Source organism: Myotis nattereri (assembly GCF_964212035.1).
Source record: "Myotis nattereri genome assembly, chromosome: 4".
Taxonomy (NCBI): Eukaryota; Metazoa; Chordata; class Mammalia; order Chiroptera; family Vespertilionidae; genus Myotis; species Myotis nattereri.
In genome coordinates, this window is record NC_138079.1 from 101,191,739 (window position 1) to 101,260,328 (window position 68,590).

At 51.6% G+C, this 68,590-nt stretch overlaps 4 protein-coding genes and 1 pseudogene across 10 annotated transcripts in view; 1 reads left to right on the top strand and 4 right to left on the bottom strand.

Moving 5' to 3' along the window:
- Positions 1-1,593: 1,593 nt before the first annotated feature.
- Positions 1,594-13,334, bottom strand: AMDHD2 (amidohydrolase domain containing 2). Of its 3 annotated transcripts, none has more exons than XR_013995896.1 (11): positions 13,091-13,334; positions 12,824-12,960; positions 12,605-12,744; positions 4,348-4,402; positions 3,967-4,179; positions 3,792-3,880; positions 3,568-3,712; positions 3,387-3,494; positions 3,155-3,246; positions 2,229-2,330; positions 1,594-1,841 (listed from the first exon to the last, which is right to left on the bottom strand). XR_013995896.1 is itself a non-coding variant. In XM_081089278.1 (11 exons), the coding sequence occupies exons 1-11, from the start codon at positions 13,171-13,173 to the stop codon at positions 1,753-1,755; spliced, it is 1,230 nt and encodes a 409-aa protein (XP_080945404.1). In that variant the 5' UTR covers positions 13,174-13,237; the 3' UTR covers positions 1,594-1,752. The 3 variants fall into 3 exon arrangements, 2 of the variants coding, with proteins under 2 accessions (XP_080945404.1, XP_080945405.1); XM_081089278.1 differs by having other exon boundaries at positions 3,155-3,223; positions 13,091-13,237; XM_081089279.1 differs by having other exon boundaries at positions 3,155-3,349; positions 13,091-13,179.
- A 40-nt stretch (positions 13,335-13,374) lies between these two features.
- On the bottom strand, positions 13,375-19,244 carry ATP6V0C (ATPase H+ transporting V0 subunit c). Its single transcript, XM_081089309.1, has 3 exons — positions 18,952-19,244; positions 14,264-14,447; positions 13,375-14,115 (listed from the first exon to the last, which is right to left on the bottom strand). Exons 1-3 carry the CDS (start codon positions 19,031-19,033, stop codon positions 13,911-13,913), a joined length of 471 nt encoding a protein of 156 aa, XP_080945435.1. The 5' UTR covers positions 19,034-19,244; the 3' UTR covers positions 13,375-13,910.
- Positions 19,245-30,331: 11,087 nt separating this feature from the next.
- On the top strand, positions 30,332-31,377 carry LOC308517832 (mortality factor 4-like protein 2; annotated as a pseudogene). The gene is made up of 2 exons: positions 30,332-30,664; positions 30,882-31,377. The product of its transcript is annotated as a mortality factor 4-like protein 2 (transcript).
- A 5,933-nt stretch (positions 31,378-37,310) lies between these two features.
- TBC1D24 (TBC1 domain family member 24) lies at positions 37,311-45,090 on the bottom strand. Of its 4 annotated transcripts, none has more exons than XM_081089253.1 (8): positions 44,023-45,090; positions 43,376-43,393; positions 42,691-42,849; positions 41,456-41,519; positions 40,103-40,198; positions 39,547-39,787; positions 38,996-39,166; positions 37,311-38,364 (listed from the first exon to the last, which is right to left on the bottom strand). In XM_081089253.1, the coding sequence occupies exons 1-7, from the start codon at positions 44,985-44,987 to the stop codon at positions 39,012-39,014; spliced, it is 1,698 nt and encodes a 565-aa protein (XP_080945379.1). In that variant the 5' UTR covers positions 44,988-45,090; the 3' UTR covers positions 37,311-38,364; positions 38,996-39,011. The 4 variants fall into 4 exon arrangements, with proteins under 4 accessions (XP_080945379.1, XP_080945380.1, XP_080945381.1 ...); XM_081089254.1 differs by having other exon boundaries at positions 39,009-39,166; positions 44,023-45,045; XM_081089255.1 differs by lacking the exon at positions 43,376-43,393 and having other exon boundaries at positions 44,023-45,045.
- Positions 45,091-67,547: 22,457 nt separating this feature from the next.
- NTN3 (netrin 3) overlaps positions 67,548-68,590 on the bottom strand; it is a gene marked incomplete at its 5' end in the record, with an annotated part of 2,520 nt that continues 1,477 nt past the window's right edge. Inside the window, 3 exons of the mRNA XM_081089248.1 lie at positions 67,548-67,963; positions 68,265-68,339; positions 68,483-68,533. Coding sequence (XP_080945374.1) covers positions 67,614-67,963; positions 68,265-68,339; positions 68,483-68,533 — 476 coding nt within the window. The 3' untranslated portion in view covers positions 67,548-67,613. The remainder of the gene's footprint in view (positions 67,964-68,264; positions 68,340-68,482; positions 68,534-68,590) is intronic.

Genomic DNA, 68,590 nt, shown 5'->3' on the forward strand with positions numbered 1-68,590 from the left:
GTTACATGTATTTTACCACAATTAAAAAAAAAAAAAGATACTCCAGCCACTGCCTCTACACTTCAAATAACATCAGAACTCTCCCTGCAGCTGCGGGGCCCAGCCCCAGCCCCAGTGGCCATTGGTTCTGTTCCTCCGACACACTAAGCCAGGGGTGGGCAAACTTTTGGACTCGAGGGCCACAATGGGTTCTTAAACTGGACCGGAGGGCCGGAACAAAAGCATGGATGGAGTGTTTGTGTGAACTAATATAAATTCAAAGTAAACATCATTACATAAAAGGGTACGGTCTTTTTTTTTTTTTAGTTTTATTCATTTCAAACGGCCAGATCCGGCCCGCGGGCCGTAGTTTGCCCACGGCTGCACTAAGCCTGTGCATTGTGGGGCAGTTCCCTTTGCCTGAGTGCTCTTTCTTCCCAGCCGTGCTGGCTCCTGTCATCTCTGGTGTCACCTGGCTGGCCACCATCTCAGCCAGTCCCTCCACGGTTCTCCACCCAGAGAGCAGACAGGTCTACGGAAGGCTCCCACGGTTGGCTAGGCCAGGCCAAGTGCTGGCCCGATGCCCACCAGCTCTGGGACTCGGTGCCCCAGATGACAAACAGGACAGCCCTTTGGATTTTTGGCAGGCGAACGGAGCAAGTGAACACCCATAATCATGAATGGGGCCCAGTACCAGGAAAGTGCCGACAACCGCTGCTCAGCTGCTAACCCATTAGCCGGCTCATCTGCCCTCTCCCAAGGACCTTTGCCAGGGAGAGGAGACTCGGAAGGTGGGGTCCAGCTGGACCCTGTGTCCTCAGGGCACAGGACATTGGTGACCACAAACTGCCCACCACCAGACAGGGTTACCTACAGCTGTACAAACACGAGTACAGGATGGCTCCTGGAGCCCTCTTGGGAGTTGGGTTGTTCAGAAAAGATCCCAAAAGATTCAGAGCCTGGATGATCTTGGGGGGCTGGTCCAGTCAGGCAGGCCAGGGAGCAGTAGCCACGGTCAGCTCAGGGGTCTCCAACCACTGCCTCCTGAAATCAGAGCTCGGCAACCTGGGGTCCAGAGGCCAGTGTGGATCCCTCTGAAGGTCAGAGAGGAGTGCTGGGTGATGTGCAGAGAGTGAGACCACAGGACACCCACACACCTACCTCCCAAACCTCTGTAGTGCCCCCTTGAGAGCACAAACTAAGTCATTCCTTGCCCATATTCTTAATGTCTCTAAGACCAATGCTCTCCTGTCTAAAATTCCAAGATGTACCCTTTCCCTCAGCCCCACAACAGGCAAACTTCTGAAATTGTCCCCATTCACTGTCCCCCAGCCTCTTCCTGCCAGTTTTCAGCTTTTCAACCTATAGCCTGTGGCTTCCCCCTCCCGCCCCTCCATTCATTTTCAAATGACACACCTGCCTGCAAGTCTGCAGGCCTCACACACACCCTTCTAACAGACCCATGACGCCTCCTTGCAAGGCTGGGCTGAGCTGGAGTCCATCCACTCCCAATCCCAAGCCACAACCCCAACCCCCAGCCTCAGGAAGGCCACCAGGGTGACAGTGGAAACAGCAAGAAGCCTGCTTTGAAGCAAAACTCAGAGACCAGGCAAGTCCCTTTGGGGTAGATCGTTTATCCAAGCCAGTCGCCTCCAGGGCTGTCATTCACCTGGGGCAGGGTTCCCATTCACTCCTTGGAGACCAGCTCCTCAGCAGCCCAGTATTGTCAGTGTCCGGGTGAGGCTGGGTGTCCTTTCCAGCTGTGGTCCCAGGTCACTGCCTGGCCTCCTCCGCCTGCCACACCAACTCGCCTGAGATGTAGGTGGCCTGAACGTGGAGGGAGTCGTCGAGCATCACGAAGTCTGGGTCAAAGGTGGACTGTGAGCAGGAGGCAGGGGTGGGGCTGCCCCTCCTACCCCAGCCCAAGGCGGGTGGGGAAGCCAAAGCCTGGGACACAACTTGTGCAGGCGAGGATGCCCTGGCCCAGCACAGACTGACGGAGGCCCTGGAACCGAGACTCTGGCAGTGGGAGGAAGGAATAAGGGACCAGGAGCCCCTGCCCAATCTAGTCTCAGACGTCAGAAGCCTGGCCTGCTGGGGGAGTGGTGCCAGCCCGAGGCTGGTTGCTGGGTGAGGCTGCCTGGACGTTGGGGAGGTTCCACCCTTCTGCCCACCCTGTCCCTGACCCAGGCCTCCCAAGAACTCCTGAATCTTCAGGCTGCCCAGGCCACCCCACCTTGGACCCTGACCTGCATCAGCTCCAAAGTCCAGGGTTCCCTTGAGCTTCTCCAGTCCCAGTAGCTGGGCGGGGTGCAGTGACGCAGCCTCCAGGGCCGACTCCACACTGCAGCCTGCTCAGGAGACACAGTTGGGTGACCACCCCCACCCCGCCCCCACAGCCCTGGAGCTCCAAGTCCTAGGGATGGGAGGACATATCCCAGGACTCTGCAGCAGGTCGACAAGACCCCCCGTCTCATCCCTCGCAGCCACTCACCCATCCCAACCCTGTGGGGACCCTCCTTCTGGGTCCCAGGGAGAGCACCCCCACAAGAAAGCAGTACCCTGGGCATCCATGAGGCCACCTAGGACTTGGTGCTCTGTCCCTACCAAGAAGTCAAATAACCAAACCCAATTTCCTCCGCCTCCTGCATCACTCCCAGGCCAGGCCACAGCTGTCTCCTGCCTCCCAGCCTGTCTCCTTGCTGCTCTAAACAGCATCTTGGACCCTGGTGACCCTCAGCTCCCAGATGACACCCTACCCGGGTGCTGCGAAGAGCCTCATGGGGCCTGGCCAACCACAACCTCTGCCAGATAACCCTGACCCACCTCCCCCAGAACACACAGCCCGACCCGGGAGCCTGGATTGCTGCCTGGGCCCCCTCCACCTCATCACAGCTCTGTACCTGCTAAGTCCTGCAATCCCATAGGCCCCGAACCAATGCCCTGCTCTCATGTGGGGCAAAGTCTTGGGTGCCCTGGTTTGGGTGCCTGTCACCCTGGGTTCCAGCTCTTTGCTTGCTTGTCCTCCTCTCCTCCTCCCTACGGGTGGGACCTTACCAACTTACGAATGCCCATCCCTGAGGAACCCCACTAGACATGACAGACAAGGGATGTCCAGCTTCTCTCAGATGCAACCTCCGACCCCAACATACACACACACACCAGCCTCGCTGACCTGTGGCCTGCAGGAAATGCCGAATGCAGACGTCCATCGGAGCTATGCTGCCGCTCAGTGTCTTGGTGCCTTGAGAGCAGAGAGGGCAGGCTCTGGGGGGTGGAGGGCAGGGGCCACCAGGCACACTGGATGGGGTGTGGGTCGGCTGGGAACACCTAGGTTCTTGCATCCCACCAGAGGGGCTGAGGGGCTCTTCTAATGTGGGCAGCCAGCGGGGACCATGGTCACTCACCTGCCACATAGGCCGTCAGCCCATCCACTTCCACCTCCTGCTGCCCTAGCGTGTGTCGGCCATTGCCCAAGCCCAGGGCAGGGACAGCGTCGGTGACTAACACCAGCCCTGGGGATGAAGAGGCCTCAAGACCTGCCCCACATGGTCCTCCCACCTGCCCCGACCCTGCCCAGCCGCTCACCCTGGGGATGGGCCCGGTGGGCAATGCGCAGGGCTGCGGGGTTGGTGTGTATGCCATCGGAGATCATTCCGTAGAAGATGTGGCGCCCGGGGGGCAGCCGGTCACTCGTCAGGAGCCCCACGATGCCAGGGTCCCGGTGGTGGAACTGGGCAGGGCCAGGATGGAGAAGCTGAGCGACAGCAGGAGCCCCCAGCCCACCCACCGGGAGCCGGGGCAGCACTCACAGGCAGCATGGCGTTGAAGAGGTGGGTGATGAAGGTAGCCCCGCTCTGCACGGCTTCCTCTGCAACCTGCAGGTCAGCCACAGAGTGCCCTGCACAGGCACCTGCACTCAGATTCTGCCACCAGCCCAGGAGCCCCAGGCTGCCTTCCCCCTCGGGTGGGGACGTACCCCCTCACCTAGGGACACACAGATGCCCCGAGCCGTCAGTGCCCGGATCACCTCATGGCTACGGCCCAACTCAGGAGCCAGCGTCACAATGCGAACGTTGTCCAGGGACCCGTAGGTGGCCAGAACATCGTGGAAGGCATTGGCCTCAAAAGAGCGCAGGTAGGCCTCGGGGTGTGCACCCCGCTTCTCCCGGCTGATAAACGGGCCCTCCAGGTGCACACCTGGTAGGAGGGAGTGGATGGCTCCAGCAGGCCTCTCACCCTGCAGCCCCTGCCCCTCTCACCTGCCCACCCTCCCACCCCATTTGGGCATCTGGAAGAGCAGGGGCTGCCAACAGGTCCCATAGGAACCTCCCAGGGTGGGGGCGAGGAGAGGGGTCAGCCACTCACCGAGGACCCCTGCCCCATGGGGGCCACCACTCTTCACAGGGATCTGAGGAAGGACCTGGGGGGAACCAGCTGTTAAAGCCCTGCCCCCAATGGCCCAGCACCAACGTTACAGCCCAGCCAAGGTCACAGTTCGGAGCCTAGTCTAGTGCTCCCTGGCCTTCCATCAGGTATTAGAAGATGGTCAAAGGCCCCCAACCATGGTCAGGGAAAGCATGGCGCTCAGAACCAGCAGGGCGGTCAGAGGCACCAAGAACGACAGGCCTGGGATGTAAGACTGGCCTGCCTATGAGGACCAGGAGGCGAGGAGACCCCCAGGCAAGGGTCAGGTGCATGGTCCTCAAGATGGTCCAAGTCCAGACAGCATGCCCAAGGGTTTGGACCCAGACAGGGTGATGGGCCTGGCTTCCCTGAAGACCAGAGGCAGAAGGAGTATGTGCAATCCAGGCAGAGCAAGGGGCAAAAGCAGGGTTTCAGGCACTGACAGGACGGCCATACTGTGCCTAGAGCTGGACACAGTCGTGAGGGTCACTTGTGTGTGACAGGTGCTCACACAATGTAGTGATCCTGGAGGTGGGTGGGCAGGCAGGCGTCCCAGCCCCCATCTCCCTCCTTCAAGGTGGGGAAGGAGCCCACAGAATACTGTCAAGTCCCTGGGTGAGCCTGGGACAGAGCACAGAGATATTTAATAGCCTTAAACGTGGTGTGACAGAGAGGACAGGAGAAGGGTAGGCTGACCCTGCTTGGAGCCCAACAGGTGGACGCTGGGCAGATGTGGGCAGCCATGCACTGTGGGGAAAGGAAGGAAACAAGGTCCCAAAGCCCCAGTGGGCTCAGGCCGGCAACACCTGGTGCCTTGAGAAGCGGGGGGACAAACAGCAGGAGCCTCGTTAAAGACCAGCTGGATCCCCAAGTAGGCCCTGCCAAGAGCCTAGAGAAGTAAACCACACAAGTGGGTAGAAGCAGAAAATGGGGCAATTAAAATGAAATGTATATGACTTTGGAGAGAGGGAGGGAGGGAGGGAGAGGGAATGAGAAAAACATTGATTTGTTGTTTCACTTATTTAGACACTCACTGGTTGATTCTTGTATGTGCCCTGACCAGGGATTGAACCTGCAACCTTGACACATTGGGACAATGCTCTAACCAACTGAGCTACCTGGCCAGGGCCTGAAGTTTATATATATATATCCCCAAGGATATTTTTCCATTGATTTTTAGAGAGTGGAAGGGAGGGGGAGAGACAGAAAGAAACATCAATGTGAGAGAGACACATTGATTGATTGCCTCCCGAATGCACCCCAACCAGGGCCAGGGATCAAGCCTGCAACCAAAGTACGCGTGCCTTGCCCAGAATAGAATTTGGGACCCTTGGGTCTGCGGGCCGATGCTTTATCCACTGAACCAAACTGGTTAGGGCTGAAGTATATATTTTATTGATTTCAGAGAGGAAGGGAAAGGGAGAGATAGAAACATCAATGATGCGAGAAACACATTGATCGGCTGCCTCCTGCATGCCCCACACCAGAGATCGAGCCTGCGACCCAGGCATGTGCCCCCGACCGGAATCAAACCCGGGACCCTTCAGTCCATAGGCCAACGCTCTATCCACTAAGCCAAACCAGCTAGGGCTGAAGTTTACATATATTTTTTTAAATATATACTTTATTGATTTTTTACAGAGAGGAAGGGAGAGGGATAGAGTTAGAAACATCGATGAGAGAGAAACATCGACCAGCTGCCTCCTGCACACCTCCCACCGGGGATGTGCCCGCAACCAAGATACATGCCCCTGACCGGAATCACACCTGGGACCCTTCAGCCCGCAGGCCTACGCTCTATCCACTGAGCCAAACCGGTTTGGCATGAAGTTTATATTTTTAATGCTCCCTGAATGTCACCAGTCAGGATTGTTCCCTCTGAACAGAACAAGACTCTTCTCTGGGGATCTGACCAGCTCAGGAGGAAGGACTCAGGGATCTCAACCTAAGGGTGCTCTCAGGAACACCCCCTGGTGCTCCTGGTGGCTAGCTGAGAACTGCTCTCAATCAGAATAGATGACCAAGGCCTACCAGCTTGAGAAAGCCTCTGAAAGGACACACCTGGTCGGGAGCAAACACCCAAGGAAAGGAGAACAAGTAAGAGAGGTCTCATACCCATGAAATAAGAATGGGATGTGAGCTCTGGCCGGTGTGTCTCAGTTTGTTGGAGCATCCTGCAAGGCACCAGGCGGTTGCTGGTTCAATTCCTGGTCAGGGCACATGCCTGGGTTGTGGGCTCAATCCCCAGTAGAGTGTGCAAGAGGCAGGCAATCAATGTTATGCTCTCACACTGATGTTTCTCTCTTCTCCCTTCCTCTCTCTAAAAATCAGTAAACTGCCCTAGCCAGCTTGGCTCAGTGGATAAAGCATCAGCCTGCGGACTGAAGGGTCCCAGGTTCGATTCCAGCCAAGGGCACATGCCTGGGTTGTGGGCTTGATCTCCAGTAGGGGGCGTGCAGGAGGCAGCTGATCAATGATTCTCATCATTGATGTTTCTATCTCTCTCTCCTTCTCCCTTCCTCTCTGAAATCAATAAAGATTTTTTTAAAACCCTTTATATTAAAAAATAAATAAATAAAAATCAATAAACTATTCTTAAAACAAAACAAACAATAACAACAATAACTAAAAGAATCGGATGTTAGAAAAAAAGAACATTACGGGGGGAAAGCAAGCACTTGCACATTAAAGTGCCAAAAATATATAATAAATGTCACACTATATAATGGAACCAGAGCTACCATGCCAGAGGAACTCCCTTGCACATCTTATACCTTACATTTTTGAAATGTTAAAACAGGGCAAAATAAACCATCTGGACTGGGCTTAAGTAACATTGTATCCCAAAGAACTGTTTGCAAAGATAACAAGAAAGCAGTTATTATGACTACTGCACTGAAAATTAAAAAGATTTTTTAGAATTAACATCACTATTTCCCTGGCCGGTGTGACTCAATGGTTGGAGCGTTGTCCCATACACTAAAAGGTGACAAGTTTGATTCCCGATCAAGGCACATACCCAGGTTGTGGGGTCAATCCCATCAGGAGGCAACCAATGGATGTTTCTCACTCACATCAATGTCTCTCTCCTCTCTCACTCTCTCTAAAAATAATAACATATTATTTAATATTATTGTTTACTTATAAAAGCATTAACATCACTGTTATGTTATCCACACCAATAAAAATGCCTTCCTTCAATTGATGTAACTGTTCCCCTTCCCCTTCTCATTCATATAAATACCCATTGCTTTTGTCTCCAAATCAGAACATTACTTGGACTGCTGCCTAAATCAGTGCTTCCCAAATAGCTATTCCTTGATCTCAAATAAATCCTTTGCCTCTCACTTTATTTATTTTTAAACTTTTTATTTATTGATTTTTAGAGAGAGGAAGGGAGAAACATTGATTTGCTGCTCCACTTATTGATGCATTCATTGATTGATTCTTTTAAAAATATATATATATATATATATACATATTTATTTCAGATAGGAAGGGAAAGGGAGAGATAGAAACATCAATGATGAGAGAGAATCATTGATTGGCTGCCTCCTACACACTCCTTACTGGGGATTGAGCCTGGACACATGCCCTGACCAGGGAACAAACCCGCAACCCTTAGGTGCACAGGACAATGCCCAAAACACTGAGCTACACTGGCCAGGGCCCTGGTTGATTGTTGCACATGCCCTGAATTGAACCCACCACAACCTTGGTGTATCGGGACGGCACTCTAACCAACTGAGCTATATTGGCCAGGGCTGCCTCTCACTTTAAAAGGCCTTTTTATTTTTAGGTTAACAAAAATATGCACTAAAGCAAAAAACAGAAAAATAAGAGAAGAACTGGAAGATAAAAATAGCTAAGAGAATGTTCACAAAACAGTCAACGAGGAAGAAAGGAGAGAATAAAAGGAGAGTCGCCATCCAGGAGGCCCAACAGCACAATAACTCCCAGAAGGAAAAGACAAAGAAATGATGGAGAAAAATCACCAAAGAAATAATTCAAGAAAAGCAAAACAAACAAACAAACAAACAAAACCCCAAAATAGGACTTCCAGACTAACAGGGCCCAACAAAGGCCAGCAAAGTAGAAGAGCTCCCCCCCCGTCCCCAAAATGTCACCCTGAGACTTTATTTTTTATTTTTATTTATTTACTTTTTAAAATATATTTTTATTGATTTTAGAGAGGAAGGAAGAGGGATAGAGAGAAACATCAATGATGAGAAAGAATCACTGATCGGCTGCCTCCTGCATGTCCCCTATTGGGGATCCAGCCCGCAACCCAGGCATGTGCCCTTGCCCAGAATCAAACCTGGGACCCTTCAGTCCACAGGCCGACGCTCTATCCACTGAGCCAAACTGGCTCAGGCGTCACCCAGAGACTTTAGAACCCAGGGACAAAGGGAAAATCCCACAAGTTTCCAGAGGGAAGAAACAGGTCACACACAAAGGATCAGGGGTCAGATGGTTTCCAAGTTTTCATTAGCCACTCTGGAAGTTAAATGTCTTTAAAATTCTAGAGAAAAATGACTCCTCAATTAGAATTCTAACCTAGCCAAACCATCAATCCAGAGACAACGTTTTTGGACTATCGAGATCTCAAAACCTTTACATCTTACGACCCCTTTCTCCGAAAGTCACTGGAGGATGTGCTCCACCAAACAAAGGTGTAAACCAGCAGAGGAAGACACAGGATACAGAAAGATCCAGCAGAAAGAGGCCAGAGGACCCCCTCCAAGTGAGGGTAAGGGGACTCCCAGGACAGCTTGGCCAGGTAAGGCCAGCAGCCAGTGCTGGAAAAGTAGGTCCCAAGGCTTCCACAAGACGACGAAACAGATGGAATCCTTGGTCTAAATATCCCAAAAGAGGAGACAACTGGCAGAAAGCCTGGAATTAAGTCAGCAGATAAAGAACTATGCAGCCCTGGCCGGTGTGGCTCAGTTGATTGGAGCATCATCCCCTACACCAAAAGGTTGCTGGTTTGATCCCTGTCAGGGCACAGGCCTGGGGTTCGGTCCTGCAGGAGGTACTTGATTGATGCTCTGTTGTCACACTGATGTTTCTCTTTCTCCCTTTCCTTTCCTCTCTCTCTAAAAATCAATTTAAAAAAATATTTTAAAAAAATGTAGCCCTGGCTGGTGTTTCTCAGTGGTTAGTGTCAGCCCAAGCACCAAAGGGTCTCGGGCTGGATTCCCAGTCAAGGGCACATACCTGGATTGCAGGCCATTCCCAGCCCTGGTCAGCATGCAGGAGGCACCCAATCGATGTGTCTCTCACACTGATGTTTCTCTTTCTTTCTCTCTGCCCCCCCTTCCCTTGCTCTCTCCTTCCACTCTATCTAAAAGCAATGGAAAGTCCCCAGGTGAGGATTTTTTTAAATGTAAATGAGCTACAAGTCCTCTTTACACAGTCCCAGTGACTAATCTAACAAAAATTGCAAGAAACTATTTGGGGAGGATAAGAAGCGAAAGAGCTAAAAGAGGCCAAAGAGAGCCAATCATCTTTCCTGATGGGAAGCCAATAATACCGCTCTGAAAAGTCAAGCAGGAGTACCAGCATAGGTTTTAGAGATATAAGGGTAAATTCCAAAGGGTCAACTGAGTTAAAAGTGACTGTCGCATTAAAATATATATAAAAAATAAAGAGCCCTAGCTGGTTTGGCTCAGTGGATAGAGCGTCGGCCTGCGGACTGAAGGGTCCCAGGTTCGATTCCGGTCAAGGGCATGTACCTAGGTTGCAGGCACATCCCCAGTGGGAAGTGTGCAGGAAGCAGCTGATCGATGTTTCTCTCTTATCGATGTTTCTAACTCTCTACCCCTCTCCCTTCCTCTCCATAAAAAATCAATAAAATATATTTAAAAAAAATAAAGACAGTGACTGTCCCTCAGTGAGAAGTGTGGGGGCAAAGGGCTACTATTTTTCCTAATAAGCCAAGTAAGTTATAACATATACAAGTTCACTAAAGATGAAAAAAGACAATGTATGAGTTTTTCCAGAACAGACTTTTAAGAGGGAAAGCGAGAGAGCATGAAGTAGAGAGAACAGAATAAAAAACAGTTTAGAGGTGAAGGGAATGAGCACCTACAGGGAGGTAAAAGTGGGAGAGGCCAAAGTGTAGAAGATGAGGGGGCCAGCGGCCATGGCCTGGCTGCACCCTGAGGAGGTACCTGATCTTGCCTCAGAGAAGCAGAGAACAGTGAAAGCCAACCTTCCTCCTGGATGGACAGAAAAGGGCAAGACTGGAGGACACCCCCAGAAATAGAGCAGGTGGTTTCAATGGACCAGAGCATGATGACAAAACCTGGGTAACTCTTGACAAAGAGGCAATCTAGTTCTGCTCAGTATGAATGGGCCATGGAAGAAGGGGGGGTGGATGGGAGTGGGAGTAGGGGAGACAGCCAAATGAGCAGTCCTGTAGTTTCTAAGATGATGTTTTAACCTGTGTTAAAATTTTTATGTTCAGAGCCCTCAACAATTTCCACTATAAATCAGTTTATTCTCTGCTTCCCAAGGTCTTTATCCTGTAAGGGTTTAAGGGGGTTGTTGAGTGCTGGGAAGAAAATAAGAGTCCTCTGGCCAGAAGCTCTTTCTCCTAAGGAAAAAGATCTCACAGTTTGTATCATGATGGGCCAATGTACTGCACAGGTAGATGGGGAAGGATGTGAACCAGCTGGTGCAGCAGACATAGAAAGGCAGGGGGCTGGGGGTGAGGGGTGGGGTGGGCAGGAGAGCAACTGCCTGGAATCGCTGGAATGTACCTGGGCAGAGCCAATGCTTGGCAGGTAGGGAGAGAAGGTTTGGGAAGGTGGTGTTTATCCTGCAGATAAGAGCGGAGGAGGAGTGTGAGTGCTGTGCGGAGCCCTGTACACTCTTCAGGAGACAGGATAACAGTCACCAAGCCTCACTGGTGGGGACTGGGAAGGGGGAAGACGAAGAACAAAGAAGTAGGTGGGAGAGCATGTTCCAGGATTCCAGGTTCCGTAAATTATAGGATGATGACCAGGAGAGAAAGCACGGAATCAGGTGCGAGTCTGTGGCAGGAAGATGAGTTTGGTTTTTAACATCTGACTCTGTGATGGGAGAGCTGTGATAAATTTCCGGAACGATGCCCATAGCTGACATTTAGCTAGTGCTCAATATGTACCAAGCACAGTGCTGGGCACCCAACAACTCTAAAGGATGAATGTCATTATTATCCTCACTTTAGGTTTGAGGAAACAGAGGCTCAGAAGGAGGAAGGAGTCTCCCAAGTCTCCCAGCTGACAGGTGATAGAATCAGTCAGGAGCCCACATCCACCTCGCACAGCTCCTGGCTCTGGTGCTATCTCCACACTCCCAGGAGGGAGCCCCACAGAGGGCAACGCAATCAGTGATTCTGGAATGGATCCTGTACTGGAAGAAAAAATACTACAAAACTGGAACAAAGATGGTAGTTTAAAAGATAACAATTTCCTAAACTCAGTAACTCTGTTATGCCTACACAACAGAATACCCATGCTTTTAAGAAATAGTTAAGAAGTAAAGAGGCACGACCTATACAACCTACTCTCAAACACCTCAGGAAAAAAAGAACATACACACAGAGAATGAGACCAAATAATTAAATGTGGCAAAGAGTAAAGAGAAGAACCTGCATGAAAAGTAAAATTTCTTAAAGGAAAAAGGACACCTGGCACCTGAACAGCAGGACTTGCAGGTCAGAAGTCAGGTGGGAGGGTGTGGGTGTAGGCCACTGCAGCAGAGCAAGGCTGGAGTACAATGGCGCTTCTCTCTGGAAGGTTACCACACACCATATACCACAGGCAGGCTAGCCAGGGGAAAGCCTGAGAAGTGGCCAAGGATGTGGCAACGGGAAAGTCCCCATGGCCTTGATCCAGGAGGCAGATTCTGGAACCTGGAAGTAGCCAGAGTACAGAGTGGGAAAGGCATGTGGCAGGTGAAGGTGCTGAGGCAGCAAATGTGGAGGCCTGTGGGGACAGCTGCAGCAGACAGACCGGAAATGACAGCGGGCCCGGGGCAGCAGGCAGAGGGGCACCTGAATTTGAGAACGACCAAGGGACAGGACCCGGAAGGACCAGATGGAGGAAGGTCAGCAGGTGAGGTCAGACCCAAGTGCCCAGGGGCATTGTGGGGAGAGGAGATGGTATCTGAAAATTAAGGAGCTGGCTACCTCTCGGGCCCCCTTGGCTTGAGGCCGGGCGCCTGACCTCACCTTGTGATAAACCTCTGGTGGCGAGGTGACTAAGGTGGGACAGAAAGAGGTGACTCCGTGCGACAGGATCCTCTGGGCTACAAGGGCTACTCCCGAACCCACATCCTCTGTGGCCTGCGAGAAGTCAACGCCAAATCCACCTGTGGTCGCAGAAGAGAGGAGGTCGCACGGCGCTCCGAGCTCCGCCCCTGGGTCTCCACCCCCAGGCCCCGACCGCACCGTTGATCTGCACGTCAATGAAGCCGGGCGCCAGGAGGCAGCCCCCGCAGTCCCGCTGCTGGTCGGCTACGAGCCGCTCCTCAAAGAAGAGCGTCTCTGGGTCCAGAATGCGGCCCTCGCGCACCCACAGATCCTCCCTGCGGACAGAGAGGGGTGGGGCTCGTGTCGCCGACCCAGCACCCTGCACCCAACCCGCGTCCACCATGGCCAGGCCCTGCGCCCGCCGGCTCCACTCCCGCAGCGCCAGGCGCCGCCCCCACGCCCCACCTGAGCAGCCTTCGGCCCCGCAGGATGCGGCAGTTGGTGAACCGGAGCACCGGGGCCCGCGAAGCGCCCTTTCCGTCGCGCATCTTGAGCCGAATGAGCCCAGCTCAGCTGGGGGCGCCGGAGCGGGGCCCCACCCACATGACCCTCAGCTGACTACAGCGCGCGCCACGTGACCAGCGTGCCCACGTGACCGCGCACACTGCGGCGCTCTGACGCCGCGGCTCAGCAGCCCGCCCCCCCCCCCCCCCCCCCCGGGGGCCCACACAAGCACACACACACAGATGTCCAGTCACATCCGAGAATTTTATTGGACACGGCTCTGGGCCTCGCAGGCCCAGCTCATGGCCCCGCAGCTAGGGCTGGAGGACAGTGGTTCCATACAAAAGATCTCAGGGCACACGGTAACCCCACAAAGCGACACTCTAAAGATTATTATAGTTGGGAGACTGTAGGGCTGCTCCACAGACGTGCGAACAGGTCAAATCTTTATAAATAAACATCCAGTGAAAACGACAACTCGATTTCATCCCTATACACAGAGCACTCTAGGGCAGGTAAGTGGGTGGGGGTGGCTAGAAGCCACCATCCTCACTGGTCAGGGGACCTGGATGGGTGATGATGAGTGGGCCCAGATGTCCACGGCACGGGGCGGGTGGGGGCAACAGACAATGGGCACTAGGACACTGCGCATTTACAAGACCAACTACTTGGGGGTAGAGGGGGGCAGCTGCCCCGTGCATGTGTATCAGGCTGTTCATTCTGGAATGAGGAGGGGGTGGTCTTTACATCATATCCTGTGGCTGGTGGGCTTTGAGAGGAGCTACTTTGTGGAGAGGATGAGGGCGACGATGAGACCGTAGAGACCCAGCACCTCCGCGAAAATGAGGATCAAGATCATGCCCACGAATAGTCGGGGCTGCTGGGCAGTGCCCCGCACACCGGCGTCACCCACAATGCCAATGGCAAAGCCCGCTGCCAGCCCACTAAGGCCCACACTCAGACCAGCGCCCAGTTGGAGGAAACTCCTGGGGGAGAGAGGACAAGAATAGACATTAGCTGCCTGTTGGGGAAGATGGTAGGCACAGGCCACTAGCCCACTCCCCAGCCCTCCAGCCCTATGCAGTGGCCTGAACCAGGGCAGGGCGGGTGTGGTGGGAGGAACCCAGCACTCACCTGTAGAGACTGATGCCTTCATTCAGGGAGTTGGCGATAAGGACTGCCACCACCAGGCCATAGATGGCAATAATGCCAGCCATGACCACTGGGATAATGGACTTCATGATCAGCTCTGGTCGCATGACAGACATGGCCGCGATGCCAGTGCCACTCTTGGCGGTACCATAGGCAGCACCCAAGGCTGTTGGGAGGAGGCAAAGTGAGCCCAGGCATCTGGAGCCAGCACCTTGGCAGTAGCTCTGACACACCTGAGGGCCACCCCATTATCACAGGGAACAATGAAGGTGGCACCAGCCAGGGGCAGGAGGTGACCCTCAGGGGAAATGGTCACAGCCAAGCACTCAAGAAACACAGGTAACTGTTCCTTTCTTCTGCCAGAGGTCCTTATGGCTGGGTGGCTTATCTGGGCTCCTGCTCTGTTGGGAAACCCCCACCTGTGCTCAGCACTCCCCAATCCTGCTATACAACTCCCATGCTCCCAAGGAGTTCAGCTCAGCTGCCCTGACCTAAAAGGTGGAGCTGTAACAGGCTGGCAGCAGTCACACAGGGACACAGGCAGCTGGGCCCCTGATGTCTTGCTGGAGATTCTGGACACACTTTGTCCCACCTAGAGTCCCAGGCACTCAGGTCACAGAGGGCCTGGAAAAGCATGCAAAGATTGCATATCGGCAGCCCAGATGTTAGGCCAGGGTCAGTCTGTTGGCCCTAGGGCTATGCTGGAAGAGTCCCAAGACACACAGGGTCTGACCACTGGTCAGGGAAAGCAATCTGGTAAGTCCTGTTCTCTCAGGCCAGAGTTTCCTGGGCTCCCCACCCTGCCCTGGGACACAATGCTAGGAGAGGTGGCGTCTGTGCTGATGGGATGAGCACACCCTCAACCATACAGCAGGCCTAGAACCTTAAGTCTGGGGAGGATTCTCTCTCAATACCCAGAGGAGCAAGGGCAAGCCAAGGAGAAGACAGGGCACAGGAAGACAGGGGGCGTGGAGCCATCACCCAGCCCAACCTTGAGGCCTCGGCAGATCTCCCCGAAGCCTAGCCTCTGCCCAAGGCCTCCAGTAATGGGGGTGGGGCTCTAGGAAGGCCTGTCTCCTCTTCCGCTGCCCTCCTCTCTCCCCCTAGAGTATGCTGCCTTCCTGAAAGTTCCCCTCTTCTGGCTTGGAAGTCTAGAGTAACTTTTGCCCAGAATAGAGAGCCACAGCGGGTGAAGGCAGCTCTTCTGACTCAGTCACCTGCTCTCCAGGGTTCCACTGCACTTCCTGAGCAGAGGACACGGGTTGGAGATGGAAGGGACCAAGACAATCCTGGCCATTCCTCTGCACATTCTGTTCACCTATGTGGGCCACAAGGTACCTACTCTGCAGAGGGTCGCTGCCTTCCTAGGGCTCTAAGCTTGGGGAGGAGACAGACAGCACCTCCGCCCACAATGCCATGTTCCAGGAGAGTGGGGAGGAGGGTAGTGATGGGGTCTGGGAAAGGGCTTCGTAGAGGTAACATCTGAGTGGAGGGGGGACGAGGAGCAGGAAGATTCCAAACAGCCTGAATGGAGATGCTAACTAAGATAGTGCTGGATGGGGACCTACTGGAGGGAGGCAAGGCTGAGGCGAAGGGCCTTGAACTGCCTCCTCCCCATGGCCCTGGAGGCACCGTAACACTGCCTCGCCTAAACACTCAGCAGCTTCAGCCTGGGGCCCAGGGCCTCTTGTCTTCATGAAGCCTTTGCTGGGATTCTCCCGGTTGCAGTGCATCCTTTGGCTCCTAATGGAGGCCCAGCATGCCAGGCTGTCACGTGTGTGCAAGGGGCCAGTGCCATGGCTCAAGGGTGAAAGCACAGGCGGCCACATGGCACTTAGGGGGAGATGGCTTCAGGGAACTCAGCATCACAGGCACTGGAACTGCGAGAGGCAGGCAGAGCTGGCCCGTCGCTCGGAGGGCAGCAGGGAGATCTGTAGCTGGGGCTGGGAAGGCCACAAGAACAAAGGGAAGAAACAGGAATGACCATCAGGAGAGAAAAGCAGGCTGGCTGGGGAGCAGCAGGTGGCTGAGAAAGCCCTGGATAGCTCTGAAGGCCAAGCCTGATGGGGCTCCAGATCCAATGGGAGACTGCGATCAGAGGGCCGTTCCAAGAACACAGCACCAAACACAGGTGTCTACCAGCAGGGAGGAAGTCACAAAAATTATGGAAAAGGAACAACTGACAGCTTCGTGGAAGACATGATGAAGAATCAACTGGATTTTTTTTGGTCACAAGTTAAAAAAAAAAAAAGAGGAAGCTGAAGTGGGAGATGGAGATTGGGGAGGCCTGAGAGTGAGCGGTCCTCATTCAGTTGTAAGAAGACCAGTCAGCAAAGCACTAGGCAGGCCAGGGAATATCTAGGCCAGGAGCTAGGGACAGAGCTTAGAGCCGGCCAGGCAGCGACACCTGAGGCCTGAGAACTGAGGGGTTTGTTCACATAGGCACAAGGAGGTAGATGAAGGCAAGCCTTGGAGAAGGACATATTTAAAGGAGAAATGAAATAAGAAGTCAACCACAATTAGCCCCATGTAGTGAAAGGAGTGAAGCTGCATTCAGAAGAATAGGCATGAATGGTCTCAATACCCAGGAGCTTGGGACAAGCAAAAAAAGCCCTGGATCAGTGCTATCCTGTTCTCAGTAACTTTCGGAGCTCTGCTGGTCAGGCTCCATTGAAAGTACCAAGTAAGCCCTGGACGGTTTGGCTCAGTGGATAGAGCATCGGCCTGCGGACTGAAGGGTCCTAGGTTCAATTCTGGTCAAGGGCACATGCCCAGGTTGTGGGCTCGTTCCCCAGTAGGAGGCGGGCAGGAGGCAGCCGATCAATGATTCTCTCATCATTGATGTTTCTCTCCCTCTCCTTCTCTGAAATCAATAAAATACATTTTTTTAAAAAGCAAGTACAAAATTAAGTTCTAGAAGGAAAAGAGAGGCACCTGGTAATCAGAGGGAGACCAGGAGCAGGATACAGATAAAGGGCTTAACAGGCAAACTCAGCTTCAGGAGCAGACAGTGACAGCCAGAATTCCGGGTGGGCAGGCATTGTGTTTTATTCACTTATGTCTCCACGTGGCTGGCACATAGTAGGAGCTCAATCAAGACTTGTTGAATAAATGACAGCCACCAGTCACACCCCAAGGAGAACAGGTAAGGCAGAATCTCTGGAGGCCAAGCACAGAAAAGCCGGGGCAAGCAGGCCCGGCAGCCTGCTGGGAGGTTCTGGGAAGCAGTCAGCCCCTGAAGATGTGGAAAGAGCAGGCACTGGCTAGAAGGGAAGGGGAAGTCAGACTTCTCCCACCACAAATGACCTCTTATGGCACATGATAGAAAGGACAGGGCTCACTCAGCAGCTCGTGACTGGCAGGCAGGCTCAGGGAGAGGGAGGCCTCCCAGAGAGCAGAGCCCCCCAAGTCTCCACAAGTGTTTACAGTCAGCAGAGACTGTTTGGAGTTCAAACCCTCCACATACCTGCATCGGGAGCCTACCAATTCATCAGGTAGGGTGGGGCAGGGCGTGGTCATCAAAGCCAAAAACCAGACCCAGACCAGGCCAGACCAGTCCATGGGGGCTGCATCTGGGCCAGGACTCACCTCCCTGGGTAGCACATTCCTGAGCCTGCCCCCAAGGATCTTTCTCCCAGGCCAATTTTCACTAAATTCAACACCCCAGGACTGTCAAGAACCAACTTCAAAAGCAGGGTGCCATAGAGAATGCTCGAAGGCCCCTTTCTCCATGCCTAGGGCAGCCCTTTCCAATACCAGGCCTTGCGGAAAGGAAGGTAGGTCATTCACTCATTCATTCATTCATTCATTCTCATTCATTGGGGCCTGAACTAGAACACTCTCCTAGGGGAGACCCAGTCCCCTCAATGCGGAGATTCTCTGTGAGACCCACTCCCAGGCAAGCGTCCACACATCCCAGCGCTGATGCTGGCCCGATTCCCATTGTCCTCGGCTGTCTCAGTTCCAAACACTCCCACCCCTGGTTCCTGCCGACTCTCAGCATCAACTTCTCAGCCCAGCTTTCCCAACAAACCCACACAAGGCTATTGGGCAACAGTGACAAGCCCTAACCGGAAGCACCTACCTCAGGGTTAGACCCACCCGACCCGGACGGGGGAAGGAGGGAATGGAGGGAAGGGAAGGGCTGGGCACCTCGGCTGGGAGCACCGGGACTCGATCCCCCATCCCCACCGCCCACGGACCGGGCCGGCCCTCTGTCTGGGGAGCTGTCTGGGGTGTGATGTCACGCCTTCCCGCAGGACTAGGGGGGGGGGGGAGGGGGAGGAGGGCGGGCGGATGCGGAGCAGGCGCAGGACCGCGCGCCCCCACCCCAGCCTCCCCCCACCGCTCCTCCGGCTAAGATGGCAGCGGCGCCATCGCCCCACCCCCGCACCGACTCGGAACGGGAGCGGGGAGGCCAGCCCGGGTATCCCTGGGAGACCCTTGGGACCCACACTCCGGCCCCACCCGTAGGTCCCGCCCTGGACACCCCACGGCCCAGGCAGCCTTCTGGGCCCCGACCCCAGCCCGCGGTCACGTGAGGCCCGGGACCCCCCGCAATAGCTTGGAATTACGTCAGAGTGACGTCACACGCCGAACCCCCGGCCAGCTGTGGGCACGAGACCCACGCTCCCCGGCGCCCCCCGGGTCCCTCCTGCCGCGGCGCTCACCGCTGAAGATCATGGCGGCCGAGGCGCCCATGACCGCGAAAAAGGAGGCGTACTCGGGGCCGCCGCTCTTGACCTCGGACATGTCTGCGGGTGGGGAGGGGGCGAGCTCAGCAGGCCGAGGCGGGGGCGAGGACCGGCGGGGCGAGGCGCGCAGGCAGCTGGCAGCGGGCGCGAGGCGAGCGGACGGACGCGGCGGCGAGGCTCCCGGGCAGTCAGCCGCTGCGCTCTAAATACCAGCACCGCAGAACAAAATGGCCGCAGCGGCCGCGTCACGTGATCCTGGCCCCGCCCCCCGCGGGCCGGACCACTGCGCGCCGGCGGGGGGCGCCGCGGCCCCGCCCCCTGAGCGGCCCGCTGGCCGCGCCCACCCCGTGCGGCCACCCGGCCGGCCCGGACTCTGGCGTGGCGGCCCCTCGGCCTCCGCGGGGGCGCTGCCCGTGGCCGCGGCATCTCGGCCCCCCGGCGTTGCGCCCGTCGGGCCCCTCCATCGGGGCGGGGCGGCGGCGCGCTCCATTATCATACGGGGCGGGACGCGGGGCGCTCCGCCTCCTCTGCGGCTGCGTGGCGCCGCCGGGGTTCGGATCCGTGGGCTGCTTTCCTTCGCCTTTGCGGCTGGGACCCTCGGCTGCCGGCGTCTCACGGCGGGACCCGGACCCTCCTCTCCTCGCCCTGGAGCGATCCGAGCATCCGAGCAGGCGGGGCCCAATCCCGAGTCCGGGCGCGGCCTCTGTCCGACGCTCCAGCCCCGGAGCCCCCGCCCGCCTGTGAATCCCCTCGCTCGCTCCACCCTGACCCCGACCACAGCGTCCCCAGACCCAGGCCCACCAGCTCCTGACCCAGAAATGGGTGACTTCGCCCCTGGCTTCCCAGGAGAAGCAGCGCCCTTCCCTCCCTCTGTCTCCTCTGTTGCATTAGGGACCCAGACTGCAGCGGCGGGGGCGGCGGGGGGGTGGGGGTGTCTCTGTCCCCTCGAGACGAAGGCATGACCGGTTTGAAGTCCGGCAGGGCTGCGGCCTGTGCAGGCTTCCCGGGGTGACTGCCCGTTCTGGGGTCCCTGCCCTGTCCTCGGCCAAAGCGTGCACCCTCAGAGCTGCCCTTATTTCTGGAGCCAGCACGCAGCCCGGCCGGGAACTGACACCGGCCTGTTGATCCCACGTGGTGGCCCCGCACCCCAACTGGCTACCCGATGATCTACCCAGCAGCTCTGGTTTCCTGTGCCCTTTGTCTCTTCCCTTTCAGGAGCCCTGGGTGCCTGCTTTCTGGGTGTCCCTGGAGCTCCAAGTCCTCCCTGCCTCCCTCTGCCACCCCCTCCCTTGCCCTAGACGCTGACTTCTGGAAAGAGGAATCTTTACTCTGTGTGTCCACCTCACCTGCCCTCCATCCTTCCCCAAGGTCACCGGAGACTGCCATTTCTCTAAGCCAAGGGACACTTGTCAGGCTGTCTGAGTGGGTTTCTCTGTTGCCGTGGCCCACTGCCCACTCCTCCACAACCTCTCCTTTCTTTCCTGGTCATTTCCCGTGGCTCAGACGCCCTGATTCCTTCCTGGAGCTCCAGGGAGGAGCAAGAACAGGCCCAGGTCCTACAGTGGTTCCCAGGGCTTCACACCCCTCCCACCCCCGCCCCTGAGTGATCAGGTCACCTGTCTGTACCTTACCAGACGTGCCCCAAGCCCACCCTCCATAACTCTAGGCACTTAGGGTCCAGGACCAGGGAGCCCAGGCCAGGCTGAGGCTGGCTGGGTGCCAGGGACACTGGGTGCAGGGGGAGAATTCACACCAAGGAAAGGAGGGGCCGGACAGTCCACAGCGGTCGGAAGTACAGTGGTGGGCAAAGTGCACAGAACCTTGGTATGGCTGAAATTCCAAGACCGGGAAATCGGGGGACAGTTTCCTCACTGGGCTCAGGGAGCAGGTCAGCTTGCTCCCGGTCCTCTCATTTTCTGCGCAGGTTCTGGAATGAGGCGTCACACTGGTTCTCTAGTGGGGCTGCCGACACCTCAAACTGAGCTCAGTCCCATCCGCATCACCACCAACTTCCACCCGGTTATTTCCATTTTGGGTAAGAGACACAACCATCCACCCAGCTGCTCCCATCAGCAGCCTTCGAGTCACGAACTGCTCATGCATCATTACTCACCAAGCCCTCCGCTTCCCGGACTTAGCTCTGACCCCGCCAGAAGCCCGCTGCCCCGTGGGCGGTCCTCCATTTCTGGCCTGGGTCTTCTCACAGCCTCTACATGAGTGACCTGCTCGGTTTCACTCCCCACTCCAACCCATTCTCCACCTTTAAGCTACAGGTTCCTTCCAACTGGCCATCTGCCCAGTTGCTCCCTCCTAGAATTCGTCACTGTCCTGACGGAGGCTGGACCCTTGGTGGTCTCCTCTCAGGCCCTCCCTGTCTCTTATCCTCGTGTTGGCCCCTCCTTGCCTTTGTCCTGGATCCTGTAGTTCTCTCTGCACCAACTATTCTTCCTTCTTAGGGAAGGCTACCCAGTCTGAGGGAAGGCTACCTCCTCCAGGAAGCCCTCCTGGCTTCCCTTCCTCCTCCTCAGGCCCCTTCTTCATCCCTTGTACTCCATTACTACTTTTTTGCACTCACTACCTTCCCCACTGAGAGTCCCTGTGCCTTTTTTTCTGTATCCCTGGTGTATACAGCCAACATTGATTGATCACTAAGTGTGTGCCAAGCCTGTCCTGAGCATTTTGGGGGGTATTATCTAATCCTCACAATGGCCCTCTGAGGAAGAAATCACCATTACTCTCATTGTTTGAAAAAGGAAATAGTCCTAGGAAGGTTAACCACCTTGCCCAGGGTCAGGCAGCTGGAGTGGTGGAACTGAAACTCTGGCTGGACAGGCTGAGCCTGGCCCATGTGGCTCATGCACGACCTGCCTCTTACACCAAGGCTCAGGGGGCTTCTGGTGACCAGTGATGGGCCCAGGAGGGATGGGAGTTGCCTTCCCCTAGGCCTCCCAGCACTGGCAAGGCTCTGGGGTGGGATGGGCTGTGGCTGTGGAAGGGAGTGGCCAGGGATACACAGCTCTGCCTTCTCCCTCACAGCTAAGTCCCCAGCTTGAAACCACAGTGTCATGAGCCCCTGGCTTGTCACTGGCTTGTCACTGTGCAAGTGGGGATTTCCAGAAATAAAGAAGAAGGGGCTTTGGGAAACTCAGGTAAGAGGCCCTGATAGGGAGGCATAGAGAGATGTGGGTTGGGGTCCTTATCCTCCAAGGAATTTAATGGGGGCAAAAGGGCCCACTGGTCCCCAGTTGGTGGCAGAGAGAGAAGCCCAATGGAATTCTGCAAGTCCCGAGGGCAGAGAGGGAGATGGCTGGAGAGAAAATGACAATCAGATTCCAAATGGCCTCAAATGATCAGAAAGATGAACTTATCTAAAGAAGCCATTTCAAAGAAGAAAGAAGAGAGTGGAATAGTCTGACGCATGGCCTGAAGGAGAACGTCAGGGCCCGGCCAGTGTGGCTCAGTGGTTGAGCATCGACCTGTGAACCAGGAGGTCACAGTTAGATTCCCAGTCAGGGCACAAGCCCAGGTTGCGGGTTCAATGCCCAGTGTGGGGAATGCAGGAGGCAGCCAATTCATGATTCTCTCTCATCGCTGATGTTTCCCTCTCTCTCTCCCTTCCTCTGTGAAATCAATACAAATATATTTTTAAGAAGAACATGGAGAAACTGGAGAGAAGCAAGCGTTCCAGGCAGCGTGCCCTCTGCCTGTGAACAGCCCCGTTCTCCCTGTGAGTTGACAGGAAGATACGCTAGAGGGGGCTTCATGCCGGGACACGACCCCCTGTGCCCTTGACCTGGCTACACAAGTGGCCCAGGAAGGGCTGGGAGGAGATGGAACAAACAACTTAGTTGTGCTAGTGGGGAGATGAGTAAAGGCGATTTTATGTACGTTAAAAAAATTTGGCCCTAACCGGTTTGGCTCAGTGGATAGAGCGTCGGCCTGCCGACTGAAGGGTCCCAGGTTCGATTCCGGTCAAGAGCATGTACCTGGGTTGCGGGCACATCCCCAGTGGGGGGTGTGCAGGAGGCGGCTGATCGATGTTTCTCTCCCATCGATGTTTCTAACTCTCTATCTCCTTTCCTCTCTGTAAAAAATCAATAAAATATATTAAAAAAAAAAATTAAAAAAAAAAAAATTTGGCCCTAACCGGTTTGGCTCAGTGGATAGAGCATTGGCCTGCGGACTCAAGGGTCCCAGGTTCGATTCCGGTCAAGGGCATGTGCCTTGGTTGCGGGCACATCCCCAGTCGGGGGCGTGCAGGAGGCAGCTGATCGATGTTTCTCTCTCATCGATGTTTCTAACTCTCTATCCCTCTCCCTTCCTGTCTAAAAATATCAATAAAATACATTAAAAAAAAGTTGGCTTATGAAATGATACAATTTTTATTTTTTTAATCCTCACCTAAGGATATGCTTTTTATTGATTTTTTAGAGAGAGAGGAAAGGGGGCTACAGAGAGAGAAAACATCCATGTGAGACACCGATTAGTTGCTTCTAATTGGGGACTGAACGCGCAACCGAGGTATGTGCCTTGTCCAGGAATCGAACCCACAACCTTTTGGTGAACTGAGCCACCCGGCCAGGGACCTTGTTATTTTTTAAAATAAAGTATGTCCTGTAGGTAAACACAGCAGATAGAAGCGGGACCTGCAGCCGCTTGGTCACTGGTAGAGGGCGCCTTGGGCTGTCCCTGACCACCAGGGGGCGGTGTGAGGCTCTCTCCCTGGGCCATGGAAGGAAGGAAGGGAGGGAGGGAAGGAAGGAGGGAGAATTCTGCGGGTTTACAGTACACCAGGCCCTGGCACTGAGCCTGACACAGGCAGCAGGCTCTCAGAAAGGGTACACAAGCGACACCGTCTGCTCTGGACCCTCCCTCTGATCTGGGCTCAGCACCCTGAAGGCCAGCCCGACCTTCTCACCCCCACCAGTCGGCTCACAATCTCCTGGCCATCTGCCTTCCACCCTAAGCCACTCATCTGACATTTAGTGAGCATCTACTGTGTGTAGACACCAAGCTAGGCTCTGGGGATACAAAATTTAGGAAGAGTGTTCCTACCCTCTAGGACAGCGGTTCTCAACCTGCGGGTCGCGACCTCTTTGGGGGTCGAACGACCCTTTCACAGGGGTCGCCTAAGACCATCGGAAAACACATATATAATTACATATTGTTTTTGTGATTCATCACTATGCTTTAATTATGTTCAATTTGTAACCATGGAAATACATCCTGCATATCAGATATTTACATTATGATTCATAACAGTAGCAAAATTACAGTGATGAAGTAGCAACGAAAATAATTTTATGGTTGGGGGTCACCACAGCATGAGGAACTGTATTAAGGGTCGCGGCATTAGGAAGGTTGAGAATCACTGCTCTAGGAGCTCACAGCCATGGGGGCTGGACTTGTCCCAACCCTCGGCTGGAAAAGTGGTCACCAGGAGAGGTGATACAAAGGAGGGAGGGGCTGGGCTGCTTGGACTGCCTCCAGGGCGGTGATCTAGGAATGAGGTGTTAAAAGAGGAAGAGGGTTTGAGCAGGGAAGGTAGAGATCTAGCTTGTACTTAAATCACAGAATGCTGGACAGCTGGTTCTGAGATGGAAACAGGTGGACACATTCTGGTGTGGACGATCTGAGAGGCAGTTAGTGACAAGCAGCAGGATGGGGAAGAGGGCACAGATGAATGACCTGAACATGCATGAAACACTGCTAACAGTGGAGGCCCCTGGGGACCTGATGGGGAAGGAGACTACCCATTATGGATATTCTCATATGTACTGATTTTTACAGAGAAGAAGGGAGAGGGAGAGAGAAACATCAATGATGAGAATCATTGATTGGCTGCCTCTTGCACGCCCCCTACTGGGGACCAAGCCAGCAACCTGGGCATGTGCCCTTGGTCAGAATTGAACCCAGGACCCTTCAGCCTGCAGGCTGAGGCTCTATCCACTGAGCCAAACCAGTTATGGCTGTATTGATTTTTTACTAGGTGCATTTTACCTTTAAAAACCATAAGAGAGGGAGGAATGGGGAGCAAGTGCTTCATGGGCACAGGGTTCCTTTTGGGGCATAAACATGTGGAACTAGAGGTGGTGTTTGTACAGCCTGTGAATGCCCTAAACACCACTGAACTGTTCACTTTAAAATGGCTAAATTCAGACCTGGCTGGTGTGGTTCAGTTGGTTGGAGTGTTGTCCAGTGCAGGGAAAGTTTGCTGGTTCACTTCCCGGTAGGGGCGCATGCCTAGGCTGAGAGTTCTATCCCAGGTGGGTGTGTGTACAGGAAATGGATGCTTCTCTCATCTCTCTCTTTCTTTCTCTCTCTCTCTCTCTCTCTCTCTCTCTCTCTCTCTCTCTCTCTCTCTCTCTCTCCTCTCTTCCACTCCCTTTAAAAATCAGTAAAGCAGGCTGGCCGGCATAGCTCAGTGGCTGAACGTCAACCTATGACCCAGGAGGTCATGGTTCAATTCCTGGTCAGGGCATGTGCCTGGGTTGTGGGCTTGATCCCCAGTGTGGGACGTGTAGGAGGTGATCAATTAATGATTCTCTCTCATCATTGATGTTTCTATCTCTCTCTCCCTCTCCCTTCGCTTCCTCTCTGAAAGCAATAAAGATATGTATTTTTTAAAAGATTAAAAAATAAAAAATCACTAAAACATATCCTTGGATAAGGATCAAAAAATAAATAAAAATTAAAAATAAATAAAATTGTTAAATTCAATCTTTAAAAAAAAAGATAAAAACAAAGCTCTTCCTTGGGTGGCTAGAGACGAGGACTTAAAATGGCACAAATTACCATGGACCAAGCCCAAAAAGGGGTTCACCTGAGGTGGTGGTGGGAGCAGGAGAGGAGGGTGCTTCCGCCTGGTTGAGGTCCTAGCAGACACTGTGGCCACTTGAGCTGACCCGGCCTGAGGCGGGCAGGCTTCTGAAACAGCAGCTACAGCCCTGCCCCCTGCTCCCCAGGCCAGGTCATTCCTCACCAGTTCTGGCCATGTCGGAGTGTCCTCATGTCAACCATAAGATGATCCTAAGCATGCTATAGGAAAAAGCTGTTACTGTAGGTATTGTTGGTGGCACCCCTCAACCATAGGCCCCAGAAATGCACACTGCCATGTGAGCCAACGCACACCCTCTCTCTCTCAGAACACCCTATTATACTAGCAGCACAGGCAGGACCACATGGGGGCTCCTGCTCTCAGGGGCTGACAGTCTCCAGGGGAGGAAATGGGGAGACTCGGAAAGAAAAGCGTTGTCTTCTGGGGCCTCAGGGAGAGTGTCCTGGTTGCAGGGGCACTGCAGCCGACTGAGGGGTGGGACATGTCCTGTGTAAAGGCCTGGAGGCAGAGGCTCTTGGTTCAGAGGAGGAACTGGAAACCAGCTGGCACCAAGCTTCCATTCATCTGTCCTACCAGGACTTCTCACCCCCTGGCCAGGGCCCCCCCCATCAGGGCAGCAGCAGAAGCACTGACAGAGAGCACTGGTCTTGGACTCTGGGCAGCCACAAAGGAAGAGAGAGGGGCAGGAGCCTGTCTGCGTGCTGAGCACAGCGAGGAAGCAGAATGGAAGGGAAGAGAGAAGCAGCAGTTTCACAGGAGGGCAAAAGCCCCAAAGCAGCTGCAGGGAGGATGGGAAGGGCACTGGGAGGAGTCAGACACGCAGAAAAAAAGGCTATGTTTTCATTTATATCACACAATTAAAACCCTAGGTATTAGGAAAGACGCTAACCTTGACCCATATAACCTTCCAGATGAAACATTTTCATTTTGATGAACATGACTTTTTGATACTGAATTTTCCACATGACAGGGGTCCAAGCAATTCTTGACTGAGACATTCGGTTGCTCCTCTCATTCCTCTTATTTATGGAGCACGTCTACATGACAGGCTGTGTGAAAAAGAGCAAACAAAAAAAAAATAGGAAAGAACTTGGTTCACACTGGCCTTGGCAGCAATTGGAGCAGGGCATGCAGCTCCTGTAATGGACAGAAACTTTTTTAAAAAATATACTTTATTGATTTTTTACAGAGAAGGAAGAGGGATAGAGAGTTAGAAACATTGATGGGAGAAAACAATCGATCAGCTGCCTCCTGCACACCTACTACTGGGGATGTGCCCGCAACCAAGGTACATGCCCTTGACCAGAATCGAACCTGGGATCCTTCAGTCGGCAGGCCGACGCTCTATCCACTGAGGCAAACAGGATAGGGCCAGAAACATTTCTTACTGTTCAATCAGCTAATGCAGTCTTTATTTATTTATTTTTAAATATATTTTTAGCCGTGGCCAGTTTGGCTCAGTGGATAGATCGTCGGCCTGCGGACTGAAAGGTCCCAGGTTCGATTCCGGTCAAGGGCATGTACCTTGGTTGCGGGCACATCCCCAGTGGGAGGTGTGCAGGAGGCGGCTGATTGATGTTTCTCTCTCATTGATGTTTCTAACATTCTATCTCTCTCCCTTCCTCTCTGTAAAAAATCAATAAAATATATTAAAAAATAAAATAAAATAAAATATATTTTTACTAAAGGTCCAGTGCACAAAATTTACTAAAGGCCCTGGTCGGCAATCAGGGCCAATCTGTGGGGTGACCAGCAGGGTGATGGTGGTGGGGGGGCCCTGCTGGCCCCTGCCTTGGCTGGCCTGGGGCCTGCTGGCTGGGGGCAGCTCCTGCGTTGAGCGTCTGCCCCCTGGTGGTCAGTGCATGTCATAGCAACTGGTCGTTCCACAGGTCATTCAGCCGTTCGGCTGATTTGCTTATTAGGCTTTAGTTATATAGGAAGGATTGATTTCGGAGAGGAAGGGAGAGGGAGAGACAGAAACCTCAACAATGAGAGAGATTCATCGATTGGCTGCCTCCTGCACGACCCCCACTGGGGATCAAGTCCAAAACCTAGGCATGAGCCCTGATCAGGAATTGAACCTGGACCTCCTGGTTCATAGGTCAACACTCAACCACAAGCCAGCCGGGCTAATGCAGTCTTTTTTAAAAAATATATTTTTATTGATTTCAGAGAGGAAGGGAGAGGGATAGAAACATCAGTGATGAGAGAGAATCATTGATTGGCTGCCTCCTGCATGCCCCCTTCTAGGGACCAAGCCAGAAACCTGGGCATGTACCCTCGACTAGAATTGAAACCGGGACCCTTCAGTCTGCAGGCCGACGCTCTATCCACTGAGCCAAACCAGCTAGGGCCAATGTAGTCTTTTAAATTCTTCAAGGGAGCACCCTGGCCAGTATGATTCAGTTGGTTGGGCGTTGTCCCATGCACCAAAAGGTTGCCAGTTGATTCCTGGTCAGGGCACCTACCTGGGTTTCAGGTTCAGGTTTGATCTCTGGGGTGCATGTGGGAGGCAACCAATTGATAAATCGCTCTCACATCCATGTATGTATCCCTCTCCCCTCCCTCCTTCCCTTCTACTCTCTAAAAATCAATGGAAAAAAATTTCCTTTGGTGAGGATTAACAACAAAAAAATCTTCAAAGGAGCAATGCTCCTTCAAGTCCAGTGCTTCCTTCTCCTCCATGGACGTTGCCAGTTCTGAATATGATGCATCCAGGACTCCCCATCCCCCATCCCATTTATTTTCCCAATCATTATTTCACAGTGATTTTGTTACATTTGTTCTTGTTAATTTTTGTTTAGGATTCAAAATAAAACTGACCAAACATATTACTAAATAACCTATTTTCACTTTTCCAAAATTGAATTGTGCTACAAAGCCACACATTCTCTCACTATACATTTTTACACAGTTCTTGCAATTTTTTATTACATTCATTTAGATACTCCAAAGTGTCAGCCCACTTATCCATTTTTCAGTCAATAACCATTCGAGATGAAAGGTAAAAATTCACACTTTTTTCTCTTCAATGTTTAACTTGTTTTTGACAAAACATGTCCTTTGCCAGTCAGTGCCCTTCAGTATGAAATAGAGCAGACGTCTGCTCCTGTCTCTTCGCATGAAGATAAAAACAGGCTGGGACTGTTTGCACTGCATGAGCTTCCCTGCTGTGGATGGCCTCACTGGGCCAGAGCAGAACTGCAGTCTCCCTCTGGCCGGGGCACTTCTCACTGGTGAACTAACCAAGCAGCCAGGTAATACGCCTGTGGATTCAGCGATCTGAAGTGGAAGGTGTTGTTGGTTGGTGTGTCTCTGTCATGTCATGGGTCAATGTGTCCACTGACTTTGCTTCCTCGGTCCCAAGCGTAGTGTTGACAAATTCCACATGGTTGGGTAAAAGGAGCCTGTCTGCCAGTGTGGGGGGCCATTTCATCTTTAGCAACAAGTCACATGTACCTAACTTCTCAATTACAATCTGACACTAACATAACGAAGACCATAGCGTTTTTACAGCGGATTATTATTATTATTATTTTAAATCCCCATGCTTCTCTGCCTTAGTGTTGTTGGGGGAAGCACCATGAGGTATGCTTGGTACCCCGTGCCATTTGGTAACTTCGTGCAAACAAGACATTTAGGCAGGAAAAAAAGATATTTAAGCAAAGACAAAAACAGGACATATGAATACATGTTTGAGACAGTAGGTATACTACCTAATTAGTGGCATTAAAAAAAAATCAGTGTCAGTCTTGTGAATTTGATGATATTCTGGATTTAATAAAAATGTGGGGCCGAAACCAGTTTGGCTCGGTGGATAGAGCGTCGGCTTGCGGACTGAAGGGTCCCGGGTTCGATTCCGGTCAAGGGCATGTACCTGGGTTGCGGGCACATCCCCAGTAGGAGATGTGTAGGAGGCAGCTGATCGATGTTCCTCTCTCATCAATGTTTCTAACTCTCTATCTCTCTCCCTTCCTCTCTGTAAAAAATCAATAAAATAAAATAAAAAAATTAAAAAAAATGTGGGAAAGTAGATATCTATAAAAATTAAATCTATTCCTGGAACAGAAAAAGGACTACAGAAAAACTCGGGGGTTGGGGGAGGCCATAATTTAATTTAATAGCATAATAATAATGTTATTTTCTTTGTTGTGATAAATGTATGATATTAACAGTGGGGAAGCTGGAGAAAGAATATAAGGAACTCTGTACCACCTTGTAACTCTTCTGTAAATCTAAACCTAAAATTATTTCAAAGTAAAAGGTTAATGGCTATTGGAGGGACAGCTGGGAAGAAGTGAATTCCCATTTCAGGCCATTCTCAGAAAAGCTAAGTGTGTTGCATAGTAAGGATCAGAAGATCCGATCCTGATTACAGAATCTTGGGTTGTCTCCCACCTCATCCTTTCAAACAATCCCAGAAGATCTATAAGATTCACTGGGAAAACACTAGGAGTTCTTGGAAGAAGAGAGAGCGAGAAGAGAGAGGATTATTGGTTGAAATAAAAACAGGATTGAATGAGTTCCAGAAAGCAGGGTTCGCAAACTCGTGGACAACAATCTGCAGAAGAAGACAACTTCAAAAAACCAACTAGAAGCAATATGCAGAGAAGTAAGATGACAGCTGGTCCACAGCAGAATCTGGAACCAGCGCGCCCAGGCAGATGGCGGGGGAGGGGGTTATTCTATAGAGAACCCCCCTTCTGGATTGGTGGGGAAGACAAGAAAGAACAAGCAGAAGACTCCTGGAAACAGGGATGGTGGCAGTACCAGCGAAGCCCCTCAGCCACCTCAGAAGAAAAGGGCCCGGGCTGACTCCATTGTTGAAAGTGAGGATGCATTTAAGCAGGGGTCCTCAAACTTTTTAAACAGGGGGCCAGTTCACTGTCCCTCAGACCGTTGGAGGGCTGGACTATAGTTTAAAAAAAAAACTATGAACAAATTCCTATGCACACTGCACATATCTTATTTTGAAGTAAAAAAACAAACAAAACGGGAACAAATACAATATTTGTATTTGCATGTGGCCCGTGGGCCGTAGTTTGAGGACCCCTGCATTTAAGAATAGAATGGACGTTACAGGAAAGATTCCTGAAGAATTAAAACTATGGCTTGTTGAGGATTGGGACTTAGTTACCAGGCAGAAGGAGCTATTTCAATTCCCCAAGAAAAATGTAGATGCCATTCTAGAAGAGTATGCAAGCTGCAAGAAATCGCAGAGAAATGTCAACAATAAGGAATACGCAGTGAATGAAGTTGTTGTAGAAATTAAAGAATGCTTCAACGTGATGTTAGGCACTCAGCTGCTCTACAAATTTAAGAGCCGAAATCCTCTTGGCTCACCCTGATACACCCGTGTCCCAAGTTTATGGAGCACCACAGTGAGATTATTTGTAAGAACTGGAGCAATTCTGGCATATATGCCCCTTGATGAGAAGAGCCTTACATTATTGTAGGACTATTTGTGTGATTTCCTAAAATACCTGGCAAAGAATGCTGCATCTCTGTTAACTGCCAGTGATTACAAAGTAGCTTCGGCTGAGTACCACCGCAAAGCCCTGTGAGGGTCCACTGAGCACTCGCTGTTTTGTCCGGTATCCGTAAACACTCATTTCGTCCTTAGTCTTTTTCTTGTATAATTGATGTCCTTTAAAATTGTTAATGTATAACAGGGCTTATATTTCAGTTTTTCTGTTTTGTTTTAAACAGAAAATAAAAGGAGTACAAGCTCCTTTTATTTCAAAGTTGCTACCAGTGTATGCAGTAATTAGACAAAAAAAGAAACATTCAGTAGAACATCTTCTTGTATAGTTGACAACATTGCTTGAATGCTGGTGGTTCTATCCCTTTGACACTACACAATTTTCGAATTATGTGTTAATGCTACCTGATAAAAATGCCCTGATTCCTAGTGTCAAAGGTTCTACGCAATGTATATACCTGAAAACCCATGCGTCTGTGCTCTTTTTTAAATGGTGCTTGAAGTAAAACAGCCCATCCTCTGCAAGTCCATCCATGTTGTTCCTTAGGCATTCTATCTTTGCTCAGATTGCTGAAGGATGGTGGTTTGTCTCATGGTTTTTGTATTTGAGTCTAATGCACGTTCTAACATGATAGAGGCAATGCTTTATTGTGTAGCTGCGGTTTTCTCGAGAAGTTGATATTTAAGGAACTGTATTTCAGATCTTAAATAAAATTTGTTTCTAAATTTCAAAGCAAAAAAAGTTAAAAAACTTAATCTATTAAATATTTTATTTTTATTGATTTCAGAGAGGAAGGAAGAGGGAGAGAAACATCCATGATGAGAGAGAATCATGGATTGGCTGCCTCCCGCAAGTCCCCCACTGGGGATCGAGCCCACAACCTGGGCATGTGCCCTTGATTGGAATCGAACTTGGGAACTTTCAGTTCATAGGTGGCGCTCTATCCACTGAGCCAAACCGGCTAGGGCTTAAATATAAAATATTTAAGGAAACTAACACTTTATGGCTTCGTGAAATGGGTAAGAGAAATTTGAAGGTCTTCTGAAATCTAAAATTTCTAAAACAAATTGTCCTGAAAAGCTAAAAAAATTAAGCACCTTACCTAATAACAGACAAACATGCAAATTGACCATACCTTTGCTACAGCCCAAACCACGCCCACCAGCCAATCAGAGTGACTATATGCAAATTAACCCAACCAAGATGGTGGCTGGCAGCCACAGAGCTGTAGCAAGCAGGAGGCTTGGTTGCCCCAATGATGGAGGAAACCAAGCTTCCCGGCCGGCTGCTGCTTCCTCTCAAGGCAACAAGATTTCAATTATAGAAGGTAAATAAACCCCAGATACCTGCTTCCAGCCGCCATGGCCACGGAGCTGGAGTGAATTAAAAAAAAAAGCCGGGGCCGGTTTGGCTCGGTGGATGGAGCGTCGGCTTGCGGACTGGGGGGTCCCGGGTTCGATTCCGGTCGGGGGCATGTACCTTGGTTGCGGGCATATCCCCAGTGGGGGATGTGCAGGGGGCAGCTGATCGATGTTTCTCTCTCATCGATGTTTCTGGCTCTCTGTCTCTCTCCCTTCCTCTCTGTGAAAGATCAATAAAATATATTTAAAAAAAAAAAAAAAAAAAAAAGGAAAGGCTGGGAGCTTCTGTTGCCGTGGGGCTTGGTCAGTCTGAAAACAGCCATCAGCCCCTCACCCAGGCTGGCCAGGCACCCCAGTGGGGACCCCTACCCTGAAGGGGGTTTGGGCAGCCTGAAAACGGCCCTCAGCCCCTCACCCAGGCTGGCCAAACCCCCATGCAGTGAGGGTCCCCACTGGGGGTCTTGACCAGCCTGCAAACAGCCATCAGCCCCTCCCCTAGGCTGGCCAGGCATCCCAGCGGGACCCCCACCCTGATCCAGGACACCCTTCAGGGCAAACCAGTCGGCCCCCACCTGTGCACCAGGCCTCTATTCTATATAATAAAAGGGTAATATGCAAATTGACCCTAACAGCAGAACGACTGAGAATGACTGGTCACTATGACACACACTGACCACCAGGGGGAAGATGCTCAATGCAGGAGCTGTCCCCTGGTGGGCAGTGTGCTCCCACAGCGGGAGAGCTCTGCTTAGACACAAGCCAGGCTGATGGCTGCCAGCACGGCAGTGGTGGCGGGAGCCTCTCCAGTCTCCTCAGCAGCACTAAGGATGTCCGACTGCAGCTTAGGTCTGCTCCCTGCTGGCAAGTGGACATCCCCCGAGGGCTGCCAGGCTGTGAGAGGGATGTCTGACTGCCAGCTTGGGCCCGATCACTCAGGGAGCGGGCGTAAGCCAGCAGGTGGACATCCTTTGAGGGGGTCCCAGACTGCAAGAGGGCATAGGCCAGGCTAAGGGACCCCCCCCCCCCGAGTGCACAAATTTTTGTGCACCGGGCCTCTAGAGTAGTTTATAAAAATAGAAAAAATTTGAAATACTAATTTTAATTCAATAATTAAAACTCTGAATAATGAAATGGCTTAGTCTTTTTTTAAATTATTTTATTACATATGTCTCCTTTTTTTCCCGCCCTTAACAATCCCCCGGTCTCCCCTACCCCCCCAGTGTCTTATGTCCATTGGTTATGCTTATATGCATGCATACAAGTCCTTTGGTTGATCTCTTACCCCCCTCCCCTTCCCGCCCCTCAACCCTCCCCGGCTTTCCCACTGTAGTTTGACAGTCTGTTCGAGGCAGCTCTGCCTCTGTATCTATTTTTGTTCATCAGTTTATAATGGCCTTTATTATCCATGAGTGAGTGAGATCATGTGGCGTTTTTCCTTCATTGACTGGCTTATTTCACTTAGCATAATGCTCTCCAGTTCCATCAATGCCGTTGCAAATGGTAAGAGTTCCAGCAGGCAGACATCCTCCGAGGGGTCCCAGACTGCAAGAGGGCATAGGCTGGGCTAAGGGACCCCCTCGAGTGCACAAATTTTTGTGCATAGGGCCTCTAGTGTAGTTTATAAAAATAGAAAAAATTTGAAATACTAATTTTAATTCAACAATTAAAACTCTAATGAAATGGCTTAGTCTTATATTAAAATTTATTTTTGAGCCCTAGCTGGTTTGGCTTAGTGGATAGAGTGTCGGCCTGCAGACTGAAGGGCCCAGGGCTCGATTCCAGTCAAGGGCACATGTCTGGGTTGCTGGCTCGGTCCCCAGTGGGGGGCCTGCAGGAGGCAGCCAATCAACAATTCCCTCTCATCATTGATGTTTCTCTCTCTCTCTTCCTCTCCCTTCCTCTCTGAAATCAATAAAAATATATTTAAAAAAAATATATTTGAGCCCTAGCTGCTTTCTCAATGGTTAGAGCATTGGCCCTCGGCCTGAAGGGTCGTGAGTTCAGTTCTGGTCAAGGGCATGTACCTTGGTTGCAGGCTCCATCCCACCTGGTTGAGGCACATGTGGAAGGCAACCAATCATTGTGTCTATCTCACATCAATGTTTCTGTCTCTCTCCTCCCTTCCACGCTCCCTAAAAATCAATGAGAAAAATATATCGAGTGAGGATTAACAAAAAATAAAAATAATTTTTGAAAAACTGATTTTCTGAAGCCCTAAAGGTATACAGTCCATTTTATTTTTATTTTTTAAAAAATATTTTTATTGATTTCAGAGAGGAAGGGAGAAGGAGAGATCGATAGAAACATCAACAGTGAGAGAGAATCATTGATTGGCTGCCTCCTACACGCCCCCTACTGGGGATCAAGCCTGCAACCAGCATGTGCCCTTGGCTGGAATCGAACCTGGGACCCTTCAGTCCTCAGGCTGATGCTCTTACCCATTGAGCCAAACCAGTTAGGGCTACAGTCTATTTTAATAAATCACTTAATGAAGTGGTTTAAACTATATTGAATTTTTGTTTTTAAAATGAACTTTTAAACATTTCCAGAAAAACAAATAATTCATTATGCAATTTCAAAAAACTGGCTAATTTTTTTTTTTTAAATATATTTTATTGATTTTTTTACAGAGAGGAAGGGAGAGAGATAGAGGGTCAGAAACATCGATGAGAGAGAAACATTGATCAGCCGCCTCCTGCACATCCCCCACCGGGGATGTGCCCGCAACCCAGGTACATGCCCTTGACCGGAATCGAACCTGGGACCTTTCCGTCCGCAGGCCGACGCTCTATCCACTGAGCCAAACCGGTTTCGGCAAAACTGGCTAATTTTTAACATAAAAAACTAATCATAAATAATCAGGAAGAAATAATAGAGAATATTAACAAAATAAATTATGTGCTATTTAGGAACACCTAATATCATATAAGGACAATAATAAGAAAAATAAAGATAATAATAACATACCTTTTAGTTTAGCAGAAAAATTAGGAAGAAGAAATTCAAAGAAACTATTTTGTGTGCACACACAAAGATGTCATGATATAGAAATCATGACTAAGTAGCGATTGCCCTCCCTGGACTGGATGTCTGGGAAGGCCTGACAGGGGCCCTCGGGATAGCCACAGAGAATCTTCCGGGCTTACCAGAAAAAGAATCCCCAAGTTCAGGAAGTTTGTGGAGGGAGTGCTGGGGTCCAACCCCAGCAGGTCCAGGGGTCCCCAAAGGTGTGGACGGAGTCGGCGAAGAAGAAATGACACAGAGACAAGCGTTCAGTTGATCAGCAGCCTAGCCAGGATCTCTAGCCAAGTTCTGATCAGGATCTCCAGCGAAGTTCTGGTTAGGATCTTCACCCAAGTTCTGTGTCCATGTTCTCTTGCTAGGTTTTCCAGCAAGGTTCTGTAGCCATGTTCCCTCGCTAGGTTCTCCATCCAGGTTCAGTCACCAGGTTCTAGTCAGGTTCTCTTGCCATGTTCTATCCAGGTTCTGTAGCCAGGTTCTGTCTATAGGTTCTTCAGCCAGGTTCTCTTGCTAGGTTCTGTCTCTAGGTTCTGTATCCTGTTGTCTTGTTACATCTGTATTTATACCAGTTGATTCCAATCCTATCAATCTCTATTCCAAAGGTTAGGGCATTTCTTATCTCCATTCCAGGGAGTAAAAATTATGTAGCTTAAGCGTGATTGTTCGTAGTTAAAAGTGATTAACTACCCGCCTGGCACTTAGTTAAGGGGTTTTATTCCCTCCCTAACTTCAGGGGAAAATCCCTCCCTACTTGGGGAAACAACCTTTCTCGGAGGGGTGACCTTGATTAAAACACATAGTGCCAAGAAGGGGAGCAAACACATCAAGAACAGTATGCCATATACGCCAGGTCCCTTGAAACATATGCTGAGCAGATGTTTCTTCCCTGCAGTGACTGTGTCAAGCAGCAAGGATGGACCGGCTCCCGGCAAGGGAGCTATGTAAATAGTACTAAAAAATACTGTTAGTGCCCTAGCCGGATTGCTCAGCGGGTAGAGCCTCAACCTGTGAACTGAAGGGTCCTGGGTTCTATTCACGTCAAGGGCAGGTAGGTGGGTTGTAGGCTCAATCCCCGGCCCTCATTGGGGTTCATGTGGGAGACAACCAATTGATGTGTCTCTCTCATCTTGATCTTTCTCTGTCTCTCCCCTTCCCTTCCACTCTCTCTAAAAATGAAAGAAAAAAAAAAATCCTCAGGCGAGGATTAACAAAACAACAAAAACTTTTAGCTGCTTCTGAAAAGCTATGTTTTTAAAAGACCTTCATGCCGAAACCAGTTTGGCTCAGTGGATAGAGCATCGGCCTGCGGACTGAAAGGTCCCAGGTTTGATTCCGGTCAAGGGCATGTACCTGGGTTGAGGGCACATCCCCGGTGGGGGATGTGCAGGAGGCGGCTGGTCGATGTTTCTCTCTCATCGATCTTTCTGACTCTATCTCTCTCCCTTCCTCTCTGTAAAAAATCAATAAAATATATTTAAAAAAATAAAATAAAATAAAAGACCTTCAACATTCTGGTGATAAAGCACTGACAAGCATAGCGGGGTGCAGCCTCCAGGGTCCCATTTGGTGATAAGCCTGGAGGGAAGAGCCCCCGGAGTTTCCTCCGGTTGAAGAGACCAAACTTGGACTATGTAATGAGACCGTGTTTAATAACACCAAAATACAAGCGAGGGCTGTAGGGGCTCAGAGGAAGGGGGAGTAGCAAGGGCTGCAGTGATCTGGGGTGGTGGGTCAGCAGTGACACCGCTTCCCAGCACCTTTCCCCTCACAGCCTTTCAACAGTCCTGGAGGGACAGCAGAGCAGGATTGGTCCCATTTTACAGTTGGGGAAACTGAGTTCCAAATAAGTTCATTGGCTTGTCCAAAGCCACACGGGGTTCCTGGTCCTTTCTTCAGTCCCACTGTGGTCTGGCTCAGAGGAGTTTGAGAAGGTGGACACCACAAGAAGAGCAAGCAGTGTACAGATGGGCAGGGATGTGGTATGTAGGACTGAGGGGTGGGGGTGGGGGGCTGGCTGGAGGACAGTAATCCTTGGCACCTGCAGCCCAGGCTGCTGCAGCACAGTCACTTGGGTGTCTGCTTCTCCCCTCTTCCCTCCTGGGTGCCCAGGCCCTCAGGACCAGCTGAGGGAGGTCATAGGGCAAGAGGGCTGCTCCTTGCAGTGTTCATTGGTCAAGCTTCACTTGGCACCTACTGTGCATGAGTCCAGTGCAGAACCAGGCAGGGCAGGGTGGAAGAGGAAAGGTGGCAGCACAAGGAAGTCACACTATGTAGCCGATCACAGTGCTGTGAGAGGGATGCAAAGGGAACACACACGCCATGCAGAGGGGCTCGCATTGAAGGTGCGGTGAGGGCAGGGAGTTAGGGAGGGTGCAGACCTGGCACACGGACTTGTGGGGAGGACTGGATGAGACAAGCACGACATGCTGAGGAGTCTGGATGGGATCCTGGGAACCAGGTCACTGCAGCGACATAGAGGAGATATGGGGCCACCACAGAGACTGCAGGAGAGCTTAGGAGGTTCTGACTGAGGAAGAGAACTGGAGAAGGCTCCGTGGGTCCAGGCTTCTCCAGGCACGCCCCTGGAAATGGAGCTGGCTGGTTTGAGGTCAGAGGGCCCTCCCCTAGCCATCTTGGGAGGCCTCTCCAAGTGTGAGTACATAGTGAGGCCCAGAAGCTTCAGACTCTGCAGAAACACAAGAACATATGATGTCCATTCTGGTCCTTCATCCCACTGGCCCTTAGCCCTCCCTTGGGAGGAGCCCAGAGCTCAGCATAGATCCTGCCTTCCCCAACCTCTTTCACCTTATGGCTAACTGTCCAAGAGGCAGCCCCAGGAGGCCAGCATGGGAAGGAGGAAACTGGGTTAGAAGCCCCAGGCAGATGCTCCTGCCAAGAAAGTCCCCAGGGCACCTGTGTCTTCTCAGGACCAACACACCTCTGGAGAGCCAGAGCAGCAGGGCAGGCAGAAGGCTGCAGAGCCTTGCACAGAAGCCATGCAAAGAGGCACCAGCAGGGGGTGCCACAGACCCACATTTGGCAGCCAGTTCTAGTTCTGTCTCCACCACGAAGGGATTAAGGATCAGGGGCTGCAAGTGGGGGATGGCCCCACAGAGGAGAGCGAGGACCTGAGACCAAGGTGGAGGCAGTAGAAAGTCTGAGCAGAGTCAGGTATCCCTGCCCAGCCCAGCATCAGGGCCCCAGCTGTATCCCAATGCTGCCTATGCATGTGGTGAGGGGATCTTCATTCACTGCCTTTTCCCTAGAGAGCCTGCCCCACCCCACCGCCCCCCATCCCACAGTGGCAGCTCGGTCACCATCAGCACAGGCCTGTCAGCAGGTGTCGGGGTCCTGGAAGCCCCAGGCCTCCACAGCAGCGATGAGGAAGTTCTCAGAGCAGAGGGGCTGGTTGTTGAAAGTGTCGCAGTGGCCCGTGCGGCCCCGATTCAGGTCCCCATCGATGTAGAGAGCCTGGCCGCCCCCTCCACCTGCAGGATGCTCAGTCAGTGGCTGCCCCTCTGTCTGGTACTGCCCTGGAGGTGCTCTCCTCCTGCCCCTGAGCATCTCCACTTGTCCCTGCCCCAGCCTTGCTAGAGGCCTAAAACCAGAGGGCCGACCTTCAACCCTCCAAAGGCTGCCAGCCCTCAGCCTGGGTCCAAATTCTAGGCTAGAGTCCACTTCCCAGCTGGTTTACCCAGAATACCTGCCCCTACTCCCACTCCTCATGCCTGCTTTCTTCCTCTGCCATCACGGGGGCTCTGCCTGTCCTTCAGGTGAGGCACCTGCATCTGAGTCAGCAATGACTGACCCAGGGGCTTTGGCCACCCATGATCCTGTACCCTTCTCCAAGGCTAAGTGAGACACCCACCTATGATGAGGCAGTCACTGCCCCCAGCCATGAACATGGACTCAGTCTTGGAGGGCAGATTGAAGTGCCGAGTGGCCAGGAACGGTGAGAGGCGGTCAGCAGGGTTTGAGGATGAGGATGTGGACAAGGACACGGAGTGGCAGTGCCGGGACGAAGTGGCAGAGGTCTCCAAGGAGACTGGCTTAGTCAGCTCTGGGTGTTTGATGACTACCCACTCATAGCGCTGGACCTCCGGCTGCAACTGAAGATGAAAGTATGAGGAACTGGCACACTACGCCCTGCAGGGCCCTTCTGGCCACTTTCCTCCCACAAATCTTCATTGAAGAGCTCTGTGTATGAGGCCTCCTGCCAGGGCTGAGGAGACGGTGCCACACAAGGCAGGTAGGGCCTGCCTGCTCTCATGGATCTCACGGTCTAATGATCACAAACCAGAGGAAAACGAGAGGTTATCCCGTAGGGTAACGGCTATAACAAAAGTAAACAGGGCCACGTGAGCAGGGGTGATAAGGGTGCTGGGCCTGTTGATCTTAGAGCACCTGCAGGGAAACCCACTTACCCTAAACACAAAGCATTCTCCGGTCCCAAAGAAGCCCAGTTTGCCTCCAAACTTATTTCTCTCGCTCCAGTCTGTTGACAGGTAAGCTCCACACACCTGGGGAGAAAGGCCCAAGGTGAGGCTGTACCGTGCTGGCCTGCAAGAGCATCCCTTTGCTTAAGGCCTCCTCGGGGCCACGGTACCATCACAGCTTTGTCACTGAACCCTCACTCCCACTTGAGGGCAAGAGCCGAAGAAGGTGAAGAGAGGTGTGGGAAGTCAGAGTTTGGAGGGCGTGGGGTTAGCAGTGAGAGTGGGGGTGGAGGGGTTTGGGATATTTTCATTTTGCTTCCCTCCTTGGCCCTCAAGCATGGGAATAGCCCTATGTCCACATTCTGTTGTTGGGCATCAGCCCCAAGGAGGCCCCTCAGATGAGAGCTTCCAGGAGGTACGCCTGCTCAACAACATTCTCCAACCCCCTGTCAGCCAGCAAAGCACTTGATTTCACCATTAAAGTCAGGGTTTTCCCCAATTGTCTGACAATCAGTCACCTGCTATGATACAGATGTCCAGGTTCCTCCTGGAAACCCAGACAGAGTCTGGATGGGATGAGGAACCTAAAACTCCCATGGGTGCAGGTTTGGGAGCCACTTGAACCAGAAGCTTCTACCACCCTAGCCGGTTTGGCTCAGTGGATAGAGTGTCAGCCTGTGGACCAAAGGGTCCCAGGTTCAATTCCGGTCAAGGGAACATGCCAGGGTTGCGGGCTCAATACCCAGTAGGGGGTGTGCAGGAGGCAGCCAATCAATGATTCTCTGTCATCATTAATGTTTCTATCTCTCTCTCCCTCTCTCTTCTTCTCTTAAATCAATAAAAATATATATTAAAAAAAAGAAAAAACTCAAGTGAAATGTTAAAAAAAAAAAGCCTCTACCACTGGCAGACACCCCCAGGATGGGGGCACATGAGCGCTGATCTCCCTAGTCTTGGTGACTTTCCAGGGGACAGATACTGTAGCCGAAAGGGCCCTGAGAACTACCTGTTAGGGGGTGAAGGCAAGTGAAGGCAGCTGACACAGCTGGTGCTGGCCCGCTGTGTTGGGAGGAGGCTGGGCCTCGCTTACTGAGCATTTCTGCAATGGTCCTCCTAAGTAGCCAGGCTGTGTCAGCAGGGCCTGGGCCCTCAGGGGAAACAAGGAGGCCCTGGGCACTTGGGGGTCAGATAGGGAGGCTAGATTCACTTCATTGTGGACGGTGGCTCTGCTCTGTGCCCCTAAGTGTGGGAATGCTGGGTGGAGGCTGCAGGGGCACAGGAGCAGCAGAGTACCCCAAACTCAGAAGCCAGAACCCCAGGCTCCCTCTGGTCCCTGCTCACCTCCTTTTGTGTGGTCTTAATGAGCAGGAGGGTGGGCTCATGTCCTTCACACTGGAAATAGAACCTGGGGGAAGAGACCACACGTACCAGTCCTGATGGGAAGCAGTTCTCCTGAACTCCTTCCCACACCACCTCTAGCCAGCTTTGCTGACAGCACTCACAGCGCCTGGGAAACCTGGACTGCTAGGGGCAGACGGGCCCAGGACTGCATTTCCTTATCTCCTGGCGACCAGGCACTGTGGCCAAGGACCTAGCAACACTCTGGACTGGGCACTCTTCTAAGCCAAGGGGGAGCTCCCCCAGGGTCTGCAGGGTGAGCAGTCAGCTGCCCCAGGACTGTCTGCCCTGGTGTGAAGCATGGCAAATCGCTCCCAGCAGGCAGAGCTGTGTGCCAGGTGCTTCGGAAAAGCAAAAACAAGAGGAACAGGTCCCTGCTCTAGGAAAGCTTAGAGTCCAAGCATGTGGGAGCTGTTGGCAATGGGAAGCATGTGAGGAAGCCTGAGGTTGCCACTGTGGTGGCTCCAGGTGCCCAGTGCTTGGCTGGCAGCCCTGGCAGCTCCATTAGCTGTCCCTCAGTCACACAGAGGTTGGGGCTGGGCGAATGTAGCTCTGGCTGTGCCATAATGCTCATGGGGCTACAGACAGTCCCCGCCACATGGGCTGGGCCAACTCTGCCTGTGTTGCCTCTGCTGGGTCACCTGTGACCCAAGCCACAGCGTCTGAGGCTCCAGGGGTGCTGAACCTGACAGAGCTGCCAGGGAGGCAGTGTGCCCTGGGGAGTCCAGCACAGCCCCAGCCCCATAGGGCCAACCTATTCCTGGCTTGTGGACTGACAGAGTGAGGGTGGGGAGTACTGAATCACACAGCCTGTTGCCTTGAGTCGTCCTCTTATAGTTCTGTAAGTTCCCATGTCATCACCATGCCTACATGAGGACATGGAGTTGTGGCATGTACGGTAATGACCGACCCCTGAATTTGGGTGGCCTGGGAGTGAGAGAAGCCCAGAAAAGGGCTTCCCAATTCTAGGGCCCCAAGAAGAGGCAGGGCCTCACCCAAGTGCCAAGGTTCACAGGCCCATTTTCAGTGTGACTTCCTGGAAGCACAGATAGAATCAGAAGCTGGACAACTTCACCACTCCCTCTGCCCCTCCAGCACCACCTGACCCTTAGAGTCCATGCCTCGGGGCCTCGGGGCCTCGGAGGGCAGGCCTAGCCTCCCCAGTCTCCCGGCATTACCTAGTCAGGCTGTACCCATGCTGCAGTGAGGAGAAGAGCAGGAGGGGCTGACAGAGGGCGAATCGCTCAGGGATCCAGGACCAGATATCTCTCATCTCCTTCACACTGACAATCTCCGAGTGAAAGTTCTCCGCATGAACAGCCAGGTGCACAAACTGCCTGGGGAGAGCCAGGAGAGACTCAGCGCACACCTGCAACCCCAGGCCTGACCATACCCCCTACCCTGGGGGTGTGCACTGGATCTCTTGAAAGCTAAGCCTGGAGGGAACTTCTCACCTGTTCAGCCAGGTTAAAGCCGGGTCCAAGGAACCCTCAGGAAGAAACAGGGTGGAGCTGTTCCCTGGAGCCCCACTCCCATCCCTTCCTTACTAACAGAGGAGAGTGCCAGCCCAGACAAGGACAAAAGCACCTTTTCTCTAAGAAATGGGGACAGAAAGTGAGTCAGCTCTGGCAAGACAATGCTCAAGGCCAGCCAAGCACGAACAGAGAGCACAGCTGAGGCAACTAAGCAAACAGACAGACAGACAGACAGAAGAACAAACAGATGGTTCCTGAACATCAGCCAGGCTCCAAGGCAGCACTGCAGAAGCAAGCCCTGAGAGCCAGCACAAGCAGCCAGACCCTGGGATAGCCAGGCCAGAAGACAGAGAGAATCCAGGCATGGAGATGTGGTTTCCAGACCTACCTTTTAGAAAGTGAAACACTGAAAAACAGGAGGAAGCAACGGACATGGAGAAGAAGAAGAAAAATAAAACAGACAAGGAGAGGTTAGTAGTAAGTACTGATGTCTAGGACATGTCTGCCTTTGGCCTGGAAGAAAGGCCTTCACACCTACAGTCATGTCATCTGTATCAGGTCATACTGTACCAAGACAGTATCAGGACACCATGGGCCCTTCCCATCCCTGCTCCCCAGGGTTCTGAGTTCAGGGCAGGGGGCATGTCCAGCAGCAAGTGAGCCCAGAGCTCGAGGGGTAGAAGAGGGGCCGCAAAAAAAAAAAAAAGAAAAGAAATGACCAGAGGCAGCCAGTCTGGCCCACTCTTTGGTCTTCTGACCACATGGTCAACACCCAGCTTTCATCTCCGCCTTGGGCCTCAGGCCTGAGGACAGTAACCGTGTCTTTCATGCCCACAGCTGCCTCAGCAGCCTATGGCTGTAACCAGCAAAGTCCTCTCTCTTTTCCTATCATCTCCTATCCATGTACAGGAGCTGGCTGGCAGTAGGCAGACCAAGAGGCTGGCAGGACAAGCTCATGCCTAAGTCCCCAGGATGTATTCCACCAAAGCCCCACCCTAAGTGGGCCCCTAGCAGCCTGCCCAAAGGCCAGCCTACCTCTTCTGCTTGACGGTGATACCCCTCTGCTTCAGAGCTTTCTCATTGGCCATCTGCAGAAGCTGAATCTCCTTCCGAGAGAAGAGGCGGATGGCGAATGCTTTCTCCAGCAGCTTCTCAGGAGACACGGTCTTGGCAATATCCTTGACGAAGGTGCGGATGTCCTGCTTCACATTATCCGACTCAAGCGGCTGTCCAGCTTTCACCTTGTGAAAGAACTTGAGGATTGCCAATGCCACGCGGTACAGCACCTTGTAACCTTCCACCAGAAAGACATCAAAGACACGAGCGAAGTAGCTGAGGGGAAGCTCCCCAAACAGCCAGCGCTGCCAGTCCGCATAGACCTGCAGGACGTCCTCCGACACCGCCACCATCAGCTTGTGGGCTGCCTGACAGTACTTGTTCACCAGGTCCCCAAATGTCATGCAGGAAGATTCAAAGGCCAGAAAGCTCTGATCAATCAGCTTCTTGCTGGGGTCATTGCAGGCCAAGATGCGGCAGGCCTTCTCGAAGCACTCTGCTTCATCGATGCTGTAGTGCAGCAGCAGGGCTACGACCGCAGGCAGGGCGGGGCAGAAGGAGATGTCAGGGAACTGGTTGGCAATGCAAAGCAGAATCTTCCGAACAGCACCCTCACCCCGTGTGTTCAGGCAGTAGCTGGGCACTTGCGTGTTGTCCACAAACTCAGGCAAGGGCAGGGTGCTGCTGCTGTGCTTGCCCACGATCTTGCCCACAATGTCACTGTACACGCTGGCATCAGGAGTGACTGTGCGGCAGGGAATGTCCCGGATCAGGCGCTGGTATACCTTCCCCCGCAGAGCATGGCTGTGGGCCCAGTAACCCTGGCGGGCCAGCTGCTTCAGTTCTTGCAGCTCAGTGCAGCTCAGTTCCTTGGGTCCCAGGTCCTGGATGGCAGTGTCCATCTTGTCTTTGTCCACAAAGCAGTTGTACCCCTGGGAGTCCATAGTGCAGGTTGTACCCGGGAGGAGGGCCCTGGGCTGCCAGGAAGGGGCAAAGAGCAGCTTCCAGCCACCTCTGGAGGCTTTTCTGCTAACCTGTTTGCCACCCCATGCCCTGTAGGATTAAAAACCATGCTTAATATATGTGTATAAAGGTTCTCATTTTAGAGAATATGTTTTTGTTTGACTCTTTATATAAAGTATTATAAGGGCTCCATTTAGGATAGGTGGATATTCTGAGAGGTCACTATGAACTCTGGAGTGTAACTTCTTTTCATGGAGCTTATCAAGTTACTGTAATAGGTCACACAGATTATGAATATCAAGAAGCTAGAAACAAGTTCCTGGAAGGGCTTCAAAAGAGAGCCTGACAATGACTCTCAGGGATGGAAGGCCTATCAGGCTCCCACCCACTACCATCCTGTGGCCTGTGGGCCTTAGGAAAGGATCCACTGGTTAAGGGGACCGATTTAAGTCAAGATATGCTTTGTTTCAGTTCTCGAAGGTTTCAGGCCTTTAACCAGCTGCGTATCATGAGGAAGACACACCCTACTCTGCCCCACTGTCCCTGGGCTAGAATTCAGAGGCCAGCTCTTAACCTTCTAAACATGCTAGCTAGGCTTTAGGCAGACTAGAGAAGAAATACTAGTGAGGAGTAGACATGAGGGCTGAGAAATAAATAAAGCTGTTACAGCTTCAAAATTAGACTTTTTGGTTGATTGTTAATCCAAACCCAAGGATATATATTTTTTAATATCACTATTTTTTATTTTTGTATTTTCTATTGACTTCAGAGAGGAAGGGAGAGGGTGAGATAGAAACATCAATGATGAGAGAGAATCAATGATCAACTGCCCCCTGCATGCCCCCTACTGGGGATCGAGCCTGAAACCTGGGCATGTACCCTCGACTGGAATTGAACCCAGGACCCTTCAGTCTGCAGGCCGACGCTCTATTCACTGAGCCAAACCAGCTAGGGCCCAAGGATATTTTTTCCATTGCTTTTTAGAGAGGGGAAGGGAAGCGGGAGGAGTGGGGAGGCGGGGGAGGGGGGGAGGAAAGCATCTATGTGAGAAAGACACATTGATTGGTTGCCTTCTGACTGGGGCTGGGGATCAAACCTGCAACTCAGGTACATGACCTTGACAGGGAATTGAACCCGAGACTCCTCAGTGTGTGGGCCAATGCTCCAACTGAGTCACACAGGCCAAGGCAAAATTAGACATTTTTATATCTAAATGAACCAGAAGTATTGGAGGATTTGACACTATCTCTCCATTTGAGGCAACTATTGAAATTCAGGCAGACATTTAAAAATGGGTGAAATGTGCTATGTGAGACTCTGGCTGATAGGTCACTGCAGGTGAACAGCAAGACAGAAGTCTATGTTGAGGATACCACAATTTAACAGTTTTTGCTAAAGGCTACTGTCCTTGGCCTTTACAATAGTATGCCCATGTACCTCAGACTAACCTTTCTGCCTGTGATGGTGGAAGTGTCTGGAGATGTCACAAGTGTTTGCTTCAGTGAGTTTTGGTAAATGACCAGATCATTCCAGGTTCTCTTGAATCTAGAACATTCATCTGAAAATATAAAAAGCAAAAAATATCTTAAGAACACTGAGTGGAAAGTAAAGAATTATAGTTTAACACCTGTATTGTGAGAAGATATCTTAAGAAGGCACCTTGATTCTTTTTCTGTAGTAAAATATACAAAAAAATTTACCATTTACAAGTGTATAGTTCAGTAGCATTAAGTACATTCACACTGTTGTTTGTGCAACATCACCACCATCCATCTCCAGAACTTTTTCATCTTCCCAAACTGAAACTCTGTGCCCATTAAACGCTAACTCCTAGTTCCCCCTTCACCTGGCAACCACCATTGTAACCTCTGTCTCTTAAGAATTTGACTATTCTAAATACCTCATATTAGTGGAATCATACAATATTTGTCCTTTGTGTCTGGCTTATTTCACTGATCATAATGTCCTTAAGGTTCATCTATATTTATAGCATGCTTCAAAAAATTTTTTCAATATATTTGTATTGATTTCAGAGAGGAAAGGAGAGGGAGAGAGAGTTAGAAACATCTATGGTGAGAGAGAATCATTGATTGGCTGCCTCCTGCACACCCTCTACTGGGGATCGAGCCCGCAACCCGGGCATGTACCTTTGACCAGAATCAAACCCAGGATTCTTCAGTCCACAGGCTCTATCCACTGAGCAAAATTGGCTAGGGCAACACTTTTTGTTTTTTTTTAATTAATTAAATCTTTATTGTTCAGATTATTAGATTTGTTCCTCTTTTCCCCCCCCATAACTCCCCTCCTCCCAGTTACCGCCCCACCCTCCGCCCTCACTCCCCACCCACTGTCCTCATCCATAGGTGCACGGTTTTTGTCCAGTCTCTTCCCACATCTCCCACACCCCTTTCCCCCCCAAGAATAGTCAGTCCATTCCCTTTCTATGTCCCTGATTCTATTATGATCACCAGATTATTTGTTCACTTGATTCTTAGATTCACTTGTTGATAGATGCATGTTTGTTGTTCATAATTTGTATCTATACCTTTTTCTTCTTCCTCCTCTTCTTAAAGAATACCTTTCAGCATTTCATATAATACTGGTTTGGTGGTGATGAACTCCTTTAGCTTTTCCTTATCTGTGAAGCTCTTTATCTGACCTTCAGTTCTGAATGATAGCTTTGCTGGATAAAGTAATCTTGGTTGTAGGTTCTTGGTATTCATCACTTTGAATATTTCTTACCACTCCCTCCTGGCCTGCAAAGTTTCTGTTGAGAAATCAGCTGACAGTTGTATGGGTATTCCCTTGTAGGTAACTGAGTTTCTTTCTCTTGCTGCTTTTAAGATTCTCTCTTTGTCTTTTGCTCTTGGCATTTTGATTATGATGTGTCTTGGTGTGGCCCTCTTTGGATTCCTTTTGTTTGGGGTTCTCTGCGCTTCCTGGACCTGTAAGTCTATTTCTTTCACCAGGTGGGGGAAGTTTTCTGTCATTATTTCTTCAAAGAGGTTTTCAATATCTTGCTCTCTCTCTTCTTCTGGCACCCCTATAATTCTGATGTTGGTACGCTTGAAGCTGTCCCAGAGGCTCCTTACACTATCTTTGTATTTTCGGATTCTTTTTTCATTTTGCTTTTCCAGTTGGGTGTTTTTTGCTTCTTCGCGTTTCGAATCTTTGACTTGATTCTTGCGCTCCTCTGGTCTGCTGTTGGGTGTCTGTATAATATTCTTTATTTCAGCCAGTGTATGCTTAATTTCTACTTGGTTCTTTATCACAACATCGAGGGTCTCATTAGATTTCTTGAGGATCTCACTACATTTATCAGCGGTCTCACCAGTCTTTTCGAAGGCCTTCTAGACAGTTCTTGAGAGACCTTAAAAGTGTGGTTTTGAGCTCTATATCTTCCATTTCTGACATTTGCATCCTGTTTCTTTGTCTCTGCATTTTTTTATCTTTTCTTGGTGCACCCCCTAGTGGTCTTTGTGTGCAGTCTTGTAGTTAAGCCTTGATTGTTGTCGGCAATACTGGGGGTGATTTGACCTCCAGGCTAACTGGCTATGAGAGTCAGCTGTGTCTGCAGTGGGAGAGCTTCTGTGCTGGATCTCTAGGGCGGTGCTAATCTAGCATTTGCCCGAGGCCATCTGGCAAATGGCTCTGCGCAGGGCTTGGGCGGGGAGGGCCCCCGGGGATCTACAGGGCGGGCGGAGCGAGCAGTTATGGCTGCTCTCAGTTCTGTCCATAGGGGCTCTGCCTCACAGAGTCCCAGCAACCGCTGCAAACCTCGGAGAGAAAGCTGCCTTCGAGTTCCGACCGAAGCCAGACAGTCCCGCTTCTCCCGTTTGAGTCTGGGTCCCTAAGACTCGCCCGGATCTGGAGCTCAGAGTCTGAAAGTCCCTCCCGATTGAAAACAACAACCGCGCCCTCCGCAGCCAGCCCGCTCATGCGCACTCCGCACCTGAGTATTTTACTTGAGCACTGCGCCTCCTCTGAGTCTGGGTATGATATTCTCTTTCCTCCTAGTTGCAGAATTTCCACTCAGCCAGCCTTCCTGTGGTTCTGGATGATGTCCGTTCTGTCTTTTAGATGTATTTCTGATTGGTTGTTTGAGGCAGCAATCTCCGGCATTAACCTATGCCGCCATCTTGGTTTCTCTCCACTTTGTTTTTTAAAGCAGTTTTAGGGTCACAGCAAAATTGAGAGGAAGATACAGAGACTTCCCATATACCTCCTTGCCCCACACATGTATAGCCTCCTCCATTATCAATATCCCCCTCCATGCCCACGCCCATTTGGCTCAGTGAATGGAACGTTAGCCCATGAACTGAAGGGCCCGGGTTTGATTCTGGTCAAAGGCAGGTACTTCGGTGCAGGCTCGATCCCCAGCCCTGGTCAGAGTGTGTGCGGGAGACAATCAATCTATGTGTCTCTCTCACATCAATGTTTCTCTGTCTCTTTCTCTTCTCTTCCCTTCCACTCTAAAAATTAATGAAAAAATATACTCATGTAAGGATTAACAACAACAAAAATCCCCCATCATGAGTAGTACATTTGTTATAATTGATGAACCTACTTTGACACATAATAATCACCCCAAATCTACAGATTAATGAAGGCTCACTCCTGGTGTTATACATTCTATATCAGTGATGGCGAACCTTTTGAGCTCGGCATTTTGAAAAATCCTAACTTAGCTCTGATGCCGTGTCACATATAGAAATTTTTTGATATTTGCAACCATAGTAAAACAAAGATTTATATATATTTTTTAAAATATATTTTATTGATTTTTTACAGAGAGGAAGGGAGAGGGATAGAGAGATAGAAACATCGATGAGAGAGAAACATTGATCAGCTGCCTCCTGCACACCCCCTACTGCGGATGTGCCCGCAACCCAGGTACATGCCCTTGACGGGAATCAAACCTGGGACCCTTCAGTCCACAGGCCGACGCTCTATCCACTGAGCCAAACCGGTCAGGGCTATATTTTTGATATTTATTTCATATATTTAAATGCATTTAACAAAGAAAAGTCAACCAAAAAAATGAGTTCATGTGTCACCTCTGACATGCGTGTCATAGGTTCGCCATCACTGTTCTATATGTTTGGACACATGTAAAATGACATATACTAGTATTCTCATTACTGTATCATATGGAGTATTTTCACTGCCCCCCAAGTCCTCTGTGCTCTACCGGTTCATCCCTGTCCCTGCCCCCATTTATCAGATTTTCATTCCTTTTTATGGCTAAATAACATTCCATTATATGAACAGAGCACAATTTGTTTATCTATTCATCTGCTGCTAGACATTTGGGTCCTTTTTACATTTTGGCAATATAAATAATGCTGTTGTGAAGATGGGTGTACAGTGGGGCCTTGACTTACGAGTGTCCCGACTAACGAGTTTTTTGAGATACGAGCTGTCTCTCGGCCGATTTTTTGCTTTGAGTTGCGAGCTAAAATTCGGGTTATGAGCCAGCTTCAGATACCCCACCGCTAGTTGGCGCAGCGAACATCACAGTGAATGCCACAACATCAGCCCAGCATCACGTGTCTCACTCGTTCACTTTTTGATTTGACATACGAGTAATTTGAGTTACGAGCTCCGTCACGGAACGAATTCAACTCGTAAGTCAAGGCCCCACTGTAAAAGTATCTGTTCAAGTCCCTGTTTTCAATTCCTTTGGATATACAGTATATCCATTGATACTGTGCTTTTCCATAGAAAACATTAATTAAAATAAGTTTTTCTGACAACATCCATTTAATATATCTTACTGGAAAAGCTTCACCCACAGTAGAACCAGGCCTGCTGCCAGTGCTGGGACCTTCTTCCTCAGAAGAAAAGAAACTCAAATTGGGGTTGATTTGTTTGCTCTGCTCTGGGAGAAAAGGCAGTGAGGATTTCCTTCTTCCCCAGGTTCTGAAGACCAGGAAAACAGGCCCACTCACACACCCACGACCATGCTCAGGCTGCACTCCACAATCTTCCATGTGCAAATTACCTAAAGCTTTTAAATCCTTCATTCTAGGCTCTGAGCCCACTAACCTCTGGAGCAGTGGTGGTGAACCTTTTGAGCTCTGAGTGTCAGCATTTTGAAAAACCCTAACTTAACTCTGGTGCCTGTCACATATAGAAATTTTTTGATATCTGCAACCATAGTAAAACAAAGACTTATATTTTTTATATTTATTTTATATATTTAAATGCCATTGAACAAAGAAAAATCAACCAAAAAAATGAGTTCGCGTGTCACCTCTGACACGCGTGTCATAGGTTCGCCATCACTACTCTGGAGGGACCCCAGGCCCATCCTGTTTGTGTGAAAAGAACCAGCTCCTTATCGGGGCAATAAACATGTTTATAAACAGAACAAGAGCAGGGCAGGACAGCACCAACCCTCACTCAACTGGCCTCAGATTCAGGTTGAATATTAAACTGGAAACTCCAAAAGTGATTATCGCACCTTGCAAAGTTCCTTCAGACAGGACCCACAGTTTTGTTTGTTGCTGCAAGTTGCCCAGAGACACACTGGATTCAGAGGGACTCTGAGGAAAGGCCACACCCAGCAGACCCTGAAGGAGCTCCCAGGACCCCCTATGGCCTCCTCCCCAAGCCTCCATCCAAAAAGAGGGCATGCTGTTTCTGGGGCCGGGCAAACAGACTTGCAGTGACCTTCTTAGGCATCTATAAAACCAGGTCCAGGATGGTTTCCTTAGGTTTCTTTTTACACAAATGCATAATCATAAACAAGTCAAAGAATACACAATTACAGAGTAAAAATGTAAAATCCTGTTTATGTTATCCCTTCATTCTTACTCCCTCTTCCACCTAAGATAATCATCCATTGCTCACGTATTATATCCTACAAAGCCTTTTCTTATATTTACACACAGTCACAGCTGAGTTAGATTTTAAAGACTGGCTACTGAGACGGTGAACTCAGGAGGCGGGAAACAGATAAAAAACAAAACCATTCCGTTAGATACTCACACTCGGGAGTTTACGTAAGTTTTAGGGTTGATGTGATGCTCTCTCCCTGTTATTCCACCTGCAGCATGCAGCCATCACACAACACTGTCTACACCTCCCCAACACGAAACATGGCTTCACCTGTTCTCCACAGTCCCCCAGCTCCTGACAAAGGTCAAGGGAGAGAAGGGAGGCAGGAGCAAAAGTGGGAAATGATCCAGTTTCAAGTCAGACAAGTCTGGCTTCGAAGTCCTGCTCTGCCACTTGTTTGCCTGAACCTCAAACAAGCCATGGCTCTTTCCTGAAAGGCAGGTGCCTGTCTGTAAAACAGAGCTGCCAACACAATCTGCCTCACCATCGTTAGTCCCATGAAACACCTAAGGGCTCAGCTCTTACTTGGGCTCACTGGCTGGGGTGTGGGTGACATCCCACTCTCTCATTTCCACTCACCCCTGCCCAGGCAGTCCAGGGCAGGCAGCCAGCAGGGCCCGGCCAGCAGGTGCACTTTCCCTCAGACTCAGAGTGGGAGGAAGGGAGGGACTGGTTTCTCACCATAAACACTGCACTCACCTAAAGGCCACCCCCCAAGTTCACTGCACAGGAATGGGGGTGGGGGAAGGGCTAGTTCTCTGAAGTGGGAGCAGCCGGCCCCAGCTGCCTGGAATGTAGGGAAGTACCGCTGACCCTTGAACAACATAGGTTTGAACTGCACAGGTCCACTTATACAAGGATTTTTTTCTTTTCAGTACTGTAAATGTATTTTCTTTTTCTTTTCTTTCTTTAAATAAATTGCAGGAAGATCCCAAATTTATTTTTTATTTTTTTGAAATCAATATATTTTTATTGATTTCGGAGTGGAAGGAAGAGGGAGAGAATGAAACATCAATTACGAGAGGACTATCGAATCAGCTGCCCTCCAATGGGGACCGAGCCCACAACCCGGGCATGTGCCCTTGACATGAATCAAACCTGGGACCAACCCTTCAGTCCACCAGCCAACGCTCTATCCACTAAACCAAACCAGCTACAGCTAAATGTATTTTCTTAATACTATTTTCTTTTCTCTAGCTTACTTAAGAATACAGTATATAAATATATATAACATACAAAAATATGTGTCAATCAATTATGCTATTGGTAAGGCTTTTAGTCAACAGTAGGCTATTAGTAAAGTTTTTGGGGAGTCAAAAGTTATATATGAATTTTCAACTGCAGGACGGGTCCCCTGATCTCTCTTCAAGAGGGCCCCCTAATCCCCATGTTGTCCAAAGGTCACCTGTATTTTGGGTCTTTTATCCTCAGCTTTAGGCCTAGCCTGCAATTTGGGGAAAAGAGGAAAAATTCAACTCATCCTGTTAGACTCCAAGAACTGCAGACCATGATCATTTCAGATAATGGGGACACCAACCACATAGCCTGTCTGCAGGGTGGCGGCTACTTTAGCTAGGGTCGTTAGGGCAAACCTCTCCCAACCTGAGCTTAAGTGTGAGAAGGAAGCAGCAGAAGAGCTGAGAAAAAGTCACTCTGGACAATGAGAAGAGCAAGTGCAAAGGCCCTGAGGCAGGAACAGGCCTAGTGTGCTCTGGGGAAATAAGGGCACCAGTATGGCAGAGCACAGCGAGCAAGAGCACGAGCAGCAGAGATATCCACAGCATAGATCATGCACAGGGAGAGATTTGAATTTTATTATCAGCATAGAGGGACTCAGAGTGGGAAGCAGCGAAGGGATGTGATTCCATGGATATGTTTAAAAGCCGATTGCCAGGATTAACTGAGACTGTTTATAGAAAGCACTCAGCCATGCCAGGGCAGCTCAGATGTCCCAAGGGCATCTCAGTTAGTGCTCCTTGGGGTCCCCTGGTCTGGCACTGGCTCTGAGGTATCTGGAGAGTGACAGGGTGGGTCAATGCTTGACCAGTCCTGCGGAGGGGCCGGAGTACCCCCTCCCATGAGAGAGGTGCAGCCACGGGAGGCCCCCACTGAGGTTCTCCCACAGACCCACACAAGTCTCTCACTGTGGCTACTCTGACAGACCTTCTTCCCCTTCTGTGCTGTGCTGCTGCTTCCCACCCAGAAAGCCCCTTCCAGTGACCCTCACACCCCTTTTCCTCACAATCACTGTGTCTGTTTTTTTGTTGTTGTTTTTTTAAAATATATTTTTATTGATTTTTTACAGAGAAGAAGGGAGAGGGGTAGAGAGTTAGAAACATCGATGAGAGACATTGATTAGTTACCTCCTGCACACCCCCCACTGGGGATGTGCCTGCAACCAAGGTACATGCCCCTGACTGGAATCGAACCTGGGACCCTTCAGTCCGCAGGCCAATGCTTTATCCACTGAGCCAAACCAGTTAGGGCACACTGTGTCTCTTTTTGAGAATTCAGGCTACCTGATGGAAAGCAAATATTTCTTAAAAAGAAAAAACAAAAACATACATGGAAATGAGTGACCTCTATTTCCCCAAAATATTATCTTGCTGTCGGGGAGACCTCTGTCCAGCTCCCCATCCTGTCATGATGACCACCTCTGTCCAAAGTACACTGTCCTCGGTCTGCCAAGGGCAAGTTCACATCAGACTCTGATGAGACACGATGTATTAGGGGCTCCCTTCAGCGGCTGCAGGCCCACAGCCCCAACAGAGAACTCCCCAATCTGTGCTCACAGAAGGAGGTAAGGGGCCATCTGGGGTGGGAGGAGCCAGGCCTCCCTGAACCTACTTGCTATGCATGCAGCCCTCCAAGATTTCTGATCAGGACCAGGGCAGGAGGAAAAGTGGACACAGAAGGAAGGGCAAGACCTTATTGTGGACAGTGGGGTGGGAGACATCAGGACCAAGCAGTTGGGGTTTAGCAGGACCTCTCCCACCCTATTTTCAGGGACTGCCGGACACAAATCCCACAGCTGCTGGTTGTCAGGCGATTTAGCTTTGCATTTCTATCTCTAAGTCTAAAGACAACCCCACGGCATGGGGATTTGCTCCACCTTATAGAGGAGGAAACTGGGATAGAGAGAGGTACCTGTGGGGTCCCCAAGTACAGAGAGAACTATCCCTGATGTGTCAGTCTCCAGAACACTCACAGTAAACCCACAGTGCCTAAGACCTCTCTCCCATGTGGGACAGCCAGCCCTCTTCAGCAAGCTCAGGGCTGGCTTCTCAATACCACCTGCTGTCCAGGTCTGATGAGTCATAAGACCTCTATGCTTATCCACTCTTAAGTGGGGAACATGATTTTCCCAAACAATTGGATTTGAAAACAAATTTACTTTCATGTGACAAACAGAGACCCTCACATTAAGCCTGGGCGTTCCACCTTAACCATCAACCAACATGGGCACTACACCTTCCATTCACACCACCTTTCCTGGGGGGTCCAGTACCCCATCATGACTCCCCTTGTCCCAAATTTTTATTGATCTGACAAACATATATTGAGTTGCCTTTTCTGTGCCGGGTCCTGGGCAGGACACTGGGGACAAGAGAGTAAAAGATGTCTCTCCAGGAGAGTAATGATCACAGCCCAAGCAGGAAGTGCTGTGAGGCCAGGCAGGGCCCTGGAAGACCACCAAGGCAGGACGCTGACTCCACGTGAACACTACAGAAGGAGCAATAGTATCCAAGTGTACTATAAAGATGGGGAGTATATCATCCAATGCGAAGGTAGAGAATGGGTGCATGAGGGACGGCACAACACGTTGGGGAGCCTAAGGCAGGCAGTGGCTGAAGATGGGATAAGAGGGGGGCTGGTGGTCTTTCGAGCCAGCTGCACTAGAATATTGGATGTCATCCTCCACATTAAGGAGCTGGAGGAGATCCTAAGCAACAGTGCATTTTAGAAAAATCCCCCTGGTGGTTCAGGAGGATGGAGGGCAGTGTCCAGAAGAGGATGCATGAGGAAGGCTGAGTCAAGCCTAGCCAGGGAAAATGGAGAAGATGGGGTGGACCCAAGAGATTGCCCAGGGGTTGGATTCTACCAGACGAGGTGACCAATGGTGGGGGGCAGCACCCAAGCACTGAACAGAGAATTTTGGCCCAGGAGTAGGGTTTTGGTGGGGCAGAGGTAGCACTCCATTTTGAAGTTGAAAGTACCTGTCAAGCAAATGCCAGAGCCGCTCAGTTTGGAGGCAGAACCCTGGGCTGCTGTGCCAAGGTCCTGCCCAGACACCCAGCCCTCAGTCCAGAGGCCCACACTGGCTCGTGAACTTCTCACCCAGTTGACCTCAAAGACAGCCCCCCCCCCACACACACACACACTAGGACTCTTCCAAAGTGCCAAATGTGGTGCCACTGGGCAAGAGGCACCCTTGTGCAGAGTGAGGTTGGCACTCCCAGGACTCCTACCCACTCCTACTACCCCTACCCAGCCCGGGCCTAATCACACCTCACCTTGGCTGCCAGAACAGCTCACAGTTGAAGGACCCAGGGCTCGGCCTGTTTGGGCCTTAGTCACTGTACCACAGGACAGGGTGGACGCTCTGTGGGTGTCAGCTGCTGTGTCTCAGTTCTTCCTCTCTAAGTCTGAGCAATCTTATATCCGTTTCCCAGGAGTGGAACCAGAAAACAAAGAACTAAGAGGAAGGAGGCTGCAGCTCCAGCCTGACAGATGACTGGGCAAGGACAGAAAGGAGGGGCAATAAGGTGCTCTGTTCTGGCCTGAAGAGTTCCATGTGAAAAATGCACACTCCTCTGTCTCCCCAGAGCAGGATTCAGAACATTTGTTCTCTGGGTAGTCCCTCTATCTATCTTTAAAAAATAAAAATAAATAAATAAATAAAATTTCAGGGAGGAAGAGAGATAGAAACATCAATGATGAGAGAGAATCATCTATCGGCTGCCTCCTGCACGCCCCCCACTGTGGATCGAGCCCACAAACCGGGCATGTGCCCTGACCGGGAATCGAACTGTGACCTCTTGGTTCATAGGTCGATGCTCAACCACTGAGCCATGCTGGCCAGAGGGTAGTCCCTCTATCTTAGAGACCATCAGTCCCCAGTGAGGTGGCGCTTGTAGAGGCAGAGCAAGCCAGGACAGAGCAGAATGACTGAGTCCCTCGACACCAACTTGGCATCAGGGGACAGGCATGCAAAGGTGACAGCACCTCACTCCAGCCCTCAGGTGTGCGAGGTCTGAGGATAGGAAAGACACAGCAATTACTGGGCATGTTCACTGCCTGATAAGGAGATGCTCAGAGTGCCAGTGATGGGGCAGGTGGAGAATGTAGCAGCAGGACAGGGAAGGGAAAACAACCTGTGTGTAGGAGGGGAATGCACATCTGGATGGCTGAGAGTAACTTAGCTTGCAGGGCATTACAGTAGGGCGGCAGGGACCATGGGACAGCTGGAAAGGTTTCTGTGCAGGAGAAGGTGGAGGGAGATAAGGAGTCAGGAGATATTCCTGAAGCTATCCACCTTGGACAACCAGAGGGGTGGGGACAGGCCTGGAGCAAAATGCACTCCAGGAGGTGTGGACCCTTTCCTATTATGTTATGCAGGAACCTTCCTCTCAAGCCTGAGTCAAGTTTAATTTCCTCACAGGAGGCCCAGTTCTCCCACCCAGCCATGGGGAGAGGCCAGGGAAATGCCCAATCCTAACTCAGGAATCTGCTGTAGCCCCCAGAGACACAGCTTCAGGACTTTGTCTAGAACCCCAGGTGGAGGACACTCATCTCCCCACCCCAGGCCCCAGCTGTAGGATAACTCCCAATTCTACGGATGGCTGCTGGTGACATTGTCACTGACTGAGGTGACCACTGTCAGTGATCCTCCACATTCCCTTGCCTTGGTGCCCTCTTTTTACCTACCTCACTCCCACCTCCCATCTTTCTCTGGAACATGTCTGTAGGAAACCCATTACCTCATCCTCTCCCAGAATGCATCCTTCTTCCTCCTGGTCAGACAGCAGCCAGCTCTCCCCAGTCCCTGCCCCCTCTCTCCAGGACCTCCCCAGGACCCTGCTGGCCCCTCCCCTAGGACTTCCCCAGAACTCTGCCCCTCTCTCTCCAGAATGTCCCCAGGACCAGCCTCCTCTCATTCTAGCTCATGGCCTCCATTCCTTGGCTGCCATCACAGAGCTTGAGGGTTGAGTAGGCAGCCCTGGTGTGAAGCTCTTCACCTTTAAAAGCCTTTATATTGCCGAAACTGGTTTGGCTTAGTGGATAGAGCATTGGCCTGCGGACTGAAAGGTCCCAGGTTCGATTCCGGTCAAGGGCATGTACCTGGGTTGCGCGCACATCCCCAGTAGGAGATGTGCAGGAGGCAACTGATCGATGTTTCTCTCTCATCAATGTTTCTAACTCTCTATCTCTCTCCCTTTCTCTCTGTAAAAAATCAATAAAATATATTAAAATAAAATAAAATAAAATAAAAGCCTTTATATTGCTAGCATTTTATCCACAACCTGGTCAGCCCCAGAAACTGCTCCACCCAGAGGTAGCATATCACAATCCCACTCTCTTCTAACCTTTTCCTAGAACTCTCCATTGCTCTCTTCCCACCCACGTGACTCCATCTCCCTCACCTACCAGCCCCCTGTGGCTTTATGCCCTCCTGGCATGCCTCAGAGGCACCCTCTCCTATTCCCCCCACTAACTTGCAGCTTCATATCCACCCGCAACCCTCACCCTCCCTCTCTCCTGAGAATGGGGTGCCAGGCAGGAGCTTCTTCTCCTCTCTGACTCTGCTCTTGATCTTGGTCCTATATCTCTCCTCCTGGGGACCCCAACTCTCCTGCGTCTTTAATGCTCCCTCTTTGCTGCTATAGAGACCCCAAACGGCACTCACAGAACCTGACACTCCACTCCAGCTATGCCTGTCCTCCTTTCCTTCCCCGTCAAACTTCTGGTGAGAGAAGGCTACATCTGTCTCCCACCCTCTCCACCCTCTCCCACCCCTTCCACCTTCACGGCCTAGCTGCCAGATCATTTAACAGGCACCTTTCGTCCCTTATCGCCCCGAGCACACACAGCTGACCCCAGTACTCTCAGATCTCCGCTCCCTGGGCCTCCTGAAACCCTTCCCTCATGTGTGTCTCCTCACCTCTTTGGCTGTAGCTGTTCCTGTTCCTCTGTCTGCCTCTTAAATGTCCCTTTTATAAGAGTCCTTCGTTTTCTCAACCTAGAATCCTCTTGTGAACACACGTCCTGTACTTCCAATTGCTTTCCTGAATGGCTCCCATTCTTCACACACTCTATGTGACTTCAAAACATTCAGCTCTGGCTCCCAAAGTGCTCTGCCCCACTCTCTCTCTACCTGAAATCACGTTCTGGTTCCCCAACCGTCCCTTCAGGATCTGACCCTACCTGCCCTCCAACGGCAGGTTCAGGAGCCTTGCCCACTGTAATGGCACCAACTGCAGCCCCCGGGACACATGAACAGGGCATGGCCACAGCCAGGAAGAAAGACGGGACACAGCCGTTCTTCCGGTTCAATCTACTTCAAGCCTCAGCCCAAATGCCCCCTCCTTCTCCAGCCCTTCCCAACTTCCCAGGCAGGGCTGAGGGGACCCTGGCTGCCCTCTACCCCTCCTTATCCAAATCTGTTTTACTGTGATGACCTGCTTATGAGTCCAGCTCTTCTACGATACTGTAATTTTTGAGCCAGGTGTTTCACACTATATCTAGTGTAGCCAGGAAAGAGGAAACGAGAGAAGGAAACAAATGGAGACTCAGAAAAATCCCAAACTACTTGGGCACGAGAGGAAAATTTAATTCTAAACAATAACAACAGGGAACATTCTCCAACTTGTTTAGGCATGTGACCCTCCGAGCAGGCATCTTCACATGATGGGAAGGCAGGCCATGCTCTGCCTCAGCCCTGAAACAGAGCACAAGAATTTCTCAAATATTAATGGCAACTGGCATTCCACAGTGACTATCAGGCAGCCAGTTACCGGGGAACTTGATAGTAAGCCCTTTGCTATAGCACACAATGGAGGGCACGTGCCAGCTACAAAGGGTGTAACCATTAACCATTAGGTATTAGTCACAGCACCGCAGGCCAGTTGGCTGGCCCATCTGCCTGCCACCTGTCAGAAGTTCAAATGCAGGTCTTGCCCGTGGCACCTGAGCCTATGATATGGGGCCCCAAGCAGGAAAGAGTCCCAACCTCATTAGCCACTCAAAACAGTTCCTTGCATCCCTTTCTCAAGCAGAAAACCTCCTTCCCAGCCTGGTCCGGTTCACCTACGGGCAGGGGCTGGGGTTGGAATGGGGCCCTGTTAATTTAGGATCTTTGTCTTCTGAGCTCACAGGTCCTCCCACCAACATGTCCCGGGAAAACACCCCCCAGGCACAAGATAAACCAGCTAGCTGCACAGAATGATAACCAGAGAAAGAGAACTCGGCTGTCAGCAGCATTAGAATTTTGACTGGTTAAAATTCCAGGCAGGGCGCCTTCAACAGGTGTGCCTCAGAAGGCCGGACACATGGCAGGTTCTCCGCAAATATTTTTAGATCTGACAACAAAGCCAGGCCAGGAGGGAATCTTGCAGGTTTAATCATTTCAATAGGCACTCGAGACACTTCCTGAATGCCAGTGTACTGAGCACTGGAATACAAAGATGCAAGGCCCAGATCCAGCTCTCCATGAGCTCTGGCTGTGGGGATATGGGTGTACTGGCCATGCCAACTCAGGTACAGGTGCTATGACAGGAAAGCACAGGGTGTCTGGGGCCCCAGTCCATGAGGAAAGAGGGGTTGGGAGCCATTGATATCTTAGCTGAATCCTGAAAGATAAGGTGGCCTTTGTCCCGGAAGCAGCAGAAACAGCATGGGTATAGGACAGGTCCTCAGCTACTTGGGCTGGCAAGCCCTTCAGCTCTTTAAGGGGCAGGCCGGTGAGTGCCATTTGTGGCTCAATTAAGACAATTCTATATCTAGCCTCATGGACTCCAAGATGCCAAAGGACCTGAGACAGAGGCCTGGGGTTCACAGTGCTGTCAAGGAAGCCAAGTGCTCCTGTGTCCAAGGAGGTGGGGAAGGTTCAGCCCAGGAAGATAGGAGACATGCCAGAGGCAGGAGGAGTTCATGTATACTCCCAGATCCTTCTAAGGCAACAGGTTTACCAAGACATGAAGGCTAGAACTGCCCTTGCCAGAAAAGGAATTAGAGGAGAATTAGGGAACAAGGGCAAAATGATTCAAGGAAAGGCTGAAGGGACAGAGGTGAGGGAAGCAGGTAATGACCTACATTTAGAACACTATACAGGGAGGGGCTTTTATTGGTAACAGAATCACCCATTGGTAAACAACCCTCAATGTGCTGGTATCCCATTGAAAGTGTAACAGTTAGCAGATACACAGTTTCAGATTATGAGACACAGGCTAAGCCATGTGTAGCGTGTTCGCAATCACCTGTAAAAGAAGGGAGCATGCCCGAGTGGGATGGAAGGAGAAACCATGACTGCTGACATGTGACCCCTGACAGCATATCTCTGTGCAGTACCCAACCAGGCCCGCAGACATAACTATACAGAACAGAAAGAGATCTTATCTCACATCTTCTAAGTGAGCAGGTACCAGAGACAAAAATAACCGCTACTGGGCCTGTGCAATTATGCAGGGGCTGGGCAAGTCCTGTGGGCAGATAGGGGCTCCTTTAAAAGTATCAGCCTTTGCCCTAGCTGGTTTGGCTCAGTGGATAGAACACTGGCCTGTGGACTGAAGGGTCCCGGGTTTGATTCTGTTCAAGGGCACATGCCCGAGTTGCGGGCTCAATCCCCAGTGGGGGGCATGCAGGAGGCAGCTGATTGATGATTCTCTTTCATCACTGATGTTTCTATCTCTCTCTCCCTCTCCCTTCCTCTCTGAAATCAATAAAAATAACTTTTTAAAAAAAGTGTGGCAACCTTAAAAAAGAAAAGAAATGTCAGCCTTTCCTTGCCCTCTCTCCTTGCCCCTCAGTGTGGGAGAAAGACTAGGGAGGAGCCACCACACACTTGGCCTCTTTATCCTTAATAGCGTCTTTCCAAAGTCCCACCTGCTGCGAATGCTGAGGTACCACACAGAAACTGGGGTCCTGGAAGGAGAGCGAGGGGACCCCAAAAATTCTGCAACCTTGGATCTATCTCTGGGTCTGAGAAGACCTTTTTCAGAGATCAAATGGTGAGAATGCTCTGAGACGACCAACCCTCAATCTGGAGGGAAAAGTGGTCCTTTGAGATGAGTGACAATCTGGAAGTGTCCCAAAAGGCAAATAAACACGTGAGACAGGAAAGCCCCCGGAACTGATTGTGTGATTTTTATTGTTGTTTTTTTAAAAATATATATTTTATTGATTTTTCACAGAGAGGAAAGGAGAGGGATAGAGAGTTAGAAACATCGATGAGAGAGAAACATTGATCAGCTGCCTCCTGCACACCTCCTACTGGGAATGTGCCCGCAACCAAGGTACATGCCCTTGGCCGGAATCGAACCTGGGACCTTTCAGTCCGCAGGCCGACGCTCTATCCACTGAGCCAAACCGGTTAGGGCGACTGTGTGATTTTTGTGCCGTGAGCATTTTACATCTTGCTATTTACTCTAACCAACAAATTGGGCCTTTGTCACAGAAATAAAATATCCTGCCCCCACAATCCAAAAAGGCAAGGGGTTATTAATGAAAACTCTGTTAGCTTATCTACTCTGTGTTTTTTGTTGTTGTTGTTTTGTCTTTTTAAAAATATATTTTATTGATTTTTTACAGAGAGGAAGGGAGAGGGATAGAGAGTTAGAAACACCGATGAGAGAGAAACATTGATCAGCTGCCTCCTGCACACTCCCTACTGGGTATGTGCCTGCAACCAAGGTACATGCCCTTGGCCAGAATCGAACCTGGGACCCTTAAGACCGCAGGCCGACGCTCTACCCACTGAGCCAAACCGGTAAGGGCATACTCTGTGTTTTATAGACAGAAAACATTAGGTGCCTCCAGGGTTCAGTCTTTTTTTTCTCTCACTCCATATACTCTCCTGCAAAGGCCCACTCCACTACTCCCTGGCTCTACTGTTACACAGAAAGGAGTCCCCAAAATGCTCTCAAGCCCACTACACTCTCCTTGGCTCCAGACCAACATATATCCACCTACTGCTGGGAAGTCTTACCGACCCTCAGCTCAACATCTCCAACCTGAAAGTCAGCACCTGCTCCCAAGTCTGCCCCCTTCCTACACACTGTGTGGCTTGGACGCAGCTGCTAGTCACTCAATCTTGGACTGTTCCCTAAGTCTTCCTTTCTCCCTGGCCCTTCCTCCATCCCTTCAGCCACGTGCCTCATGGTTTTGCTCTCCTTTTTTATTTTTATTATAATAATTTATTTTTATTGTTGAGAGTATTACAGATGTCCCCCATTTCTCCTCCTTTGTCCCATTTCATTGCTTTCCTTTCTGTATGCTCCACAGCCCTTCATTGGCACTGGGCCTTATATCTCCCTAGATGTGCCATGGTGGTCCCTCAACCACCCTGGGCTCAGTGCAACCCTTCACCAATCCATCCCAGTAATCACTGCCAGGTTACCAGTGGAGAACACAATCTGATCAGTCACTCACAAGACCCAAAGATCCCTTGGTGACTTCCTACCACTCTCAGGATAAAGTTCAAATTTGGGCCTGGTACTCAAGGCCTCTCCCAATCTGCTGCCAGTCTAGCTCTTTAATTTCATCTCCCCCTCTTTACTCCAACCACCAGAGCACTCCCTGCCCTTCTCCCAACAGGTGGTGGGTAGGTCATGCCCTTTACTTCACATACACAGTCTCTGCCCAGGAGGCTCTTTCCCTCATATGGTCTTGCCACTCCTATTCAACCTTCAAAATTTGGCTCAAGCATTTCTCAGGAGCCCCCACCAAAGGCCAGCGGGATGCCACTCTATGCCCAAAGCAAACTCTGCCCTCCTCTATGGGCATGCCTCCCACAGTGCCGCAGTTCACCGGCCCATCTCCTGACTCCACTGTAAGCTCCTTAAGGGCAGAGACTCACTCAACTTTGTAGCCACAGAACACAGGGTACAGGCCCTCCTCATGTGAATGATGATTTCAATAAACGTGTGCGGAAAGAATTTTTAAAAACCATCAAATAATGAATTGAAGTTGATTCTTAGTAAAAAGCCTGAGGCTTTGTTTCCTGGATATTATCTCCATTTGGAAAGTGACACTTGAAACAGTCACTGAAATTGCTGTTTCAAGTTAAAAAGGGCTGCTTTCTCTTATGTACAGAGTTGTCATAACAGAAAAGGTATGCTCAAACAGGTAAAACATTGAACAGGGTAAATGTTAAGTGCTTTTTTATAACCTGCTTCATTGTCTTTATGTACTTTAAACCAGAAACCATCTAAAAGCAAACACTTAAATATGTCATCTGAGGTTGGCTTAGACTGTAATGAGAATTAAGAGCAACAATGCGTGCCCAAGGTCACCTGGCCTGCTGGATTGTCCTGGCAGGTGTGGTTAGCAAGAGCTGGTGAGACCCACCTGCCGGCAAACTTACAGATCCAGGGGGTGAATTTTATTATTGTTATGAAAGGCCAGCTTAGCCCAGCGGCATGGTTCAGTGGTTGAGTGTCGGCCTGTGAACCAGAAGGTCACAGTTCGATTCCTGGTCAGAGCACATACCCAGGGTGCAAGCTTAATCCCCAGTGTGGGGCGTATAGGAGGCAGTCGGGTCGATGATTCTCTCTCACCACTGATGTTTCTATCTCTCTCTCTCCCTCTCCCTTCCTCTCTGAAATCAATAAAAGTATATTTAAAAAAAAATTAAAATAAAAAGAAAGCCTGCTTAGATTACTAGATTACTTCTACATCTCCCGGAAGGTCACCCTTACTATCAGATGAAAACCACCACACTAGTTTTATTTAGCATCTTGGTTCACTTCAAGAGATACCGGCCCCCACCCCCATTCCATGCCAGGCAATAGGGGACCAAAGATGAATGCAATGTGACTCCAGCCCTGTTGACAGGGAAAGACAAGCTTCTAAACAGGGCACTCACTACCAGATAAGCACTTCGCTTAAAGGCTTTATCTGAGGGCTGAGAAGATTAGCTGAGGACCCAACTTTCAGAATAAAAGGAAGTGCACATTGGGGGTCATTCCACTGGCTGTAACCTTTATATACTGAGACACCTTTGTGAGATTTCTTTATCTTTTCTCCTCTGGTCTTGTTTCTCCCGGTCTATATCCCTTGACAAGAACCTGCATCCTTGTCTTTGAGACAATCAAGCAAACATTTACAGATGCCTACTATGTGATGGGGGTAGAATGGGTAGACGGAGCCCTTACCCTCAAGCGGAGGAAAAATCTGTCCAATAATGGGATGGTCCTTTCTAAATGTAATGGCCTGGAAGTCCTTGCTGAGTCCCCAGCAAACATAAAATGAAAAAAAAAAAAAAAAAAAAGGAAAACCACCTTTGAGAGCTTCTACTGGTCCCAGAAAGACAAACTAATGACTTGGAATAAGAAACTCGGAAAGACCACAACACCAGCATCCCAAGCACAGCCACACCAGCCACAGGCCGGTCCTCCCAGCACACCTCTAGGCTAATGGTCGATCTCTGCCTCCGCACAGCCCGCTGGCCCTTAAACAACCTCTGGCCTTTAATGTCGGCCCGGAGCGTGGTAACCCAGGAGGCCACAGCACACCAGTCTCCATCCTAAGGTCGCAGATGAACACCTGTGCCCAGGCCACCAGCACCCCTGCGTGCGTGGAGAAAACCATGCCCAGAGGTGGCCCATCCCCGACCTCCAGCTGTGTTCCTCCAGGCTCAGATGGCACAGCGCCCAGGGACCCTGTGGAAGTGCTTCTGCCGCTCGGCCCAGTGGCCGTGCCAAGGGGGCACCCACCGGGCAGGGCTCAGAGGCCAGGCGACAGGTGGGCAGGCACGTCATCCTGGGGCAAGCAGAGGGCAGGAAAGGGAGTAGTTGCAAGTCTTCGATGGCAGAACTGTTATCAGAGATTCTGTTGCAATTTCGAGTCCAGAAGAGGACTTCCTCCCCCCACAGACAGACAGCCGTCCAAGGAAGGGGTGACACAGAGACAACTCCTTCTGACTGACGCCTCGCCCGGGGCCGGCCGGCCAGCACGCAGACGGCGGCTGGTAGGGGGCGCCGGTCCTGCCCCCGGGGTGAGTGTCCCGCGAAGCCGCGGTCCGCCGGGGGCGATGGGCAGTGACAGTCGGACGGCCCGGGCCCCAGACCTCCGTGCCGCGGCCAGCCCCCGCGCCCCACCTCAGACCCAGGCCCCAGAGTCGAACCCCCACGCCCCCTCCCTCTGCACGCCCCCGCTGCGGTGACAGCCGGCGACCTGGCTCCGCAGCCCCCGAAGCTCCGTGGCAGGCCGCCACGCCCCGTGCCAGGCCCGCCGCCTACCCACCTCTGCCGCCGCGCCGCTCCGTGCCGCGCCGCGTACCGCTTTCTTCTCAGCTCGCAGCGCAACTGAGCGCGGGCTTCTCTACGCATGCGCGCGCGCCGCCCCGCCCCCGCCGAGCACGCGCCAAGGGCTGCCCACCCCGGGTGCCGCGGGTCTCAGCCCAGCGGGCTCTGGGCATGCGCACCGACGCCCCTCGGCCGGGCGGCCGGAGCCCGGGCCAGCCCAGGACAGGTCCCGGCGCGGAGCGTCAGGGGTTCGCGGGCGGTGACTCCTGGCAGGAATCGAGTGAATGGCCGGCTAACCGGAGGGCTGGGGGCATCAGGAGACCAGAGGGCTGTCCGCGGGAGGTGCCGCTCCGCCGGGTTACGCGTAGACCCAGGAACGCGGTGGGCACGACGTCCGGTTCCGAGTGGGAGAAGGGACGCAGGGGATCCTAGGAGCTGGACTTTACGGGAGGGGTCCTAAGGCCGAATCCGAGAGAGACAGCGGGACAGAGACAAGAGACAGGGACAAGGCAGGCCAAGAACGAGGCCGAACAGAGGCACAGACGCAGTGGAGACAGGGACACAGAGGCCCAACCGGTAGAGAAAGGTCAGGCATAGGGGACAGACGGGGCGCAGAGGCCCCCGTCCTCGCCGGGGGAGGAGTCACAGCACCCTCTGCGGGTTCTGGCAGGGGCGGGGAAACCAGTGTCGCCGAGCCCCGAGCGGGTCTGTGGACCAGAGTGGTGGCCACAGCGCCTCTCGGTGAGCCATAGCGCTCTCTGGCGGATTCTAGGAGCCCCTGGGGAGTGGAGTCACAGCGGCCCTCGGTGTGTTCTCAGACCGACAGTGGCTCGTGGATTCACAGGGGGCTTCGTAACCGTTTTGGGGGATACACAGTGCCTTGTAGAAAGGTAAGAGCGTTCTCTGATGGGCTACGGCATCACGAGGAGGCGGCCCTCGGGGTGTTGGCAGAGGCCCCCACCAGAAGGCTCACAGCCTTCTGTAGGTATCACGGTGCCCCTGGGAGGGGGCAGATAGCGCGAGCGTGGGAGATCCAAGGTCCAAGGAATCATCAACAGCTGCCAAAGGAAGGTTCCAGGCAGCTCATTGGGCTATCATATCCCTCTGAGTCGCTGCGTTGGTCACACCCATTCTGGGCACGGGCGCGAGGCGCAGAGGGAGGCGCCCGGCAGGGTTGGGTGGGGACTCAGATGGCCACGCGCGCGATGTGAGCAAAGACTCCTCCACAGACAGATGCACTGGTCGAACGTGCGCCTTGATGTGGGAGTAGCGCCCCGCCCAGCCCCAGCCTGGCCCGCGGGTTCAGGCCGCCCTGCAACGCCCCCGCCGCTCGCGGCGCTGCAGTCTCCGAAGGCGCCGCGTCCACGCGTCGCGCCAGGGCAGCACGAGGCTCCCGCGAGCGGCGATGAGACCGGGCCCTCGGCCCCCTGGATCCCCGGCCGCCGCCCCTGGCCCGCCACCCAGCAGCAGGTAGCGGCGACCAGGTAGCAGGTGTGGGCAGCCGCAGGCAGCATCCCGTGCGGGCACCCACAGTGCGCTGCTCCCGCGCCGTGCGCGCTCCTCGCCGCTCCGGAACACGGCGAGCACGGCCACCGGGAAGCGCGTCCACAAGCCTCGCGCCTCGCCGCGCGCACCCACCGCCACCTGCACCGCTGCGGAGAGGACGAGAGGGGGCGGGGTTAGGCTGGGAAGCGGCAGGCTGCTCAGAGGAGAATCGGGCGCCAGGGGCCAGGAGGGAGGGCAGAGGGAAACAGACGACAACCACTGGAGAGGGAGCGCACAGAGAGGACACCGCAGAGGAGGGAGCAGAGAGATCACCAAGGGGCTGACGGGGCTGGGCCAGTGGCAGTGGGGCACCTGAGGGATGGGGTCCAGCAATGGTCAGGGTATCCAACGGGGACGTGGGGAGGGCAAGGTGGGAAGGTGGGGGCGGGAGGCCTGAGGGCTGCCTACCATAGTCTTTCCTGCAGAACTTTTTCAGGCTGATGCGGTAGCTGCCCCGGGTGGGTTTGCAGTGCAAATCGCAGTCTGGGGAGGGGAGACAAGGGAGTGGGCAGGCTGGCACAGATCCCCACCTCCTTCCCCCAACCTCTCCTTCTACCCTCCTTGAACCCATAGCACCCCTCCTCTCATGGACATGCCAGTCTAGAACCTGATATGTGCCCACTCACCCTGCGTCTCCACAGGGCTGCTCTCCTCAGTGGGTCCAGGGACAGGGGTCTCTGCAGAGAGGGTGGAAGAATGGCCTGTATTCGAGGGGGGCTGGGGTTTCTGGAACT

What these genes read in the sequence shown, in the direction of transcription:
- ATP6V0C (XM_081089309.1), bottom strand. Translation starts at nt 19,033, where the DNA reads ATGTCCGAGGTCAAGAGCGGCGGCCCCGAGTACGCCTCCTTTTTCGCG. An exon ending in GGCCGCCATGATCTTCAGCG is followed by an intron (nt 14,448 to 18,951) that starts GTGAGCGCCGCG and finishes TCCTCCCAACAG; the next exon opens with CCTTGGGTGCTGCCTATGGT. An exon ending in GAAGGCATCAGTCTCTACAG is followed by an intron (nt 14,116 to 14,263) that starts GTGAGTGCTGGG and finishes TCTCTCCCCCAG; the next exon opens with GAGTTTCCTCCAACTGGGCG.
- AMDHD2 (XM_081089279.1), bottom strand. Translation starts at nt 13,173, where the DNA reads ATGCGCGACGGAAAGGGCGCTTCGCGGGCCCCGGTGCTCCGGTTCACC. An exon ending in CACCAGAGGTTTATCACAAG is followed by an intron (nt 4,403 to 12,604) that starts GTGAGGTCAGGC and finishes GGTTCCCCCCAG; the next exon opens with GTCCTTCCTCAGATCCCTGT. An exon ending in GGACTTTGGAGCTGATGCAG is followed by an intron (nt 1,842 to 2,228) that starts GTCAGGGTCCAA and finishes CCTTTGACCCAG; the next exon opens with ACTTCGTGATGCTCGACGAC.
- TBC1D24 (XM_081089253.1), bottom strand. Translation starts at nt 44,987, where the DNA reads ATGGACTCCCAGGGGTACAACTGCTTTGTGGACAAAGACAAGATGGAC. An exon ending in CATGGGTACAGCCTGACTAG is followed by an intron (nt 41,520 to 42,690) that starts GTAATGCCGGGA and finishes CTCTTCCCCCAG; the next exon opens with GTTCTATTTCCAGTGTGAAG. An exon ending in TTAAGACCACACAAAAGGAG is followed by an intron (nt 40,199 to 41,455) that starts GTGAGCAGGGAC and finishes CTTTCTCCCCAG; the next exon opens with GTGTGTGGAGCTTACCTGTC.